Source organism: Zea mays, chromosome 2 (genome assembly GCF_902167145.1).
Source record: "Zea mays cultivar B73 chromosome 2, Zm-B73-REFERENCE-NAM-5.0, whole genome shotgun sequence".
Taxonomy (NCBI): Eukaryota; Viridiplantae; Streptophyta; class Magnoliopsida; order Poales; family Poaceae; genus Zea; species Zea mays.
This window is the reverse complement of record NC_050097.1, coordinates 87,101,188-87,173,276: the sequence shown is the minus strand read 5'-3', so window position 1 is coordinate 87,173,276 and position 72,089 is coordinate 87,101,188. Positions and strand designations below refer to the sequence as shown.

Sequence of the window (72,089 nt, the reverse complement as noted above, 5' to 3'; positions counted from 1 at the left end):
CCGAACGTGATCGCCTTTGTTTGTTTTATAGGGTTTCCATAAACCATCGGGCGCAAATCGGTGTTCGCGGGCGAAATGGTCCATTTTCGCTAGGGTTTTGAGTTGTTCAAGGAAACGGATAGCGCTACGGTCTGCACAATTCAATCGAGGAGAGCAGCAACAACGGATTTAGGGTTTTGATCGGCTTTTCGTCCCAGGTATGTTTTTCGATCATTCATTTTTGGCAAATTGCCTCTGGTTTTACATTTTTTCAAGTGCATGGATGTTTTCCGAACAAAAGGGGTTTCAACAGTCTTTTTTGCTTTTTGGCCTTTTTTAGGAAAGTTTTTCACAAGTATGCCATTTTAGGTTTGAATCCAGAAAATGGACCCTTACCTCGGTGCCATCACTATTGGCGCCGAGTTTACACGTCTTGGCACCAAAATAGATGGCGCCTAGATCTCGCTCCAGAGCGCTGATGTGGCGTCTACGTGGCAGGGGTCGGCGTCGTCACTATTGGCGCCGACCCCCGGCGTTCGCCTCGGCTCGTGCATTGATAATTTATATAGATATAAGGTGCTTTTCAGATGCGGTAATACTAGTATATATTCATTGTATATACTATACTATGGCACAAAAATCCGGTCACGTCTCTAACACACACACACACAAATAGAGTCTGTTTAAAATTCTTAATTTCTAAAGTGATTCTAGAGTTAGATTTTAGTGCATCTCATGCCAGCGCAATTTTTTTCTTAAAAATGAATCCATACTTGGCTTTATCTTTCATCCCACCTATTGATATACTCCTTCCGCTCTTTTTTATTTATCGCAGTTTAGATCATAAATGAACTAGTCGGTGACAAATATTCGAGAATGGAGGTACTCTCTCTTTCCCAAATATAGTTCTTTCTAGCCCGCTTTTTTCCGTCTACATCCATTAAATGATAATGAATATAGACATACGTGGAAACCACATTCATATGGTGCTTAATGTATGTGTTATTAGTCTGAAATAAATTATATTTTGGGACAAAGAGAGCAGTATAATATATATTTACTTACCTTTACCTCTAGTTCACGAAAACATCAACATGTTGAATCGACTACCCTTTATAAAATATAATCTGATTCTGAAAATTTAGTGGCGAGACTTCTATGCTTTTTCTATCCTTGGGTCCCTTGGCCTCCGATTGTTAAATGTGTATCAATTTACCGTGGCCACACTTCTACGATTTTTTCCCTCCCCTGTTATCAGGGACCGCAACACCATAGTTTATGTAGTACTACCTCGTAAACTACAACATTTTGAGCGGCGTACATATCTATATAAATTATCAACGCACGCACGCAGGAGTCGAGGTTGAGCGGACACCATTTGCAAGCGCTGGGGGTTGACGCCAATAGTGACGACGCTAACCTCTGCCACATAGGCGCCACATCAGCGCTCCGAAGCGAGACCTCGCCACCATTTATTTTGGCGTCAAGACGTGTAAACTTGGTGCCAATAGTGATGGCGCCGAGGTAAGGGTCCATTTTCTGAATTCAAACCGAAAAGGGCATACTTGTGAAAAACTTTCCCAAAAAAGACCAAAAAACAAAAAATACAGGGCTTTCAATACGGCCGGATTTTTTCGGAGCATTTGTTCGTTGCAGCAAAATCGCTGAGTTTGTTCGGCATATTTTTTTTTTACAAATTTCAGTTACTCATTAACATCTATTACTGATTAACATCAGTAACAAAAACAAACCTGAGTAAGAACAAGTAAAAAATGTCCAGTAAGAATCATATCAATCAGTAATAATGTTCAGTAGTCAACAAGCAATGTGAACAAAAGTAACAACAACAAAAAATATTTAGTAATAATGTTCGGTAACAACCGTATCAATCAATAGTTCTTAGTTTTTTGTTTTTATATAATGGTAGCAATAAATTCAGTAATTTTTTGCAATATAACAAGGCCCTATTTATAAAGCGCATACGCTCAGTAATATATCCACTCAGTAATAAATATGATCTTGCAATTAGCGCATATGATGAGTAATATATTTTTTCAGCTATAATGGTGATGAGTTAGTTATTATTATTTGTTGTCGGTAACTTTTTGATTTTATTATTATATAGGATTGACTAATGTTTAGTAATTAGTATTGCAACTAGTAATAATATTTAGTAGTCAATAAGCAACAGTCAGTAATACTTTCCTTTTTTGTTTTTTCACATTCGATAATTAGTAGTTGACTATATGGAGGAGAATAGACATATGTAATTATTTATTCTGATCAGTAGTACTTGTTTTTAGTTATAATGTGATCAATCAATTATAAAAATCTGCTCAGTAGCTTTTGATTTTTTTATTATATAGGAATGACAAATGTCCAGTAATAATGTTCAATAATTAGTATTGCAACCAGTAATAATTTTTAGTAGTCAATAATCAAGAGTCAGTAATAGTTTCTTTTTTTTGTTTTTTCACATTCGATAATTAGTAGTTGACTATACGGAGAAGAATAGACTTATGTAATTATTTATTCTGATCAGTAATATCTGTTTTTCAGTTATAATGGTAACAATCAGTTATAAAAAATTGCTCAGTAGTTTTTGATTTTATTATTATACAGGAATGGCCAATAATCGTTGATAGTTAGTAATATATATTTTTGTCTACAATTTTTATGTTATATGTTTGTAGATAGATGTCAACCTCCAGCGAGCACACAAGGTCGGACATGGGGGTGAATGCTGGTACAAAAGAAGTAGGGGATGTCTCAAGCTGCTCACAGGTTCAAGTTCAAAATTCTGCACCAAGAAGATATTCATCAAATTATGATCTCCACACCTTGTTAGGCGCTCTGGAAGGAACAAACCACCAAAATGCCAATTAACTAGGCAAATATGCGAAGACCAGCCATCGAGGAAACGCCAAGCAGAGGGGAAGAAGATAAAGGCTGATACTAGAAAACAACATGTTTTTTTCTGTCCATACATAGTTCTTTTTGTTTTATATATGTATGCAATATTCTAATTTATTTTTTGTAACTGAATTGTATAACTGCCTTCGCGGCAAAAAATGGATGGACACGGATGGTATATAACAATGAGGCGCTCTCTAGCTGCTGTGAACAACACAACACTTACATTGCCGGACAGGGTAAAGGTAAGGTTAAGGATTTGGGTTTGGTTCGTTTGTGATAATGAATATAGATGGGCTCAAGGATAGGGTGCTTGTGGCATTCTTGCTTTCAAGTGTACATGACAATCCTCTACGCATTGAAGTTGGCGGGCGCTCGTTGCCAATAACATCTCAAGTTGTCCACCTCGTTACTGGTTTGCAATGGGTAATCAAAACTTCTCTGAGCTTGGCTACCATAATATGACTAGTGCTAGAAGTAGATTCAGGTCAGAAAGTAAAGAAAACACTTTTTTATGTTTTCACATTTTTTGATATATCATAATAATGTATCATTCAACATATTTGTTTTAAAAGGACAAAATGTGAGTTAAAAGGCATGGCTGATTTATTCAGAGCCGATCGTCAAAAGGGCATGTCTGCTTTTAAGAGGCTGAGGGTGTGTTTGGTTTGACTTTTGGATTTGGCTTTTGGTCCCTAAAAGCCAAAAGCCAAACCAAATGGCTAGAACCATGAAGCATTTTTTAAAACCTAACTTACTCACCGTACAAAACTGAAAGCACCTCTGGACCTGCTTTTAGTGGCTTTCGGATGCAACTGTGAAAATATTATGGAAGAACTTTTAGTTGCTTTAGTGGTTCTCCCAAACAGTTTTAGAACTTTTAACAACTCATAGCCCATAACAGCTTTTTCACAACTCATAGCCCATAGCGGTTTTTTCACAACCACAGCCCAACCAAACAGACCCTGAGCACGAAAAAAGTCCCCCGGTGGGTTGTTGAACGGATGACCAATAACCATCAGGAATATGATGATGACTGGATTTTTGCAGTGTTTTTTCGTGCTTGCAAACAACTTGCTTCTTTTTCCTACATCGAGTCTGATTATATCTGGGGAAGATTATGCCCCGTCAAAGACATGAACATAGCAAAAGAATATGACTGGTGTCAGGCCATATGTCACGATCTGAAGACTAATGCATAAAAGTTAAGGGCTGACCGATTGGGAAAATCGTCGACACCCACTATACAAGGATGCAACCTTTTCCTGATGGTCATATTTTTCTTTTTTTCTCTACTGTTATTTTTTGTTTGCATTAATTTTTTTACTCATATGGTGTCAAACTATTTTTCGACGACGATCATGAGCGATCCAAATATTTCATCGCAGGTATACTATCTTGACAATCCGGAATGTGGTATTGCATGACCAGATGGAACACCTCGCTGGAGCATGTTTACAAGGAGTCTAATTAAAAGGATTGGAGATCTAGACAAAAAGTCGATTAGTGCTGGCAAATCAACCTACGGGAACCTTCCTGTAAGTGTAGTATGATTTTTATAGCCTCAGTGATAGATAGTAGTGCCAGTAATACTCGCTACCTTGATCCAATAATAGTTATTAGTAGTGGCATTTCTGTATATTTATGCATCAAGTTTTTATAGTATCAGTAATAGCTAGCACTGTTAATAATATTCTCTACCTAGTTGAAGGAAACAGGTGACGCCTAAGAGGGGGGTGAATTAGGACTTCTAAAACTTTCACTAAACTAGGCCACAAATAAATCCCTAGAGCAAAACCTATGCAAATAATTAAACTAGAATGTGCAAACTAGGTTTTGTCTAAGTATTGCTATCTCTACCGCAATGGCTAAGTTTCAATCTACACTATATAAGTATTAAGACAAGATTGAAACTTAAATGCTTAATATAAATGCGGAAGCTTAAAGATCAAGGTAGAGATGCAAACTCTCGTGGATGACATCGGTATTTTTACCGAGGTATCTGGAACCACGCAAGGTCCCAACTAATCCTCATTGGTGCCCCTACGCAAAGGGAAGCCCACGCGAGGGCCAAGCACCTCGGTCGAGTAACTCCGTAGAGAGCCGCGGGCCTTCTCCACACGCAAGTGGTGCTCCGCCTTCGACTCCTCTTGGACGCTCCCCGTCGTCTCTACTATCGAGCTTCCGGCTAAAAACGCTGCAGGCCTCGTTCCCTCCGGTACACGATGGCGGCCGTGACACAAACGCGGTTGTCACGGTCTCGCAAGACTCTTGCCCCACTCGGTACAATTACAACGGCTCATGCATGAGCCAAGGGGTTGGTGGTTTATCTAAACTCACTCAACTAACTAGGATTCACCTAGAGCAAGCGCTAAAGCGGTCTAACTAACCTAAGCACTTCACAAAGCACCTACGCTAATCACTGAGTGATTCTATTAAGCACTTGGGTGTATGAGCACTTGGAAATGTCTATGCTATGACTTGGAATGTTGCTTGGGCTTCCACACCTTGGAATGACCGGTTGGGAGGGTATTTATAGCCCCCAACACAAAACTAGCCGTTGGAGAAAAGCTGCTGCTTTCTGTGGCACACCGGACAGTCCGGTGCCCCTGTCCGGTGCGCCTAGCCGTTGGGTTGACACCGCAGGTGACCATTGGCGCGCAGGCTTTTTGCACCAGACAGTCCGGACTTCACACCGGACAGTCTGGTGGCCTTTTCTCCATAGTGCCTCCTGGAACTAGCCGTTAGGGCTACTATTCCTGGTGCACTGGACAGTCCGGCGTGTGGCACCGGACAGTCTGGTGTGCCACTGGACAGTCCGGTGCCCTCGCACAGACAGTCCGCCTGGCAACACTTGCTTCTTTTCTTGGATTTCACTTGATCTTCATAATGTCTTCTTTTGAGGTGTTGCTTTCCTCAATGCCTTGGTCCAAGTAACTTTAACTTCCTGTGAACTACAAACAGAACCACTAACAAACACATTAGTCCACAGGTTATGTTGATCATCAAACACCAAAACTTATTTAGCCAAATGGCCCGAGGTCCATTTTCCTTACAATCTCCCCCTTTTTGGTGATTGATGACAACACAACCAAAGCAAGAAAATATAACAAACATTTGAATGAAAATATGCAATCTACTTGCTAGGATGCATGATTGTCCCCATAGAGTGAGATTATGAACTTAAGCTTCCCCCTAACTCCATAATTCACTTACTTCCTATTTTAGACCAAAGAACCAAAACCACTTGAAGAATTATAACTTTTAATTGGTAGTGTTTGGTGTTTGATAACATTTTATTGCTTTGGTCCCTACAACTTCTCCCCCTTTGGCATCAACCAGCGAAAAGGAAGACATTAAAGGCATGTAGGAAGCAAAAAAAGACTTGCCCTCATAAAGGATTTGTCAATTAATACCAGTTGAAGCACCAAATTGTTACTCCCCCTAAATGAGTGTTCTCCTTTAGAAAGAATTTTCTCCCCTTTAGAGACGAAGAAAAAACTCCCCCTGACAGAGATCTTCTACTTAGGAAAAAGCATGTGAGAAATGGAGGTGCAAGATATGATTTGAATAGACTAACTTCCCTTATGCATAGGTAACAAAATATGAGTCAACAATATATGCATTTATAGTAGCATGAGAAGTATAAGATATGAAATATAGTCTAACCAAATATCGGAGAAGACATGAAAATGAAGCTAAATGTAGTCTCTGAGTTACCAATTGAAAAATCAATGGCAGAACATTTGAAGACAAATGGTAGGCTTGTGAGACATAAGAATTCTTGCAGATTTGCAGTGGAAGCTTGTTGTCTTTCTCTAGGGACTTCATTTTCCTTACAATGAGACTGCTACATGAAATAGACTCGAAAAAGGTATTAGTCTCAAAGTCTTAGATTATAGAGTAACCTCCCCCTGAAAGCGTGCACACAAGTTTTGAACACTTGTAGGAGACATGCACTATGATTTGATATCAAGAGGGGAAAATTATCTATAATCTGAGCTTTGGCACATATAAGTTAAATGATACTAATTGTAGGGTATAAGTTTCTGACGCATTAGTGTCATTTACTTAGGGATGTTGAATAAGCTATGTGTCGTGCTTAATTAAACATTTTAAACCATGTAGGTTTGCTTAAGATTATGAATTGAAAACAAGCAATCCTACCATGTGATTTACCTAGTATGCATGCATTGTTAATCTAAAATAAGTACCAAATGACATACTAGGTATGAAAGGTAAAACTAGATACAGGAAAATAGATACGCATATCTAAAAATGAGAAATAAAATAAATCTAGTTACCATAGTCATGGGTTGGAAATTTAGGTCCATAATATTCACTAATCCAGTTGGCAACAAACTTGATCCAATATGATGTATCCCATGATATACATCCCAAAATTTGCTAAGTCCCCAAATTTCCCGTAGTCCTTCGGACTACTCACTTCCCTTTCGGGATACAAACCTTCTTGGTGCTTTTCATGGTTCAAATTATTTCCTTTGGCACCCAGATGCATTTGCCCCACTTTCCTTTGTTGGCTTGCTTGTTGGCCTTGATTGCTATCACCTTTCCATTCCTTTTCTTCTTGATCAAATATGGTGTAGCAGTCTTTTTGTCCACCTTGTTGATGTAGGTTTTGGAGATTTTGCTTGTTGGCTTTTGCTTGAGCTTTTGCCTTTGCTTATCCCTGGTCATAGCCTTGCATTGGAAAGACTTATGGCCTTCCTTGTGGCATAACCTACAAATCATGGTTTCGCCCTCCACAGGCTTGTTCACTCCCGCAGTGGTGTTATCCTGTGGAGGTTGGATTTGTTTGGCTTTGCCTTTCTTGTCATACAAAGCCTTGCCAAGGCGAGCCACTTCTTGCCTTAATTGCTTGTTTTCCTTTGCAACCTTATTCAAACATGTTTCTACAACAATATTTTCAACAAGAACTTGGTTGCAGGGGTTAGAATCATCAATTAAATCAAAGCAAGAAGTAGAAGCATCTTTCTTAATAATTTCAGGAATTTCAACTAAAGATGCCCCTGGGGTGCTACTAATGTTCTCTAGCTTAGTAGTTAGCTCATTATTGTATATGCTAAGAATTTCCATTTTCCTAGCAAATTTTCAATAGCTTCTTGGGAGCTAGCTAACTTAACCTTAAGTTTTTTATTCCTTTTAACAGGGCCATCATCGGTAGCAGTGGATGGAGCACTAGCTAATTGCTCAATTTTAGTTGATAGCTCACAATTCAAATTTGCAAATGTTTCAAATTTTTATAGCAAACATTTATAATCATTTTGGGAGCTAATCAACTTACTTTTCAAGGTTTTAAGTTGAGCCTTTTGCTTAGTTCAAACATCCTAGAAAAATTTAACGGCTTCCGCAAGCTCATCTACGGAGGGCTTTCCCTCACCTTCATCATCACTACTACTTTCATCACTAGAGGACGGAATGCTCATTTTACCTCTTGCCATAAGGCATTTGCGTGATGACCGTGACGAGCGTGATGAGTACCGGTGGCTACGCGTCCTTGGAGGTTCATCTTCGCTTGAAAAATCATCCCAAGTTTTGACACTTGTTAGCGCTTTGCCTTTGCTCCTCTCCTTTTTGGGTTCGGCCATAGTTGGACAGTTGTCCCTGAAGTGGCCCTTCTCCCCGCATGCGAAGCATCCTCTCTTTCTTTGCTTTTTTCTGTCAATGTTAAAGAGAAGATCTTCTACCTACAAGGGCACACCCATTAGATTAATCTTGTGGATCATCCCCATTACCTTTACAACGCGTCGGATTGTTTCTTCATCCTCGGAGGATGATGTTGATGGTTGATTATCTTCACCATCATCACTTTCTTCTTCTTCCTCTTCTTCACTTGAGGAACTTAGAGTGCGAGCCTTCTTTTTACCCTTCCTTTCATCACATGCAAAAGCATATGGCCTTGAGGAAGTTGGCTCCTCTTCCCGACACATTTTTCACGACATTTCAAAAACCGCGATTTTCCCAATCACAATTGTCGGGGTCATTGTACTCAAGTCCTCCATGTTGTGAAGAATAGTGATGATGCTCCCATATCTTTGCTGTGGTAGCAGGGAGATAATCTTCCTCACAATATTCGCATCACCTAGCTTATTTATGCCAATAGAATTGAGCTCATTGATGATTAGATTCAAACGAGAATACATATCTCTAACAAGCTCATTATCTTTCATAGTAAAATAATTATACTCATTTAAGACTAGGCAATGTTTTTGCTCACGGACATTGGATGTGCCGTCATGGAGCTCATGCAATTTTAGCCAAATCTCATTAGCAGTTTTCAATGTAAACACTTGATTAAAAATATACATGCTAAGAGATTCATACAAGCTATTTTTGGCTCTAGCATTTAAATGAATTTATTTTTCCTCACTCATGGTGGGTTTCTCGGATTCTTGGGGAGTTTCATCCCGTCACGAGTGACTCTCCAAACACCTAGATCAACGGCCTCTAGGTAACAATCCATTCTAGCACTATAATATGGGAAGTTAGTGCCGTCGAAGTGTGGTGGCTATGGGTATCCATCCTTTCTTCTGAAAAGCGTTGGCTCTTTTAGCGGTGAAGCTAAAGTGTTTCAAATGAGTCAAACCAGGCTCTGATACCAATTGAAGGAAATAGGTGACGCCTCAGGGGGGTGAATTAGGACTTCTAAAACTTTCACTAAACTAGGCCACAAATAAATCCCTAGAGCAAAACCTATGCAAATAATTAAACTAGAATGTGCAAACTAGGTTTTATCTAAGTATTGCTATCTCTACCTCAATGGCTAAGTTTCAATCTACACTATATAAGTATAAAGACAAGATTGAAACTTAAATGCTTAATATAAATGCGGAAGCTTAAAGAGCAAGGTAGAGATACAAACTCTCGTGGATGACGCCGGTGTTTTTACCGAGGTATCCAGAACCACGCAAGGTCCCGACTAATCCTTGTTGGTGCCCCTACGCAAAGGGAAGCCCACGCGAGGGCCAAGCACCTCGGTCGAGTAACTCCGTAGAGAGCCACAGGCCTTCTCCACGCGCAAGTGGTGCTCCGCTTCTGGCTCCTCTTAGACGCTCCACGTCGTATCCACTATCGAGCTTTCGGCTGAAAACATCGTGGGCCTCGTTCCCTCTGGTACACGGTGGCGACCGTGACACAAACGCGGTTGTCACGGTCTCGCAAGACTCTTGTCCCACTCGGTATAATTACAACGGCTCACACATGAGCCAAGGGGTTGGTGGTTTATCTAAACTCACTCAACTAACTAGGATTCACCTAGAGCAAGCGCTAAAGCGGTCTAACTAACCTAAGCACTTCGCAAAGCACCTACGCTAATCACCGAGTGATTCTATTAAGCACTTGGGTGTATGAGCACTTGGAAATGCCTATGTTATGACTTGGAATGTTGTTTGGGCTCCCACACCTTGGAATGGCCGGTTGGGGGTCTATTTATAGCCCCCAACACAAAACTAGCCGTTGGAGAAAAGCTGCTGCTTTCTGTGGCACACCAGACAGTCCGGTGCCCCTGTCCGGTGCGCCTAGCCGTTGGGCTAACATCGCAGGTGACCGTTGGCGCACAAGCTTTTTGCACCGGACTGTCCGGACTTCACACCAGATAGTCTAATGACCTTTTCTCCATAGTGCCTCCTGGAACTAGCCGTTAGGGCTACTGTTCCTGGTGCACCGGACAGTCTGGTGCCCTCGCATGGACAGTCCGCTTGGCAACACTTGCTTCGTTTCTTGGATTTCACTTGATCTTCATAATGTCTTCTTTTGAGGTGTTGCTTTCCTCAATGCCTTGGTCCAAGTAACTTTAGCATCCTGTGAACTACAAACACAACCAGTAACAAAACATATTAGTCCATAGGTTATGTTGATCATCAAACACCAAAACTTATTTAGCCAAATGGCTCGGGGTCCATTTTCCTTACACTACTCTGAGTAATAATAGTAGTAGTGATCTGAATAATAGTGTATCAAGTTTTATAGTCTGAGTAATAGTTAGTCGTGTTAGTTACACTTACCAACTAGTTTTTTAGTAATAGTCTACTGTGGCAGTAATACCCACTATATACTCTCATTAACAGTTAGTAGTGTTATTCTGAACAATTATGCATCAAGTTTTTTTATAGTCTCATAGTTAGTAATTGTAGTAATACTCGCTACCTAATCTCAATAATAGTAGTAGTAGTGATCTGAACAATTGTGGATCAAGTTTTATCGTCTTAGTACTTGTTAGCCGTGGAAGTAACACTTACCATATAGTCTTTTTTAGCAATATTTTTTTACTGTGGTAATAATACCCACTATATACCCTCAGTTATAGTCAGTAGTGGTATTCTAAATAATCATGCATCAAGTTTTACAGTATCCGTAATAGTTAGTAGTGGTAGTAATACTCCGTACCTAGTTTCAGCACTAGTTAGTAGTCGCAATAATACTCAATACATACTCTCAGTAATAGTTAATAGTGGTGTTCTGACTAATTATGTATCAAGTTTTACAATCTTAGTAATAGTTAAGCAGTTGTAGTAATACTTACCACATAGTTTTAGTAATATTTTAGTAGTGGTAGTAATACTCACTACCTGCCCTCAATAATAGTTAGTAGTGAGTATTCTAAACAACTATCCAACAAGTTTTAGAGTCCGAGTAAAAGGTATTAGTTGCAGTAATTGTGTTTTTTCTCAGTTTTCACTATTGTTTTTCATAGTATTTTTTATACAAGATTTTTTTATTTATATTGTTTGTTTTCGCTTATTTTTAATGTGTTTACATAATTCAGGGACGTCGAGAACACAGTATACGCTGTCAGCCGAGGTCTGGGGTTGTTGATGTTAGGGCGTCACAACCTATTAAGTTGTTGCATGTGCTGTGTGTGGTGGCTCGACTAGTTCTGTTAGAGGAACTCTTGGTAGACTTCGTCGAAAGGCCGCCGCAAACAGCGGCAGTAGACCACCAACAGCACCAGATTGGTGGCAACCATCTGGATCCCATCTGGGGTTAATTCATTGGAGTCATCATTGGCTAGGTTTGCATTGTCGCTCCTCGATGAATCTTCAAGGGAGGCATTTAGAAAAGCATTGATATAGCATGACAATTCAATTAGGATGGCGCTGACCAATATTGAAGTGATAGAGAAGCAAATTGTAGACTCATAGGTTCAGCTGAAGAAGAATAAGGAGGTCATTTGCCAAGCCCAGAACAAGCTTAGTGAGGTTATTAACTCAACTGTTAACCCTGCAACGTCGACGATGAGTCCTTTACGGACATACAAAAGACAGAGGGTAAGACTTGGCGAAGGCGGAGACAAGACATGTTCAGCGCCACCACCGTCACCTAGGCAGGAGGCACAAACGCCACCTCGACAAGAAGCAGATCATCTGCCACTCCCAATTGAAGTACAAATAGCAATAGCAGTAGCAGATGTAGCAGCAAGCATGGCAGTAGCAGCATATGTAGCAGCAAACACGGCAGCAGAACAGGCTCCACCAGTGCATACAACAGAAGAACAACATGTACATACAATAGGAGATATATGTGAAATATTACAGCCACCAGTTGAAGTACATGCTGCAATAGGAGATTAGCCGGTGACAGGAGTAGATGATGCGGCTGTTGAACAAGCGATAGATCAGGTCGTAGAATCAGCTCAAACACCACAGCCTACAACATAAGAAGAAGATGCACCTTCTCATCAACCTACAACAGAAGAAGAAGATGCACCATCTCATCAACTTGAGACAGTGGAAGAATCGACATTGACTGAAGAAGTGTTAAACATAGCTACATCAGTTGAGTCATAGGAGGACACTAGCACTCCACATGCTCCCTCAGCTGGAGCATGCACACATCATCCAGAGGGTGGACAAACAGATGTTCATGAACAAACAACAGATCTAGGGCACGTAACATATTCAAAGAAACAAGAAACAAACGAGTGTTAGCCAACAACAGAGGTAATAGTTATCAGTAATCACTCAGTAATAGTCAGAAATAACAACGTATATTTCATGGATCATCAGTAACACTGTAATAGTTAGTAATAGTCAATCAGTAATAGTCATAAGTATAGGGCATGGATCATCAGTAACATTCATTCTGTGACATTCATTCAGTAATATTTCATTAATCATATCTAAATAACATTTATATTTACTAATATATAGATAATAAGATGTTTGTATGTCACACCCGGATTTAAGGGATAAAGCCGGGTGCATCTCATATATGTGCCAAAGAAGACAACACATATAATAACAGAGTGTATAGAGATAAATGTCACAATATCATCAGGGTACTTATTACATAGCGGAAGTCTTACAAAATAAAAGATATATATAAAACGAACTAAAGTCCATCCTTGGCGCCATAAAGTCGACTGGGAGACGCCACCTAGATCAAATCAAACTCCTCGTTGTGTGGCTCCTCTTGAACCACCTGTTCTTCTCCTGTGGGGGTGTGAGACAGCAAGGTGAGCTCACACATATTCATTGCTCAACAAGTTATGGGGAATAATGTGCATGAACTCACCAAAGGTGGGAGTTCATGTGATGTGTAAGGCTGATCAAAAATAGGGGTTATAGCTAAGCATTGCTTTTAATAAGTTGGTCAAATTTTATTAGCAGTTACTAAGTGTAAGTAAATACCAAACCATAATAAGAATAGAACAAAATTAATATATAATCCCATGCAATGCAAATGACAAATTGAATTTAAGTTCCATAATTTAATCATGCGAGAGTCCTGAGCTGCTCTGACCGTGAGCTCGGCTAGTATACCCGTTTTACACTCTAGAGAGGTTGTACCCTATTGGGGACTTGTTCTCAAATGATATGAGTTAAGAGCAAGGCAACATAGAAATATTAAATGTTATTGCCCTTCGTCCTTCGAAACATTATTTCCCTCAGGATATAATGATCTTCAGACGAAGGTCATGAAGGACATACCTTCATTATCGCAGCATATGTTAATAAAAGGGAAAACATATGAAATATAAGAGATAACATGAACAATTATATAACATTATCAACTCATTCCCACTTTATTAGCATAGAAAAATAGAAATGATATGGAATTACAAAAGTACCTTCGGCTTGACAGAAGGTAAAAGCACAAGAGTGACGCACGAGCAAATACAGGTCAACATGAATAGTACGGGGATACCGTTCACCTATTTATAGGCACAGGACACAGCCTGTGAGAAATTACAGTCATGCCCTTTACATTTACTATTGGCTTATGGAAAGATCTATGAGGACTGGATAGCATTTTCCCCTTTAAGTCGGTTCCTTTTCCGGCGATTGAGCCGAAGCTCCCTTGTGCATAGCTTCGAAGCAACGGCAACCTTTGTCATGATCATGCCCTTCTCATCGTATATGTCTTTAATCCTGAATCTGAAGGTACCTATCTATAAACCATGCTTGGAAGACATTGTTAAATTACGTTTTTGAGGACCTTCGGAGGATGAAGGCCCCCAATAGTAGCCCCTCGCAGTATTAATTTATTTAAGATAACGAATTCAGACTGCGACATGGACGAAGGCCTTAAGCCGAAGGTCCGAAAAAAACACCTTCCCTTTGCTAGAATAGCAACAGTCAATGACAGACGGGACCCTCCAATTCGGGGCGTGCCGAGCGTATAAATAAGAACTTGCACCAACCACATTTGATACGCCGCTTGTGCCATTTGCTTTGTTTTCTCAATTTTATAGCTCTTGCTCACCAACGCTTGCTAGTTTCTCAAGCTTTCTAAGCTTCGGTTTGAAGGACACGTTTTCGTCATTTCCGAAGAAAAGATGTCTCAAGACAAGAAGGTTGTTGCTGAGACGAAGCTAACCGAAGAGGAGAAGCTCTTTGAATAGAAGAAGGTTGTGAATCCTTATATAGCTGGGTTTTTAGAATCAATGGCAAAATCAAATAGAGAGAAGATTACAAAAGAGATATTAGAGGGCCTATCTGAAGATACTGGTGACAGTGACAACTATGATGCAGAAAGTGTGGGTGAAGATTCCGAAGATCGACCGTGGAGGCCAAGCCATACAATTTTCGGAAAGTCGACCATCAAGCAAAGTCACCTTGAGAGCATGAAGGGGAGGTACTTTCGAGATATATCTATTGTGAGGGCTGGTGAAGACAATAACACTCATGCGCCTGAGGAGAATGAAGTTGTGATCTTCCGAAGCTTCTTTAAAGCTGCGCTTCGGTTTCCACTAAGCAGGTTTGTAGTTGAAGTGTTGAAAACCTTCCAAATTTTCCTTCATCAACTGACCCCAAAGCCATATTGAGGATGGGAGTCTTCGTCTGGGCAGCAAGGAGCCAAGGTATAGACCCAAGCGCAAAATGCTTCTACAGCATGCACGAACTTATGTATGAAACGAAGGCCACGGGAAAAGAACAATATCACAACAACTTCGGTTGTTATGGATTTATTGCCCGTCATAACTCAAGCTACCTAGTGCCAACATTTCGGAAAAGATGGCCGGGAAATTGGATGGAGGAATGGTTTTATGTGAAGAACGACTTGGTAGCGAGGGAGGATGTTAAGGAGGTTATTATGCGTCCCATATGGTCCCGCTTCGGCCTTCGAAAGCCGAAGGTTGAAATCGATGAAGCCGCCAAAGCATGCCAGAAGGCCTTTGGTACTGTATGCTTCTTCATTGGTACAAGAGACTTGATTCAAGAACATATAGCATTCAGATTATGGCCGCTTGTAGAGAAATGGGAAATGCCGAAGGAGACTGTCACCGAGTCTAGCGAAGGTGACCTGGTTCGACTGAAATATACATTTAGATATGGAGATAAATTTGATGAACCAAATGACGACTGGCTGAAATGTATCGAAGCTACAAGTGATGAACTGCTTGGGTCATATTCCAAAGCAGAAGATAATGCATTATGCACATCCTTCGGGGGCCGGGGAAAAAAGAGATTGAACAGAGTTTTTGATGCCATTGGTTTTGTTTACCCCGACTACTGCTACCCGCTGCGAGGACGGGGAAAGAAGAGGAAAACTGCTGCTTCGGCCAAAACTGCTGCTTCAGCCACTCTAGATGAGCCTGCGCCAAAGAGCAAAAAGTTGAAAGTCCTTACCCACCGGCCACGTTATATTGAACCGACCGTGGTACCTGAGTTTGGCGGGGAGACTTCTTCAGCTGCTGAACCAAAAGATCCCATTCTTCCTACGCTGAAGGCTGAAGAGCCAGCTACAATGCCGAAGGAAGCTTTGGTTGAACTAGCTAAGTCGAAGACTGAGGAAGATAAAGCTGAAAAGCCAAATATTGAAGAAACAAAAACGCTAGAAATTTTAAGCCCTTCATTGGAAGTAACAGTGCCGAAGGCACAGAAAAGTTCTGCTGCAACTCCTACGAGGAGAAGGATGGCAAATGTACTAGATGTGCTAGAAACAGTAAAGACTTTGAACTCGACTCCTTCAAAGAAAATTGCTGAAGCCTCAAAGGCGCAAGCTGAAGTTGAAACAGAGCAGGCCAAAATTGAAGCTGCAGTAATCCAAGCTAGTACCAAAGCTGGGCCTTTGGAGCCCGCTGAAATAAAGTGATAGAGCTGGAGTGCCCGATCTTTCGGTGAGTGGAGATAATTCCGATTTGGTGGAAGTAGACCCTCACGATCCGACTACGACGAGCGATCCCGAAGCGCCAATGCAATCGCTGAACCAACTTCCAATGGTTACCGACCTTGCTGATGCGAGATCGGCCTGATCACGAAGATCGTTTCCTGTGCGCAATCGAAGAACGAACAAGAAAAAGATGCGAGCAATCTTAATATCACTCGAGGTGGAGTTCTGAATCACAGAGGACAGCATGTATTTGTGCGTGTTTTGGGGTAGCTAAAGCTAGATGTAAAACAAAACTCGAAGAACAAAGGAGGCGCAGCTTCTATATAAATAGAGAGAGGGGGCGCAGCCCCTAGGGGCGGCCAACCCTAGGTCGTCCACTATGGGCCGCAGTTGGGCTGGTCGTCTATTCTTCTGGGCCCTCATTCTTCAGTAGCATGACGAAGTTAAGATCTCTGGCACGGGCCCGAGTGATTGGCCCAGCTAATGAAGGAAGTGGCGCTTGATGTGGAGGTGCTGCTGGTGTAGTCGTACTCATAGTGATGTCCTCATCATCCTCCCCTTCTTGAAGTGAAGTCGTCCTCGACGGCAACTCCTCATCCTCGGCCATATATGGTTTCAAATCTGCAACATTAAAACTAGTGGAAACACCAAATTCCGCAGGCAGGTCAAGGATATAAGCATTATCATTAATCTTTGTTAGCACCTTAAAAGGACCAGCAGCATGAGGCATTAATTTAGAACGACGCAAAGTAGGAAACTGATCCTTTCTCAAGTGCAACCAAACCATATCACCTGGCTCAAAAGTAACAAGTTTTCTTCCTTTACTGCCAGCAACCTGATTTTTTTGCATTAGTAGCAGCAATGTTTTGTTGAGTTTGTTCATGGAGGTTAATCATTTGTTCAACATGTGCAACAGCATCTATGTGTGGCGTCCGCAGCATCAAGCGAAAACAAAGCAATAGGCGCCCTAGGAATGTAACCATAAACAATTTGAAAAGGGCACATCTTTGTAGAAGAATGTGTTGCATGATTATAAGCAAACTCAACATGAGGCAAGCAATCCTCCCAACGTTTCAATTTTTTGTCTAAAACAGCCCTAAGCATGGTAGACAAAGTTCGATTAACTACCTCAGTTTGACCATCAGTCTGAGGGTGACAAGTGGTGCTAAACAGCAATTTAGTTCCCAATTTATTCCACAGAGATCTCCAAAAATGACTGAGAAACTTAGCATCACGATCCGAGACTATTGTATTGGGAATACCGTGCAAATGAATAATCTCTCTAAAAAATAATTCAGCAACATTGCTAGCATCATCAGTCTTATGACAAGGTATGAAATGAGCCATTTTGGAGAATCGATCAACAACCACAAAAATGTTATCCCTCCCCTTCTTAGTTCTAGGCAATCCCAAAACAAAATCCATCGAAATATCAATCCAAGGGGAAGTAGGAACAGGCAAAGGCATATACAAACCATGGTTGTTCAACCGTGACTTAGCTTTCTGACAAGTAGTGCAGCGTGCAACAAGGCGCTCAACATCAGCGCGCATCCGAGGCCAAAAGAAGTGGGCAGCCAACACCTCATGTGTCTTGTAGACGCCAAAGTGCCCCATGAGACCGCCTCCATGCGCTTCCTGTAACAACAAAAGACGAACCGAGCTAGCTGGAACACAGCTTGTTAGCGCGAAACAGGAACCCATCCTGTATGTGAAATTTGCCCCATGGTTTCCCATTAATACAATGGCCAAAAGCATCTTTAAAATCAGCATCGTCAACATATTGATCTTTCATAGTGTGCAAACCAAAGATTTTAAAATCTAACTGTGACAGCATGGTATAGCGACGAGACAAAGCATCAGCAATAACATTGTCCTTCCCGTTCTTGTGTTTAATAATGTAAGGAAAAGACTCAATGAATTCTACCCATTTAGCATGACGACGGTTCAGATTTGTTTGGGTACGAATATGTTTTAAAGCCTCATGTTCAGAATGAATTATGAACTCACGATGCCAAAGATAGTGCTGCCATGTATGCAAAGTGCGCACTAAAGCGTAAAGCTCCTTATCATAAGTAGAATATTTCAAACTAGCACCGCTTAATTTTTCACTAAAATAAGCAACTGGTTTTCCTTCTTGTAACAAAATAGCACCTAGCCCAATATCGCTAGCATCGCATTCAAGCTCAAACACTTTATTAAAATCAGGCAATTGCAATAGGGGAGCTTGGGTTAACTTATCTTTCAAAGTGCTGAACGCTTCCTCCTGCGAATCACTCCAAGCAAACGGCACATCTTTCTTTGTAAGCTCATGTAGAGGCGCTGCAATGGAGCTAAAATCACGAACAAATCTGCGGTAGAAACCGGCAAGTCCAAGAAAGCTCCGAATTTGTGTGACCATCGTCGGTGTAGGCCACTCCCGAATGGCAGCAATCTTGATGCTATCCACCTCAATGCCCTGTGGAGTAACAACATAACCAAGAAACGAGACACGTCGTGTGCAAAAGATGCATTTTTCCATGTTAGCAAATAACTGGGCAGCACGCAATGCATCAAAAACAGCACTTAAATGTTCCAAATGCTCTTTCTTAGATTTGCTGTAAATAAGGATATCATCAAAATAAACAACCACAAACAATCCTATGAAGGGCCTCAAAACTTCATTCATCACTCGCATAAAAGTGCTGGGAGCATTAGTCAATCCAAACGGCATAACCAACCATTCATATAAACCAAATTTCGTTTTAAAAGCTGTTTTCCATTCATCACCCAGTTTCATTCTAATTTGGTGGTAACCACTACGCAAATCAATCTTAGTGAAAATAATGGCACCACTAAGCTCATCTAGCATATCATCAAGGCGTGGTATAGGATATCGATAACGAATAGTGATGTTATTAATAGCACGACAGTCTACACACATACGCCATGACCCATCTTTCTTGGGAACAAGTAACACAGGAACAGAGCAAGGGCTAAGAGACTCACGAATATATCCCTTGTCAAGCAACGCCTGTACCTGGCGCTGAATCTCCTTCGTCTCATCCGGATTTGTACGGTACGGTGCGCGGTTCGGAAGCTGTGCGCCGGGGATGAGGTCGATCTGGTGCTCAATGCCATGAAGCGGTGGGAGACCCGGTGGTAAGTCTTTGGGAAAGACATCAGCGTACTCCTGCAAAAGGTTAGCAACCATAGGGGGAATAGCCAAAGATGGTGCATCATCAAGTGAAATGAGGACACTAGAGCATACAAGTGCATAGCATGGCAAATGAGCACCGTGTAGATCATCAAAATCAGCACGTGTAGCAAGTAAAACAGGAGCCTTCAACTTGATTTCAGAAGGAACAGAGGGCAATGGATCAAGTTGTTTAGCAGTTATAGCAGCTCGGGCAAGATCATCTTTAACAATTTGTTCAGGTGTCATTGGATGTATAATTATTTTCTGACCCTTAAAAATGAAAGAATAATGATTCGAATGACCATGATGCAAGCTATCAGTATCATATTGCCAAGGTCGACCAAGTAACAAAGAGCATGCTTCCATGGGAATAACATCACAATCAACAAAATCAGAATAAGCACCCATGGAGAAAGGAACACGCACGGAACGCGTGATTTTTATTTTACCACCATCATTAAGCCATTGAATGTGATATGGGTTTGGATGCTTACGAGTGGGTAACGACAACTTTTCGACCAACATGGTACTCGCCAAATTGTTGCAACTGCCACTGTCGATAATGATACGAATTGACCGCTCCTGCACAACACCCTTTGTATGGAACAGAGTGTGTCGCTGATTCTTCTCGGGCAAAGCGACCTGTGTACTAAGAACACGCTGCACAACAAGACTTTCATACCTATCAGCGTCGCCCGGGTTGACATGTACCTCCACCAGAGCTGCATGGTTAGTGGCAAGTAGTGCATGTTCAATTTCTTCAGAATCACTAGCGGAAGAGTACTCACCATCGTCACGAATGAGCAAAGTGCGCTTGTTTGGGCAGTCTCGAATCACATGGCCAAATCCTCTACAGCGATGACATTGAATATCCCGTGTACGACCTGTGGGTGGGGCAGTGTTGGCTGGTTTGGTCGTCTTCTCGCGTGGAGTGGTGGTGTACGTGGATGGCGCAGGGGGAACTGGTGCTGAGGTGGATGTCAAGCTTCGTCCTGCAAAAGGGTTAGAATATGTCTTCGAGCGGCGTCCCTGCACTTCACGTTCAGCTTTGCAAGCATATTCAAATAAAATAGTCATATCATAATATTCCTTATAATCAAGTATATCCTGGATTTCGCGGTTTAAACCACCACGAAAACGTGCCATAGCAGTGTTGTTGTCCTCCAATATCCCACAACGAATCATACCTTTTTGTAACTCCTGGAAATAGTCCTCAATAGATTGAGAACCTTGCTGAAAATGCTGCATTTTATTAAGCAAATCACGAGCATAATACGAAGGCACAAATCGATGTCGCATCGCAGCTTTCAACTGATCCCAAGTGGTTGGAATGGCAGTGGGATGTTTCATTTTATACTCACGCCACCAAATTAAAGCAAAATCAGTAAATTCACTAATAGCAGCTTTAACCTGAGAATATGCAGCAATATCATGGCATGAAAATTTTTGTTCAACCTCTAACTCCCAATCAAGATATGCAGCAGGATCATATTTGCCATTAAAAGGTGGAATTTTAAATTTAATCTTAGAAAATAAGTCATTAGGGGGATGACGAACCACACGGCGTGCACAACCACGTCGATCTCCATCGTCCTGCTCAGTGTCACCGCCGTAGTCCTGCTCCATCTTTGTGGTCAACGCATCAAGGCGTGCCAGGATGGTGTCGAGTGTGGTGCGAGTCGCCGTTTGAGCAAGGTCAAGCTGGTTGAAACGTCGGTCGTCGAAGTGACCGTTGAATCAAGTCGTTCATGCATCGTCCTAATGTCAGCAGCAAGTCCATGAACTTGTCCCCTTACTTCCAGCAACTGGGCATCCATCGTGTCGTGTGCTCCTGCCATAGTTAGCGCAAACACCAAAACACCAAAAGGAGAAAAACCGACGACAACAGGGAAATGGTGGTGACAACTCGCTCAATGAAATGATGTTATCAAATTCTTATCCGTTCTTACCAAGCCATAGTGGTGAACTGCAACCAACAGGTGGAACCGGTGAAGATTGGATGAGCGATTGCCTGGAGAAATAGAAACCTTCTCGTCGTAGAAATATGTGGAGTTTTGGGTAGGCTGCACTCAAGTCAAGGATTAGCACGATCAAACAATAATGCAAAGTTGAATTATAGTGCAAAACACGAAACTATATTGCTGGCCACAAGTGCAAAGGACGGATGGAACTAGCAGAATGGCAGTATCGTAAATATTGTACTAGCGAGGCCAAAAAGGCACTAGTAGGAATCACAGGTGATTTTGTTTTTTCTTTTTTGTATGATTTTTTGATATTTTTCTCAGCACAAGGAGCAACAAACGAGGAGCTACACAAAATTTCACCTAAAACAGAGTTCAGATGTGGTATACAGAAAATCAGGAAGTTCTCTGAAAAGCGTGCGAGAACTTTGATGAATTTTTTTCTTTATTTTCCTGAATTTTTTTGACAATTTTGTCGAAACCAAACAGACCGATGGTGAGTTTGGCCGGCCTCAGAATGGTGTCAACAAGCTCCTGTAAAAATTTCAGATTTTTTGAACAACCGAGCGAAAAGTTATGCCCGGTTTAAGGAAGGTATGTTTAAAACGACCGAGATGAGACAAACGCTTTGTATCCTTTCTCCTTCGTTTTCTTTTTTTGTTTCTGTTTTTTTTTACGTAACCGAAGGAGAAAAACAAGGAAGCGGTGTTGACTCGGTTTGTTTTTTTCTGTTTTTTTTACGTAACCGAAGGAGAAAAATAAGGAAGCGGCGTTGACTCGGTTTGTGGCGTTGACTCGGTTTGATGTAACCGAAGGAGAGAAACAAGGAGGATGGTTGCGGCGCGCTAGGGTTTGATGTAACCGAAGGAGAAAAACAAGGAAGATGGTTGCGACGCGCTAGGGTTTGATGTAACCGAAGGAGAAAACAAGGAAGAAAGAAGGATGGTGAGAAAAAACACAATGCGACCAGCAACAAATGACGTGAAAGCACACAAATTCAATAATGCAGATTATTGAAAGAAGGTGTGAGGCCCAAAAGGGTGCTGGTATAAGGTCTAACCTGAATTTTTATGTGGTTTTGTGGACTGTAGGAGAAAAAAACACTCGATAAACTCACCGATCAACCTGGAAATCTGATACCACTTGATAGAGCTGGAGTGCCCGATCTTTCGGTGAGTGGAGATAATTCCGATTTGGTGGAAGTAGACCCTCACGATCCGACTACGACGAGCGATCCCGAAGCGCCAATGCAATCGCTGAACCAACTTCCAATGGTTACCGACCTTGCTGATGCGAGATCGGCCTGATCACGAAGATCGTTTCCTGTGCGCAATCGAAGAACGAACAAGAAAAAGATGCGAGCAATATTAATATCACTCGAGGTGGAGTTCTGAATCACAGAGGACAGCACGTATTTGTGCGTGTTCTGGGGTAGCTAAAGCTAGATGTAAAACAAAACTCGAAGAACAAAGGAGGCGCAGCTCCTATATAAATAGAGAGAGGGGGCGCAGCCCCTAGGGGCGGCCAACCCTAGGTCGTCCACTATGGGCCACACTTGGGCTGGTCGTCTATTCTTCTGGGCCCTCATTCTTCAGTAGCATGACGAAGTTAAGATCTCTGGCACGGGCCCAGGTGATTGGCCCAGCTAATGAAGGAAGTGGCGCTTGATGTGGAGGTGCTGCTGGTGTAGTCGTACTCATAGTGATGTCCTCATCATAAAGCCTGCGGAAATTGAAGAAAAGGCAACAGAAAAAAGCCGCAGAGCAAATTTCGCCTGAAAAGGTTGCTACTCCTACTCCCGAAGCTTTGAAAGAGAGCATTGATTACATCATCCGCCATGCTTCGGGAAAGGTACTTTCTAAGGAAGAAGAACGAGAAGCTCAACATTATGCCCAAAAACTAAAATATCCGAATGGGGCATTAGTGTTTAATGGCAGCGGGGAAGAAGATTTTTTGTACTGTCTCCCGGATAACAAAGAGATATCCATTAGCCGGGAGATAGGAAGAAGCTTTGGATTTCTGAAGCTAGAAGATGGCCTCTCAGTATTGTCAAAGGATGAATTGGCTGACAGTTTAGCATATAATAACATAAAGGTATGAAAATCAATTTTGTATTTGAAAACGAATTACTTCATTTGTTTATACTTAATTATGTACTCCTCTTGCAGGGCTTGATCCTTAGCAATGCCCTCAGAGCACAGAAAAACATCGAAGATAAAGGGTGTACAATGGCTCTGAACAACCTTCGTTTAGAAGTGATTGAACTAAGGAACGAAGGCCTTGAAAAGGATAAAATATTAATTTCATTGGTAAACAAAATAAAATAAGACAAAGCTAGTTCCAAAGCTCAAGCTGAGGCTCAAAAGAGTCAAATTGAAGACCTTCGGAGACAATTAGTTGAGGCCAAAGAAAAATGCGTTGTTGCTGAAGCTAATCGAGATGCCAGCGAATATTGGAAAAATTATTTAGAAAAGACAGTTGCAGAGCTTCATGCGTCCAAGGAAAGATGTTTTGAAAAATCTGTGGGGTGCGTGAAAAAGATGAAGACTAGCTTCGCCAATGTGGGCGCCTATTCAAACGAAGACAACTTCATACGAGGCAACCCCGAGGGTGTTATTGAGTGGATCAGCGGAGAAGCCGAAGCTTTTGAGGAAATTTTAAGTGATCATGGGGATGCATGTGCGTTCTCTGGTGCGAGAGGAGTTTCAGCTATCTTGAAGAAGGCGGGTTGCAATCATGTTAAAACCTTGGCTCAGGCCAAAGCTGCCTTCTCCGTGGATGACACAAAGGATCCCTCGGCCGAAGCAAGTTTATTGGGCGGCAAATTTTTCACTGATATTTGAGAAAATGGCGGCCGAGAAATGGCTCATGAAATAATGAAGAAGAGCGAAAAAGATATTCATGACTCTCGAGAAGCAGTGAAAAAAGCTGAAAAAGCTGCAGAACTCGAGAGACGGATAGGTATCGTTTAATGGCTTTTTGCTTCGTTGTTTGTTTTCGTGGCTTTGAACTGATTGATTTTTTCTATCGCAGCTGAATTACCTCCTCCATCGGAGCCGTTCGACCCCTTGGTCGATCCAGAGACAAAGAAAGCAATAGAAATTATCAGCATGGCCGAATCTATTGTTGATGAAGTCGTCAACAAATTGCTTAACGAAGCTGCGGAGAAGGTTCTGAAGGAAGAGTATTAGTTATTGTAAAATGTTCTTGGGTGATTAATGTAACATTTATTGAACTAAGTCTGTAACATTTGATGTATATAGTTTTGAATCTAACATGTAAACTATTTTGCAATGCACTTCTTTGCGATGAATGAAACTTTTATATACATACCGTTTTTGAGCCTTCGGCGAAAAAACACCTTCCCTTCTTTTCATGCTTCGTAAAGAAGAATTTTTATGCCTCGTAAGAATATCCACACTTCGTAAAGAATATCCAAATTTCGTAAAAGCATCAATGCTTCGTAAACAATAGATCCCTTCTTCCACATCAGAACTGATGAAGCTGTAATTCTCAGCTTACTTTGTGCCTTAGCACCTTTTCATTTTTGTAAAGCATTCTCCGAAGATCAGCTTTGTTTCCAATTCATGTCATTGATGTGATATGATGTATGATGTGATGCTATGTGATATGATGCAATGAAATGATGCAAAGAATGGTGCTAATACCGAAGACACATACCCACGCTGAAACACAATCTCTGCGTCCCCTTAGGAACAATCAAAATCTCTTTGCCGTTTATTTTTCGGTTTCACCGCTTATTTTTCGGTGTAAGTTCTGCATCCCCTTAGGAACATCTTTTGAACTTCTTCGCCTTCTATTTCGGCGGTATTCACGTTGACTTTTCGCGCTTCGCCTTATATTTCGGCGGTATTTGGATCTGCATTCCCTTTGGAACGACTTTTGAGCAGAAAACTTACACTGCGCTCCCTTAAGAACGACTTTTTGTAGCTTCGGCAAACTTGCGCTGTGCTCCTTAGGAACGACTTTTTGTAGCTTCGATGAAATTTGCAATGCGATTTTTAGCTCTGCATTCCCTTAGGAACGTCTTTTGAGCTTCATCAATTTTTGAGCTTCGTGAGTCTGTGAAGATATATTTCACTCTGACAGGAACGAAGCTATTACAAGAAATTAAAACTAGGTTTACATTGATTGTTCCTTATTAAAAACAAAATGACAATGAACGTAAAAATGTTTCAGATGTAGGATATCTCTCAATAGATGTGTTTTGATTCTGGCACAGTACTGTTGACTGTGCGAGCTTCGGATTCCTCCCTAAATTCCCGTTGCTGTTGAGAGTGTTGATGCCCTTCTGGCTGCTGGCTTCGGCAATAGGTCGGTTGTAGTGGTGGCGGAGGCGGGAGTTGTGGACATGAGGCCTGTGAATGGCTAGCCGAAGCGACAGAAGCTGCAGGATGATTGTTCACATACTCTGGTATGTAAGGAGAGTGACACGAAGCAGTGTGTAAGACCTGCTTCGGCTGGCTCTACCGGGCTTCGGCTTCTGCTATTTCCTTTTGTTTCTGAATGGTGACATGGCACATTCTTGTAGTATGGCCCTTGTCCTCACCACAGAATAAGCAATAAATCTTTCTAGGCTGATCCCCAAACCTTCCTCCGAAGCCCCTGGCGCCTCTGCCCCTTGGAGCTGGTGGCCTGAAGGAGCTTTGTTGTTGCCCCAAAGATTGTGAGGTATATTGTGACCTCTGAGACCGACTTCCTTTGTCATCACTTTGAGTGGAGTTGTGGATTGACCTGACGTGCCTCGGATGGACTCTTCCTCCGAAGCCCCTGGTCATTTCATAAAATATGTAAGCTTCCTCCCTTCTTTGGCGGAAGTCGTTGTCAGCTCGGATGTACTCATCCATCTTCTGAAGCAGCTTCTCCAGAGTTTGCGGGGGCTTCCTTGCGAAGTACTGAACCGTAGGTCCTGGCCGAAGGCCCTTAATCATGGCCTCAATGATAATCTCATTGGGCATTGTAGGCGCTTGTGCCCTTAGTCGCAAGAACCTTCGTACATAGGCTTGAAGGTATTCTTCATGGTCTTGTGTACATTGGAACAGAGCCTGAGCTTTGACCAGCTTCGTTTGAAAGCCTTGGAAGCTGGTAACCAACATGTCCTTAAGCTTCTGCCACGACGTGATGGTCCCTGGCCGAAGAGAAGAATACCATGTTTGGGCTACATTCCGGACTGCCATGACAAAGGACTTCGCCATGACTGCAGTGTTGGCCCCATACAAAGATATAGTTGCTTCGTAGCTCATCAGAAACTGCTTTGGATCTGAGTGTCCATCATACATAGGGAGCTAAGGTGGCTTGTATGATGGGGCCATAGGGTAGCCTGCAGTTCTGCTGCCACAGGAGAAGCATCATCAAAATTAAAGGCATCATGATTAAAATCGTCATACCATGCATCCTCGTTGAATAGGCCTTCTTGATGAAGCTCCCTGTGTTGGGGCCTTCGATCTTGTTCATCTTGGACAAGATGACGCACTTCTTCAGTGGCTTCATCGATCTTCCTTTGAAGATCAGCCAATCGTGCCATCTTCTCCTTCTTCCTTTGTACTTGTTGATGGATTATCTCCATATCTCTGATCTCTTGGTCCAACTCCTCTTCCTGGAGTGTTGGACTGGTAGCTTTCCTCTTCTGGCTTCGAGCCTCTCGAAGAGAGAAAGTTTCTTGGTTTGGGTCCAGCGGCTGCAGTGCAGCGGTCCCTGGTGCTGAAGCTTTCTTCGGCGGCATGACGAAGGTCGGTGCTTGCCGAAGGTGGTCGAAAAGGGTTCACAGGAGGTGGGCGCCAATGTTGGGGACTTGTTCTCAAATGCTATGAGTTAAGAGCAAGGCAACACAGAACTATTAAATGTTATTGCCCTTCGTCCTTCGAAACATTATTTCCCTCAGGATATAATGGTCTTCAGACGAAGGTCATGAAGGACATACCTTCATTATCGCAGCATATGTTAATAAAAGGGAAAACATATGAAATATAAGAGATAACATGAACAATTATATAACATTATCAACTCATTCCCACTTTATTATCATAGAAAAATAGAAATGATATGGAATTACAAAAGTACCTTCGGCTTCACAGAAGGTAAAAGCACAAGAGTGACGCACGAGCAAATACAGGTCAGCGTGAACAGTACGGGGATACTGTTCACCTATTTATAGGAACAGGACACAGCCTGTGAGAAATTACAGTCATGTCCTTTACATTTACTATTGGCTTATGGAAAGATCTATGAGGACTGGATAGCCTTTTCCCCTTTAAGTCGGTTCCTTTTCCCGCGATTGAGCCGAAGCTCCCTTGTGCATAGCTTCGAAGCAACGACAACCTTCGTCACGATCATGCCCTTCTCATCGTATATGTCTTTAATCCTGAATCCGATGGTACCTGTCTATAAACCATGCTTGGAAGACATTGTTAAATTACGTTTTTGAGGACCTTTGGAGGACGAAGGCCCCCAACATACCCTGTACCCACAAGTCATGTTACCCATCTGCCACGGGGTTGCACGGGCCCCATACACCTCTACCAAGGAAGCGAGATAGGGTAACACTACGAGGCCTTTACAAAGTTCCACTAGCTTCCGAAAACCCGCTACAGTTTCTGGGAAGACAAATGCAGGAATCCCTCGTCTGACCGCCATCGTAGCAAAATCAACCCGAGAACCTCCCTACACGCCTGCTCCCCTACTGCCCTTGCCCCTTTCGGTAAGGTAGTCTTCCACTAGCTTTCCTAATTAGTCAGCCAAGGGCGTCCCATTCCACCCTTATGGTGGCACGTGTTTCTCAAGTTAAGGTCCATGTTCCAATTAAAGATAATGATCTTGACATGAACATAAATAAAATAACAGAATAATTGGAACATGGATATAATGAAATATTAACCCAAAACCATATAAAGCAATAGCAAACTACCCAAATGATTCAGAGGTAAACAAGGTAAAAGATAATCACACTAGGGTGGCCCATTGGGTCCCATCAAAATTAAACCTATGCATTAATAAGTGATAATAAAGAACATTATTGGGTAAAAAGTGGTCAAGGGCACAACTTGCCTCCAATGAGCTCCTGTTCAGCAACTTCACACCGGGATCCTCAGCCACAAGCTCTTCTACTCGCCACAATACAAACAAGCATAGTATAAAGAGAAATTAACATCACACCAAACATGTATACATATTAATAATCTAAATATTAAAATAAGTTCAGAGGAACAGAAATCATTAATTTTGGAGTTATGGATTTCAAGTTATGAATTTCCAAAGGTTTTATGTATTTGATACAAGATTAATTAGGAGATCAATTTTAATGTGGCTTTCATGTCAAAATAGTGGCACTAAAAGATAAACATTAATATTAAAAAATTATAGGAACTAGAATGAATTAATTTGGACTAAGTATGAATTTTCTATGAATGAAACAAGTTCTAGCATTTATTTTTACATTAAAAATCCATTTCCATATTTATTTATCAAATTTATAAGTTATCTGGACTGCGCGTCAGTTACAGGAAATTACAGGGTCTTTTGCGCAAGAATTCCTAAGACTCAGTGTGATATAGCGACGGACTGCGGGTTGATTCCTAAGATTCCCATGGGCCCAAATGCAAATCTGTCTCTACGAAGGGGTATCGAGGACTTCTGACCGTCCGATCGGCAACAAAGCGCCCAGATTAGATCCGCCCAGGTCACGTCCCCCGCTTCCCCTACTACCGTTGGATCAGGGATCCACGTCCAAGATCTGACCAGCGTTATTATGAACTAGCACTTGCTTACAGCCACCAGATCTGCGATCAACGGTACATATCTTGAGGCGCGAACGGGTATCCCCACTTCTAATCTGGACCGTCCAAGACACATCGGACGGTCTGTACCCTTCTTCTCTCTCCTCACCGCAGAAGCACGGCGGCGCGGAGCACCGGCGCGGTGGCGCCATGAACAGTCGCCCAGATCACGGAATTAACGCGCTAAACTTTGAATTGGTAAGTGCCACACGATGCCCTACACTAGACGACCGCGACGAATGAATACTTACCCCTCCACGCAATGCGGAAAGACACGGCGATGGTGGGTGGGGATTTCGCAGGTCCGATGAGGTTGCCGCCGCGGAATTGGCCAAGCCAAAGCGCCCGACGCACAGGGGCTCTTCTGTGTGGCTTCCTAGGTGTCGGTCGCCCCCCCCAATCAGACGACGGTAAGGCTACGGGGCGGAGTATGCCACGGTGTGCCGATTGCAGGTGCCTTCGGCGCCCCCGAGGTGGTGTCCAGATGAGGAGGTGGTGGTTGTCGGCGCACGTGAACCCGAGGAGGAGAGGAGATTGCGGCCGAACTTCTTATGAGTGCGCGGGGTGGGTCACACATTCAACGCCACCCGCCGCCCAGTCCGCAACGGCGCCTGTGGAGTGCGGTGAAGCCGTTGACGAACACTCTGACGCTATGGCCCCACTCCCCAGCTGCACAAGACGTGTGAACACCCCCAGCGTAAGTGGCTGACAGCTGGGACCCAGCTGACAGCGCGCGAGGTACAGTGAGGGATAGGCGCACCCGCGACCGACGAGCGGAGCCCACCTGTCGGCGCAGGATTAAGCAAATGGGCCACGCAGTGTAATTCTTTGATGGGCTAAGAAACCAGAGTTGGCCCCTTGCGGGGTTTTCTTTTCTTTCCCTTTTTCTTTTCTCTTCTATTTTCTTTTATCTTTTCTTTCTTTCCAAATTCCAAACTTCAATTTAAATTTAAACATTGTGGCACATTTGTACTAAGGCTTATTATTTAATTTGATCATACCAAATGTGGTGAAGTTATTTAATTAAAATTTTAGTTTGTATTGTATAATATTTATTTATTTCATCTTTTTCCTATTTTTCCAAATTCTCCTAAATTTCAATTTGGGGTTCATTCCAAATCTTCATTATATTTTATTAATATCATTGTTATTATTTTCAAATGCACTATCAAATAAACTCCAACATTATGCACATGTTTAGTGGCATGTCTTTTATTAATTATTTGTTTTTAAATGAGGTGCTCAATGTGATGGTAAATAGAGGTAACACATGTATATAAAGGAAATAATTTTCTTCTTTTATATTTTCTTACCAATTGGGTATTACAAATCCTACCCCTTTAACAAGAATCTCGTCCTCGAGATTTAGAAAGGACTAGGGAAAAGATGAGGAAATTCTATTCGAAGCTCTTCTTCTCTCTCTAAATAGCTTCATCTTCTCCATGGTGACTCCTTTGCACTTTGCACATCTTTATCACTTTATTTCTTGTAACTCGAGTCAAAGTATCAAGAATCTTAATAGGATATTTTGTATAAGTCAAATCACCCTGAACACTGAGTTCTTCCATTGGCAACTGTTCTTCAGGGACACAGAGACACTTCTTGAGTTGAGACACCTGGAATACATCATGCACATCAGATAGATTATCAGGTAGCTCTAGTTTATATGCCATCTCCCCAACTCGCCTAAAGATTCTGAAGGGTCCAATAAAGCGAGGGATAATTTTCCTGACTTTAAATCTCTTCATTCCATGAAGTGGTGACACCTTGAGGTACACATGATCACCTTCCTCAAACTCCAGTGGTCTTCTTCAATTATCAGTATAGCTCTTTTGTCTAGTCTGAGCTACCCTCAAGTTTTCCTGAATTATACGGACTTGTTCTTCTACCTCTTGAATAAGTTCAGGCCCAAAGAACTGTCTTTCTCCAGTCTGATCCCAATATAGAGGAGTCTTGCACTTCCTGCCAGATAAAGCCTCAAATGGTGACATCTTCAGACTGGCCTGGTAACTATTATTATAAGAGAACTCAGCATATGGTATACTTTTATCCCAACTGCCTCCATGCTGAAGGGCACAAGCTCTCAACATATCTTCCAATACTTGATTAGGCCTTTCAGTCTGGCTATCAGTCTAAGGATGGTAGGCCGAACTGAAATTCAACTTCGTATCCAGCTTCTCATGAAAACTTTTCCAAAATCTAGAGGTAAACTGTGAACCTCGATCAGACACGATCTTCTTTGGTACTCCGTGTAAACACACAATCTGAGCCATATATAACTCTGCCAGCTGAGAGCCTTTATAAGTAGTCTTGACCGGAATGAAATGAGCCACTTTGGTCAGTCTATCCACAATCACCCATATAAAATCATATCCTTTCGGGGTGCGAGGCAACCTAGTAATGAAATCCATACCAATCTCTTCCCACTTCCATTCGGGTATCTTTAATGGGTGCAATAGTCCAGCTGGTCTTTGGTGTTCGGCCTTAACTCTTTGACACACATCACACATAGCCACGTGTGCAGCCACATCTCTCTTCAGCCCATACCACCAGTACTTCTGCTTCAAATACTGATACATCTTAATGCTACCAGGATGACTAGAATAATCAGAGTCATGGGCCTCCTTCAATATAGTCTCACGAAGGCTATCAATCTCAGGAACACATATCCTATCCTTGAACCATAATGTGCCTTGCTCATCCTCCGTGAATTCTAGACCTCTACCTTCAGTAATAAGATCCTTGATCTCTTAGATTTTAGCATCACCAATCTGACCCTTGCGAATTTCTTGCTCCAAGGTAGGTTCCACTTCAATAGTGACTCCTTCAGTGTGTGCAACTATTCCCAGGTTGAGTCTTCTAAAATCCTCAACAATCTCCTTGGGTATCTGGGCAACAATAGCTGCATGGACATGTTCCTTCCGACTCAAGGCATCCGCAACCAGATTCGCCTTGCCCGGGTGATAGTGAATCTCCAAATCATAATCCTTTATGAGTTCCAACCATCGGCGTTGCCTAAAGTTAAGATCCTTCTGAGTAAATATGTACTTCAAACTCTTGTGATCGGTGTACACTTGGCACTTGGTTCCCATAATATAATGTCTCCATATTTTGAGTGCATGCACTACGACTGTTAGTTATAAGTCATGAGTGGGATAGTTCAACTCATGTTTCCGCAACTGACGAGACGCGTAGGCAATCATGTGTCCTTCTTGCATAAGCACACATCCCAAACCTTGGCTGCATGTATCACAATAAATATCAAATCCCTTCTGTAGATCTGGCATAACCAACACTAGGGGTGACATCAATCACAACTTCAATTGATCAAAGCTATCTTGGCACTTCCAGTCCCACTTGAACTCTCTTCCCTTCTCTAGGAGTGAGGTCATAGGCTTAGCAATCTTAGAAAATCCTTCAATAAATCGCTGATAATAGCCTGCAAGTCCCAAGAAACTCTGGACATCGGTAACTGTACTGGGTATACTCCACTCCACTATCTCCTTGACTTTAGCAGAATCCACTGATATCCCACCATTAGAAATGATATGTCCAAGGAATGGCACCTCGTCAATCTAGAACTCGCATTTGTTGTACTTGGCGTAGAGTTGATTATCCCGTAGCTTTTGTAGCACCAATCTCAGATGTTCCTCATGATCACTATCATTCTTGGAATAAATAAGAATATTGTCGATGAATACCACGATGAATCTATCAAGATACTCCATGAACACCTTATTCATCAGGTTCATAAAATAGGCTGGTGCATTAGTTAGTCCAAATGACATAACTGTGAATTCATATAAACCATATCGGGTTGAGAAAGTCGTCTTGGGAATATCAGATGGTCTAATCTTCATTTGATGATAACTCGATCGGAGATCAATCTTCGAGAATACCCTTGCACCTCTCATCTGATCAAATAACTCCTCAATGCGGGGTAACGGATACTTGTTCTTCACAGTAACATCATTAAGGGATATATAATCCACACACATCCTTTGCGATCCATCTTTTTTCTGTACAAACAGAACCGACGCTCCCCAAGGTGAGGAACTCGGACGAATGTACCCAGCCTCCTGTAACTCCGTTAACTGCTTCTTAAGTTCCTTTAATTCTTCTACAAACATCCTGTATGGCCGTTTAGAAATAGGAGCAGTCTCAGGTAAGAGATCAATGACAAACTCAACTTCTCTATCTGGTGGCATCCCTGGTAACTCCTCTGGAAAGACATCTGTAAAATCCCTAACCACACGGATGTTGTCACCAACAAACTTCCCATCTACTAAGAATACTGCAAGTCTGGTAGTGGTAATTACTGCAATTTCAACTTCAAATCTTTCTCCTTTAGGGCTGGTGAGTTCTACAGTACCCCTACCACATTGTATAACGGTCTTTGCCTTTCTTAACCATGACATACCAAGGATCAGATCTATACTGCTTTCCTCTAATATTATAGGGGTAGCCCAGAATTCTCTTCCCATAATTGTCAATGTCAATCTATGTGTCATATAATTTGTCTCAACAGGCCCTTTAGGTGTAATTATTACCATTGGTGTTTTCGTATTTTGCAGTGGTAATTCATTTGTGTTGGCATATCGAGCAGACATAAATGAATGTGTAGCACCATAATCAAATAATATTATTGCAGGAATTGCATTAATACAAAACATACCAATAGCGATGTCATCTCCTTCAGCAGTAGCATCAGCACTGACTTGATTAACCCTAGCAATAGTGAATCCCTTGCCAGATCCTGGAGTCTGCTGCTTGTTCTGCACGGGTGTAGTAGCAATCCTCTGTGGACAAACATTAGCATAATGTCCTGTCTTACCACACTTGTAGCATGTGGTACCAGCACTCTGTCCTGAGAACTTCGCCAGGGTGCTAGTGAGGGTAGCCTGACGAGTCGGTGGAGTCCCCTGAGGTGTGTACTGAGCTAGGCGCTGGCCTCCTCCAGTGCGAACTGGTGTACCCTGGGGTGGAACATAGCGAGGACGAACGTTGCTGCTCCCCTGACCCTAGGATATCGCCTTCCTCTTCAGGTCTCCCAGCTGAACACGCTTGTGTTCAATAGCTAGGACCTTGTCAAGCAGTCTCTAGAATGACGGAAAAGTGTGAGCCACTAAAGCATACGCTCGTGTCTTCATTTTTTAAAAAAAAGATAGCACTCAGTAATTTTATTACTGAAGTCAAGTCAACAACAACTTTTAATAAAATGCTATCAGTAATTGTATTACTGAGTCATGTCAGTAGTTTTTTAAAAAAACGCTTGGTAATTTTATTACTGAAGTCATCCTGGCAATCCTTACTTTTTCAAGATGAGCAATCAGTAAATTATCGACAAATCTAGAACGGAGTGGGTGGTACGTTGTTACTGACAATTTTTGCACCACTGCGTTTTTGTATGGCGGGAAAAGGGCTTTTCACTTGGTACCAGGTGGGCTGTGCGATGGGGTGGTTGTGGGGGGTGCACCGGGGAGGTGGAGACCGCATTCGGGGAGTGGGTGAACCGTGTTTTTGTACGACTGGGCAGGCGTCGGGGGTGCGTTGGGGGAACATACCACGTGGCTGCGCGATAGAGCATGCCGAGGGGGGGGGCTGGTCCAGGTAAAGCTTTCACCTGGACCTGGCGCGCACGCCCGCCCGCGCACCCCATCTCGCGCGGCTCCGTGGCCCCGTGCGTTTCCGGCCCCGCTGGCTCAACCCCCGCTCGGCTCGCGCGCCCGGGCGGCTCATTTCCTAGCCATATTAAGTTATTTCAATCAACATTAAGTCATTTTAGTAAATATTAAGTCATTTTTCAGAAAACATTAAGTTATTTATTGTTTTCAGCAATTTTTATGGGGTTTCTCAGGTATTTCTTATGTTATGGGTTCAGTCATTATAGAAAATATTAAGTCATTCTAGCGTCCAGACAACATTTAAGTCATTTCTAGATAATTTTAAGTCATTGCAAAGTCTAGGTAACATAAATACTAAGTAATTTTTAGAAAAACAATAAGTTATTATTGTTTTTAACCATTTTTCTAGGTTTTCTAAAACATTTCTTATGTTATTAGTTCATTCATTATAGAAAATATTAAGTCCTTTCAAAAAATATTAAATCATTATAACGTCCATACAACATTTAAGTTGTTCTAGACAATTTTAAGTTATTCCAAAGTTTAGGTAACATAAACATTAAGTTGTTTTTCAGAAAACGTTATTTATTGTTTCAACCATTTTTTCTGAGTTTTCTCAGACATTTCTTATATTATTGGTCCAATCATTCCAAAAAAAATATTAAATCATTCTAGCATACAAACAACATTTAAGTCATTTTATGCAACTTTAAATCATTCCAAAGACTATATAACATTTAAGTTATTTTAGGCACATTAAGTCATTCAAAAACATTAAGTCATTTTAGACAAGTTGGCTCTGCTCTTGAGCGAGGGACAGCTTGGTCGGTCCGCTCGGCAGGCACAAGGGCGGCTCAGTTAACCCACTGGGTAAGCTGGCTCGGTCAGCTTTGTTGAACGAGCGCGGGGGAGCCGCACTGCGGGCGGAGCGCGTCGAGCGAACAAGTGAGCACCCTGGTTGGTCAGGGTGATATAAATCTGCCCTATATATATAAAGATATATATATAAAGAGAGGAGAGATCTCATGGTTTATGGAAACAGAACCAAATGAAATCTCCCAATATCTCTATACACACTTCATATATAACGGTATAACATATACAAGGATCGGCCGACTATACATGACAACATATTCATACCATATATATACACGGTATATATGACAGTCTAAAAATCAATGACATAAGGAAAAAGTGAACTTTAAGAAGATAACAAAGCTAAGGCGAACACATAATAGGGACTAGTGACAGGAAACATACAAGGATGCACATGTGCATTGTCTTGTTTTGCGGAATGGGATAACAGAAAGAAACCCAACAATGGTTGTAAAGGGGGGTTACCGCAAGATCATGGTGAAGTGGTCGAAAGAAACAATCAGCCGTAATCAAAATAAGATTGGGAAAAATAGAACAGAAAATTGACACAATAGCTATGAAGGTGTCTCAGCTAGGCGGACTGAGCGTGGAAGCAAAAACTCGGCAAAGATAGGGAAGTGCGACGACGGATAAACACCATCTATATTGTCATTAATGACCTCACAAAGTGCAGGAACCAATGGGCGTCCTCTAAACAAGATCCAGTCGATATGCAAGTCCTGTGTCTGTCGATCCCAGCAGAGGCAAAGAGCTCTAAATATCAATTTAAGAAATTCCAGGGCACCTTGTTTCTCCCCTGCAACAGAACATTTATTTGGTATAAGATTGCTAAAATTGATACTAGGATAAGCAACTAAAAAGAAAGGCAGGTATAACTAAAAAGGTAACTAGTTATAGTGGACGGATTTCAATATTCGCCCATGGAGCATATTAGTACAAAGTCATCATGCTACTTCATTTATGTCTTCTTTTCCAGTTTCCACTGTAAAAATTTCTATGAAAATTTTGCATGTATTAAGCCAAAATAGAACTTGGAATTGAGGAAAAGAATGAATTGACAATGTTAGTGAATCTTGCCTTTAAATCCATGATATGTGTGTATTAGTGAAACATTTTTTCGCACTCGAGCATTTGGCCAAGCATCTCTCATATCACCAACAACACCATGTTCTCTGTAACAACATAACCAAGAACTGAGTCAACTGAAGTACTGAAGGAAATTGCTCAGTTATTTCACTGAAACACGGAGATACATATTAAATATATAAAAACACGCACGCACAAATGCACACGCACACGATGCATGCGACTATATAAGTAGCAAATAGTATTCAGATGTGGTTTAGGGTTTAGGTCACATAAAAGTGTTATTGATAAGTTTATATTTACAGCTCCTATCAAATGGTTAGATTCCAATAAACATCTAATGGAACATACTTAGTAATAGCCCAAGAGGTGTTTTCGAGACCCTGACGATATGGTTCATTGGGTCAACTTACCTATGGATCCAAAAAAAACAGTTCAAAAAGGTAATTTAAAATCCCAAATGGAGCAACAGCACCTACTCAGTCCGCAGTAAGTATTGATTGTTAGAATACCCGTTTAGGGTTTGGGGTTTTTCCATATGTAATTATTGTCTCGCCCCTCTGTAATGGGCCTGGCCCAGTACTCAAGTCTATTAATACACCACCCAACCCCTGTTAGGGTTAGGGTTCACATTCCAACATGGTACCAGAGCCAACTTAATTTTTTTCCAGCCCCCATCTCCCTCTCGGGCGCCGCCAACCCCAGCCGCCCACCCCGCCGCTCTCTCTCTCCTCCCTTCCCTGCGCCGGCGACACACCTGGCCGCGCCTCTGCCATCCTACCGGCACTGCTTCCCCGGCATCGGCCTTCTTCAACTCCGGCTGCAGGCGTGCTCCTGTGCCCTCTCCCTCTGCTCGCGTGCAAGGGCATTCTTCCTCAGGCGCTGCTTCCTCGTCTTCAAATCCGGCCACCTGCCGCTGTCGTGGCCGTCGTTCTCCCTCCCCCAGCAGCTCTAGCCACCGGGGCGAACTCTGCCTGCCTCCGTTGTCCAGGCGCTCGGCGCAGCTCGCCCCCTGTCAGTGCATCGCTCCGCCTCGACCACGCCGACCAAACCCGAGCGCCCTTGCTCGCGCGCACAGGAGGACCGACCGAGCCGCGCGCCCAAGACCCGCGTCGTGCGCACCCCTGCACGCCCTGCCTCGGTCGACCTCGCGCGCAGCCGCCAAGCGACTTGACACCTCGGCCACGGCCGCGCCTGCGCGCCCTTGAAGCCGAGCAGCACCGCCCCGACGTGCCTTGAAGCCAGGAGCCCGACGCGAAGCCCGACCAGCCGAGGACACCGCACCTGTCCTGCCCCTCTCTGGCGGACAGCGCCAGCAACGCCGCGCCGCCGGACGGCCATCCGCCGCCCCTCTGCTGGTCGCGGGTCCTCTGCCGACGGCGCACTGCCCCCGCTCGGCGCGTAGCTCCGTCCTGGCCACCTCCCCGCCGTGGCCTCCTCTTCTGCTCCCAGCCACGCCACCGGGGCCGTTCCCTGCTGTCGGGCGCCATCGACCCCAACTCCCAGCCACGCCGCCCGACTCGATCCTAGTGGCTGCGCGCGCCCTTCTGGACGGCTCTCCTCGCTACTCGTGCAGTTGCGCTTCTCCTACCAGTGTTGTCCCCACCCACACTGATCCCATGGTGTCACCCCCGCCATTCATGAGTTTTACCTCGCCCGCCGTTCCTGTGAATGTGTGTGCCCTCCACAACGGCCAGCTCATCTGGGGCATGTCCGTGTCCTTCGATCCAGTCTGGAACCCTATTCTCCAGGACTGCGTCGAGATCCGCCCTCAGGCGGGCCGTCACGTGCCTGGACCGCTTGTCTTCCCATGTGCTGCGATCGCCTCCCTAGCGATCGAGCTCGTGTCATCTCCCTCCCTCCCTAGCGCCTCTATCGGGGCACCTTCTTTAGCCCTCTCCGCTCACACCGTACCTTCGCCACCACCACCTCCCCCTCCCACCACCGATTGGGTGGTTGACTCCGGGGCCTCCTTCCACACTACCCCCACAACAAGTTCGTTATTCCACTCCCATCCACCACACCCCACATCCTTCCTCCATCGTCGCTGGCAACGGTTCCACCCTTCCGGTCACCTCAGTAGGTGCATCAGTTCTTCCAGGACCATTCTGCCTTAACGACGTCCTTGTTGCTCCCGGACTGACTCATCCCCTCCTCTCGGTTCGTCGCTTCACTAGTAACAGCCAATGCTCTATGGAGTTTGACCCTTGGGGTCTCACCATACGCCACCTTCCCACACATACTATGCTCGCTCGCTGTGACAGCTCCGGCCCCCTCTATTCTCTTCACTTGCCCTCCACTCCCCACACCAGAGTAGCCTCATCTCCTGCCCTTACTACTACCACCACATCACATGCTCTTGCTACTACCACCACCTCCTCCGCCATTTGGCACCGTCGCCTCGAGCACCCTGGACCCGACGTCATGTCCCAGCTTGCCGGCCACTCAGACATATCCTATACTCGGGGCTCTTCTGAGCGCCTCTGTCATTCTTGTCAGCTCGGTCGTCACTCCCGTCTTCCTTTTCCACTTCCACGTCTAGGGCTGTTCAGGCCTTTGATCTTGTCCACTGTGATCTCTGGACGTCTCCTGTCCTTAGCCTCTCTGGCTACAAATACTACCTGGTCATTCTGGACGACTACTCCCATTTCCTTTGGACTTTCCCCCTTCGGCTGAAGTCCGACACGTTTACCACCCTCACTCACTTCTTCGCCTGGGTATCCACCCAGTTTCGGCGCCCGGTTCGTGCCCTGCAGTGCGACAATGGCCGTGAGTTCGACAACAACGCCTCCCGTTCTTTCTTCCTCACTCACGGCGTCCAGTTGCGTCTCTCGTGTCCCTACACCTCTGCTCAGAACGGCCGGGCCGAGCGCATGATTCGCACCACCACCAACATGATCCGTTGCCTTCTCTTTCAGGCGTCTCTCCCTGCCACCTACTGGGCAGTGGCCCTTCATACTGCCACGCATCTCCTCAACTGTCTTCCCTCGAAGGCGGTGAGCCACCCTACACCTCACTTTGCCCTGTACGGCACAGCCCCTTCCTACGACCACCTGCGTGTGTTCGGCTGTGCCTGCTACCCTAACACTTCCGCTACCGCCCCTAACAAGCTTTCTCCTCGCTCCACTCGCTGCCTCTTCCTCGGCTACTCCCCTGACCACAAAGGGTATCGGTGCCTGGACCTCACCTCCCACCGCATCATCTATCATCACGTCATCTTCGATGAAGATGTGTTTCACCTTGCAGGCTCCACCCCACCCACCGATCTCGACTCACTCCTCGAGTCTGATCCGGTTCCCCCCCCCACCCCCGACGCCCCGCCTTGCGCCGTTACCCGTACCTCGTGCGGCCACGACGCCACCGCTCACGCCCATTCCCGCGCCACACGCGGCCCCGTCGACCCCGACTCGCTTCGCCGACCCCGCGCTCGTCTACCACTGTCGCAGCCACCTCGGCGCCTACCGACTCGGGCCCGTCGACGAGCACGGCCCGCTTTGCCGACCCCGCCGTCGTCTATCACCGCCGCGAGCCGGCCATACCCGCCGCTCCCGACGTTCCGGCGGCCCGCTCCGAGCCGTCCTTGTACCACCCGGTCGCCATCCACCGTGACCCCGGGCACGTCCACCCGATGGTGACTCGGCGCGCCGCTGGCGTTCTTCGCCCCGTCGACTGGCTGATCCTGGCAGCGGATACGACCTGCACTCCTCCGGACGCATCCCCTGTGCCCTCCTCCGTTCGCGACTTCGCGCTGCCCTCGCCGACCCACATTGGCGTCGTGCTATGGAGGAGAAGTACGCGGCCCTCTTGGCCAACCACACCTGGGACCTGGTGCCGTGTCCACCAGGCACCAACGTGGTCACCGGCAAGTGGCTATTTCGCCACAAGCTGACCTTGGACGGCTCCCTCGACCGCTACAAGGCCTGTTGGGTCCTTCGGGGCTTCACCCAGCGCCCCGGAGTAGACTACGACGAGACCTTCAGCCCCGTCATCAAATTCGCCACTGTCTGCGTCGTCCTCTCCCTCTCCCTCTTCCGCGACTGGGCGATCCATCAGCTTGACGTCAAGAATGCCTTCCTCCATGGCACTCTGACGGAGACTGTTTACTGCAGCCAGCCCACCGGCTTCGTCGACGCCGATCGTCCGGATCTGGCCTGCCGGCTGAACCGATCCCTGTACAGCCTCAAGCAGGCGCCGCGGGCATGGTACAGTCGCTTCGCCTCCTACTTGGCCTCCATCGGCTTCGTCAAGGCCAAGTCGGACATGTCCCTGTTCATCTACCGGCGTGGCGACGACACCGTCTACCTCCTACTCTACGTCGACGACATTGTGCTCACGGCATCCACCGCCGACCTTCTACAGCGCACGATCGTCGCCCTTCAGCGGGAGTTCGCGATGAAGGACCTGGGGCCCCTCCACCACTTCCTCGGCATCACCGCCGAGCGCCGGCCTCAGGGTCTCTTCCTCCACCAGCGCCAATACGCCATCGACATCCTGGAGCGGGCTGGCATGTCTGACTGCAAGCCCTGCTCCATGCCTGTCGACACTCAGGCAAAGCTCTCTGAGGTCGACGGGCCTCCAGTCGCCGATGCGACGTCCTACCGGAGCCTGACCGGCGCGCTCCAGTACCTCACCTTCTCCAGGCCCGACATCGCCTACGCCGTCCAGCAGGTGTGCCTACATATGCACACTCCGCGGGAGCCCCACCTCACCGCTCTCAAGCGGATACTGCGCTACCTCCGTGGCTCCCTCGACTATGGCCTCCTACTGCGACCATCCCCGACGTCAGAACTCGTGGTCTACACCGACGCTGACTGGGCTGGCTATCCCGACACGCGCCAGTCCACCTCCGGTTACGCCGTGTTCCTGGGCGCCAACCTCGTCTCTTGGGCCGCCAAACGGCAGCCCGTCGTCTCTCGCTCCAGCGCTGAGGCCGAGTACCGCGCCGTGGCCAACGGCGTGGCAGAGGCCTCCTGGCTACGACAACTCCTCCACGAGCTCCACAGTCCCCTTCAGCGTGCCACCCTCGTCTACTGCGACAACGTCAGCACGGTCTACCTCTCCACCAATCCCGTGCAGCATCAGCGCACGAAGCACGTGGAGATTGACCTGCACTTCGTCCGCGAGCGTGTCGCTGCCGGTGACGTTCGGGTTCTCAGCGTCCCCACCACGCTGCAATTCGCTGACATCTTCACCAAAGGGTTACCGTCGAGTGTATTTTTAGACTTTCGCTCCAGTCTCAACATCTGTACAGGATAGAGTTGTGACTGCGGGGGGTGTTAGAATACCCGTTTAGGGTTTGGGGTTTTTCCCTATGTAATTATTGTCTCGCCCCTCTGTAATGGGCCTGGCCCAGTACTCAAGTCTATTAATACACCACCCAACCCCTGTTAGGGTTAGGGTTCACATTCCAACATTGATCAATGCACAATTGAAAAATGTGGAGGGTGACAAACCCATTCTCCAAGAAGACTGAAACATTTTCAGACAGTAAATAGTCACCCATCCATTCAATCACAACCTTTCCTCTCTTGAGCAAGAAGATAAAGAAGATCAAATGTGTTAATCAAACAGTTCAATGATGTAGTATGATAGTATCAAACATTTATGGTTGCATTGCAGGGATAGGGCTTGTTCACAAACTGTTGGTAATTGATGCAAGGGGAAAAGGTATGTTTTTTTTCCTAAATTAAACAAATGTACTTCCTATTTGTAGTTTTACCTCAAAGGCTGGTTTGAACATACACGAATAACAGAATAAAAATAAAATCCGTGCAGAACATATTTAAAATGGCTATATGTGAAATGACATGTTAATTTGAACATAAATTTAAATCCTCCACCAAGTTATTACCTGGATCTGCCAAGCAAAAACCGCCCAGTCATAGATTCCTTCTGTGTATTGAAGCCTCCACAATAGATAACAGGCAAATTGGGTGGCAGCGATGCTATATGTTGCCATGTAAGTAAAGCACTTCTTCGTCGAGCACGAGGGCTAACTTCATCAAGATTTGTATTTACGATCTGGAAACTGAATCCAGGTGGTTCTAGTCTTTTGAGTTGAAACGTGTGTACATCATGTTAAGGCAACAATCTTCACTGCCATCAAGATACTAAGAAAACAATAGAACAATAAAGAGCAAGAAAAAGAATCACATTACAGGATATTGCCCATGTTGCAATGCAGGGTGCCTTTGCTCCCCATGAAATGCTTCCTGGAACCGATGGTGATTCCGACAACCAAAAAGTGCCACCTTCAGTAAGCTCCACCTTCAATAAATGCATGGAAGTCAGTATCATCTAAATGTATACATTATTGTTTCTTTCAACATTTGGGATTACATATAAAAGGATGGATATGTTTTAAAAGTGCAATGAGATAATTAGTGAAGAGTGTACAGAAATGATTAGCCAGAGATGTGAAACCTTCTCCTTTTCATAGAATATTGTGCAGTATTCATCAGTGTTGTCCTGTGAGCCTTTTCTTGAGATTCCAAACTGTTCATAACCTAGATGATAGCAAAAACATGTTCATTCAATTTCTTGATACATGTTGATCAACTAATGATTATAAAACCCATTCTCTTTTAAGCGCCAACACTGTATGCTTATAAACTTGTATCTGTCTAACAGAGTGTAAACTAGTACTTGTTTCTGGACTAAACAGAAATACAAAAATCTTCTGTCACTGGCAAAGGACGGTGGGGTAGGGTAACAGTATTTATAGAGGATTTGATAACAAGGATGCTGCTTACCTGACTATCCATTCAGTACTCCCTACTAGACCTACTAGAGACAAAGTTTTACTCTAACATGAGTTGCACCCCCCCCCAAAGGGTGTGAGGTGATTTCCCAATGTTTACATGGTATAATGAATCTAGGTCCCCTTCTGCCTCCTTCCAATGCCCTAGTTATAGGGCATGCCACCGACTCGACAACCGCGCTGTCACCCACCTCGTGACGCCCTACACGTGTGTGATCTCCTCTGTGGCTCTGTGCTACTTCTAGCGCGCACGCCAGCTGCCTCTATGTGTGATTTCTTCCACGCCGTCAAAATAGAGCTAAAACAATGATACTAAGGACTACAAAGATCTTAATTTCTACAAATCAATAGGGGAATATTTAACCTGTATTTTTTACTCGTGATGATTTAGCACTAATAGGTTGGCGAAAAAACAGGGCAAACCTTTCTAAAGGCAAGTTAATACAAGTACAATTATGATTGAAGAGTATATATATGCTCTTATAAGACACATCCGCACTAAGGATGCATTTATGATAGTCTATTTCTTCATGTAACAGCCAACCACACAATCGACTAACATTTCAATTCTCATTCTCTTCTGCAAGACATCCACATCACCCCCACTAAGTGCAATTACTAATCTTCATGCGATACACACCAGCCACTAACATTTTAATGTTTTCATGCAAGTCATCCACATCAACACCCATGCAAGTCGTCCACATCATCATCCACTAAGTGCAAAAGCTATCCACCATCATGTCCACTAAGTGCAATTACTAATTTTTATCACCAAATGCAAGTTATCCACGGGATACTATTTGTTTGGACCATGGTTTATGAGCCTTCGCCTAGTCGTCACCTGGGCAACAAGGCATGCTACGAGTGCTGGGTGTCGATGTCGCCAAGACCTCCATGCATATGGCTCCGCCTTACACGATTAGGCATCGCCTATGCGGGGAATGGTGTCAGGTGGATGCCTATAAGACAGTGGCTGACGCCAGAAACAAATCTGCGTAGGGTGTTGAGCATGAAAATTTGGTGGAGTCATCCATGCCATAGTCACACAGGTTTGATGCCTTTGATCCTTGACCCAAGTTCGTTGACCCCGACCCAGATTCGCGGGTTCATTTTTTACCCAAAGTGTAAAATCATCTTTCAAGTAGCATACCATGTTCCACGATCCTGTACGGCTGTACCTCGACCCTGTCGACCTGAAAACATTGTGACTATGATCCGTGCTACAAGGGAAAAGTGTGAGCATTGCCACATATATGCTATTCAAGCAGGAAAAAGACCGGTCGGAGACATCTAGTGCAGGTGCGCGCAACTTCACGGAGAAAGGTGAAGGCAGCGGGTGGACCAGGAGCTCTGAGCAGCGATTGCGGCTCTAAGGATGTGTTTGGTTTGAGGTCAAAGTAGGATGAGGCGGAGGTGACACCGTCCTCTCGATTTTTTGGGATCACGACGCCATCAAAAATTGCTCCGGTGTTCACCTCGCCCCCGTGTGACTCTCATCCAAACACTATAGAAAATGTGGTTGTCCCCTTCCATCCATTCTTGTACGTCGAACCAGACACACCCTAAATCTCTGCCAAGCTGCTCCTCTGGGTCGCTGTCACAACCTGCTGCTCACCAGCCTAAATGCCCGAGGTCGTCGGCCCGTCGCACCACACCTGCCTGCCCGCTTCGAGACTCTCGCCATCACCGTCGCCGGTCCACACCTGCTGCTTGTCTGCCTAGTAAGTGTGTACGCCCCCTACCACCTCCTCTGTTCTAGTCCCCCAAATCCCCCAGCCCTCTGCCACCTCATCTGTTCTGGTCTCCTGAATCTCCTAGCTGCCTGCCACCTCATCTGCTCTGGTCTCCCAAATCTCCCAACCACCTGCCGCTTTTGTACTCTTTGCTCTGCCTTTGCTCACGGACTGGTGAGTGTACTCTGCTCTTAGCTGGAATAGTGTGTGTACTCTGTCTTAGCTGCACTAGTATGTGTTAGGCTCAAGAATTGAGAACAAACAAGGCATATATGTGCTGCACTAGTATCTAAAACTCTAGTCTACATAACACCTTTATGACGCCTAAAATGTGAGTATGGTGTCGCCTAGGCATCCAACATAAACACCTAGGCATTGTCAGGGAGGGTCGGGTGCCGCGCCTCACCACAGGGCCTCAAAAACCATGGTTTGGACATCACATCCTACTATAACGCGCTCTATAATATTTTATTATCCTTTTTCTATGGGTTCTTCCATTAGCTTGGCTGGTTCCGAGTAGATCTGGATAGGTCTAACCTATGCATGCAACAATTTATTTCTAACAACTGCTGCAACACACAGGGTGTCTTTTCTAGTTATGCATAAGTTGCATCACTATTATCAAACAGTAGTCAAGACAGCAGGCAAAGATGAGTAGAAAACAGTGTGGAGTGGATGAATTACCCGGCAAGCACTGTTGTAGGTAGTCCAGTTGCCATCTTAAGCCTGCATACCAAACCCACTATTTTTAACCTACAAACAAAAATAAAAACCTACAGAAACACACAGAAAATTTGACTTATGACAACAAACAAAAACAAATCCATTTAGAGCATCTCCAGGTGAGTTTAAAAAATTGTTCTCTATGTCCTTAGAAAGTCTTATCCAATATTCTGGCTCCAACACGCATCTCCTCTCCGGTGTATTCTCCATATCTGGCTCCCTATATTCCAATTTTTTGCCACATAGGCAAACTACCAACTCTAAAGGGATTAATTGAAAGTGTACGATCATTTCCGTTGATAAACAAAAGAAAAGAAAACACCATTCACTACAAATACGATAAAAATGAGACCAGAATCAGTGAACAGAGATTCGATACACTGCAGACGAGATAGGCATTGCTCAATCTAACAGACTAGTATTGCTCACTATTCAATCCAAGAGACTGCAGATGCATTCACTACACTGCAATAATTTTGACAGAACAATAGACTAGTATTGCTCCTTAATGATTGCCAGATAAGGATGCTCAGGACCACGTTGGAAGGGCAGCATCATTCCACAATGCTGTGGTCTGCAGGAGCAGAGAGCATGACTTCGGTGCATAAGGTGCGGGGAAGCTGGCCCCACAGTGGATTGGGAGCAAACTTTGCTCCCACCAAGTGGTGAGAGGGATATCTGGAGTTGGGATATCTAAATTTTTTAGACCGTCTTTGGGAACTGTTTGAGCCTGTTTTTAGCTCCAAACCTCCTAAATCTGAGGATCGGGATCCATTTAGGATATCCCTTGGAGTTGCTCACTTGCTCCCAAGCGATTTGGTGCAGGCTAGATCTGAAACCAGCCAGGAATTAGCAACCATGCAGGAGTGGAACACAAATTCAAGAACTACAATCCCACTCATAAGAATTAACAACTCCAGAACTTAATCGAGTGAAAAATTCCTAGAGACAATAGAATTGACCAATCCAGGTAGAACACATATTTGCCAATAGGGCGTAAAAGAACTGAACTATAAATCATAGCTCAGACTAGCAGGCAGCAAGTTCAGTTTCATCCCTAGTCTGGGGCGACAGCACTACTTACATCTAACAAGAAAACACAGAAAATCAGTAGCTACTTGCGTTTTCCAACCAATCAATTGAGAACAACAGACGGGATAGCCCAGGATCCCATGATTTATATCACCACCAATTACCTTGCTGGGTGCAAAGGATGGTGGGAGAGTAGCTGGTGATGACGCTGACGCAGATGTCCCGGCGCTTCTCCCAGCTGTTGGGGCTCTCGCTCGGCTGTTCGCCTTCATGCAGGTTCAGCGTCATCACCGTGATCGACAAGCTAGTCATCTCCTCTTCCCTCGCTCAGTCCCACCGCCTTTCCTGGGCTCCACTATGAGGCGCAGGTTGGTGATGGCTGGCGACAGCGGAAGCGGCTGCCAAGGAGATGGCCAGCGATCTGGCAAAGCCCGTGAAGATTTGGGGACTAGAAGCGGGAACAGAATGGTAAGACAAATATAGATCTCCCACAAATAATGAACCAATCCTGTGGTACGGCACCAACAGGCCGGACACCTCCAACACCCGAAGGCCGCGATGTTGTCACTTGACAAGTCCCTTTGTTGACCCCTGGCCCTCCCTAAGCGGAGACACGCGGCCTACACTCCATAGCGCCGAGACTCGGGGCCTCTACACCAGCGGACGGTGAGACTTGCGGCGCCCCGCGCCCACTCGCTGATGCCAACTAGAGGTACCCGTCCGACCGCGTCAAGCCGCCGCTGACTGCTGCTGCGGGGACGTGGTCGGCTCGCCGCCACTAATCGCCGTGAAGACGAGAAACACCACCGAAGATCCGATCCACGCCGACCAGATGGAGATCCGCTGGACGCCCGCCGGATTTGGTAGGTGATGGCAGGCTGCGGGCTCGAGCTCTGCGCTGAGATGATTGCCCTTTTATTCAACGACCGATGTGCAATCAGTTTTAGGGCATGTACAACATGAGAAGCTGTTTCGGTAGGGAGGGCTGTTTCGGTTGTCTAGAGAGGTAGGGGAGACCGTTAAAATACCGTTTGATATAACTTTGATTCTCTATATTAAGAGAAAATCTCATACTATCTCTTCAATGCTATCAGAATTTATAGCTTTCTTTCAATGTCATTAAATTTAAATTTTAATCCCTTGAATGTCATTACCGTTAGTTTAGAGTTAACGCCGTTAGTTCAATTTAAAATCAATCTCTCCAATGCCATTAAAATCTATATTGATCCCTTCAATGCCACTAGAAATTGGTTCGATATATTTAGAGTTTAAAAATTCCAAAATCAAAAAATATGGATCAGATTTTTAAAATTCCAGGATTTTTAAAAACTTAAGTACATACTTTTTTTAAACCCCAAAATTACTTCGATATATCAGTTTATTTTTAAAAACTTAAGTATGTGCTGAAGTTTTTAAAAATTGTGGAATTTTAAAAATCTGATCCATATTTTTTGATTCTGCAATTTTTAAACCCCAAATAAATCGAACCAATTTCTAATGGCATTGAAGGGATCAGTATAGATTTTAGTGCCATTGGAGAGATTGACTTTAAATTGAACTAACGGTGTTAGCTCCAAACTAACGGTAATGGCATTCAACGGATTAAAATTTTAATTTGATGGCATTGAAGGGAAGCTATAAATTCTGATGGCATTGAAAGGATTAGTATAAATTTGAATGGCATTGAAGGGATTTTCTCCTATATTAAAATATAGTTAAAAGATAATTAGGTGAGTAACCGTACATTGTATTGGGAATATATAATATTATGGTAACTTATGTATAAATATATGCTATATTGTTAAGAGAAAAAGTTTTATAATCCATTTATGATCATATATATAAATTTTATCAGCCAGCATGAAGGACACATATGATCATGACATTATGACACCCGAGATAGATATTGAGCAGCAAGCAAGAGGCGCATGTACTCCTAAAAAACAGTCATGACGATAGGGAACTTTCATATGTGACAATTCTAGTCAAATCATTTCAAGAATGTTGAGAAGATATATGTCGGATGACAATTAGGCAATACATCCAGTACATCTAGGATGACACTTTTAGGATGACACTTGGTCATTTCCTTGAGAAAACATCTAGTCAATTCATATTATACATCTAGGATGACATTTTTACCATCCAAATATGATACAAGATATACAAAAGGACACCAAAACACAAGACAGACCAAACCTAAACAAAAAGAAGAGACTTCTACACAAATAGGTTCGTGCCCGTGCGTTGTCACGGGAGTAAAAAATTTGTATGAAACATAGATACAGAACGACAAACATCACTATGATATGTAAAATCCATGTGGCGAACATTACCAATATCGCACAAATTATTTCTAAAGAGTCAGTATATAATTTTTAATAACAGACAAATGTGTTGACAACCATACACTAATCTAATCATTTTTAGCGATATTGATAAGTCCCTATTGTATGTTTGCAGGGATGACATATCGGCATGGATTGTCCTTATAACTTAACATATCAATCACAAAGTTCCTTCGAAGAATCTTTGCATCCTACACACAAAGACATAAGAGAAAAGAACGTCAAATTTTTATTATGTAACTGGAATGTATGTTTGAACATGAAACGAACGTACTCCACTGAAGCGCCCCAATCCTCTGGGACTCAAATGTGATACAATTACTAGTCCCAGGAGGCTAGTAAACACATTTATACAACAGATGATTCCAGATCTGCTTAAACGAAGCAAACCTATAAAGGTGGCGATCAACTTTAAGAGTTGGTCCATAACTCGGGACATATCATCAGAGTGGGGCTGAAGCAGCCCGATATACGCAGCGAAGCAAATCAGCGGTCCAACAGCCACAGGCAAGGTTGGGAACAGCCGTAACTCTTACCCGATCTCCTTTTTCTGAAAAACAACAAATAAGCAAGGGTGAGTACAAACGTACTCAGCAACCCACCTTCACCCGCGGAATGGGGAAATCAGATATAATGCATGGAATATGTGGAGCTCATGATATTTTGCAGAAACAACAATATTTTATGCAGGGTTGTTTTGTAAAACATTTTGTATTTTTCAAAGCGCATCCTCTCCCAAAGGAGCAGGAAGTTTTTCAATATAGAATAAAATCCCCTGGACTAAACCATCCAGGTATCTCAGCAGTTTCCCACTGGTTTTCATTTTCAAAAACAGCTACTGGACTTCCCGTCCACCATAGCTCACGGCTCAACCGCCGGTCCTTTTAAAAAAACCATTTTTCTCAAAAGCACTTTCTTTTTTTTGGAAAACAAAACACTAATTGCCATACCACACCAGACTCGTCCATTCCAGTGGACACAGACTATTCGAATAGGTTTTCAAACTCTGCGCAGAGGTGTACACTTTACCCACTAGTCCGGTTTCTGCGATCTCACCGTCGTGAGACCCGAATGGCGAATCTCTTTCTTTCCTCGCACGTCCTAACCTTAACGGTTATACCGGAAGGAGTCAGGCCACCGCCATGCCCAAACCGGACAAAACATTCCCCCTCCTTATCCTCCCGGTGCTCCCCAGCCTTCATAACCCTAGGGTTGGACCGTACGAGTTTAGATTGAGTGACTGCCCACACAGTCTCAAGTGGTTGTACTTATCATGAGTACAGGTAGTGAAGGATGACAAACCGGTCCCTATATGAGGGGACAATCCTTCTGCTCACACCTAAACCAGCTGAGCCATCACCTTAGGCCCTCCCCAAAACCAGGGAGTCCCTGATCATCCCTACTCAAAGGTGATAAGGGTGGAAACCCTTCATCATACACATTTTGAAAAGCATTTTCTTTTGAAAACTTCACACCTTTTCTCAAATCATTTGTAACAAATATATCAAGTATTGATTGCGGCAAGCGGCTGGGTGGCCATAATAACTTGTCTCAAAATCATATCATGCATAAAATAACAGGCTGAGGGTTGTGGTTGTAAAAGCATAGGTAATTTATGCATCAAAGGGATCCAGTGAGCTTGCCGTGCTTATCCGGCGAAGGGGGAAGGGGAGCTCGCGGAACTGGCTTCTAGCTCCACTGCCTGGCGTAGACTTGCAGATCTGGCCTCCACGAGACGGCACGAACGCTCCGATAACTATGCAACATGAACAAGCAAACATACAAACCAACAAGTATACCAACAAATATTTAATATAGTGGTCAGAATAGCGATATATGGATGGGCAGAGTCTTGAGTAGAATATGTGTCATGTGGTGTTGAGGTACTACTAGTGGTGGAGCGGAGGTGCTTACCAGGAGGGTGGACTGGAGGCAAAGCGACACTGTGCGTGTAGCCGGCAGAGCGGAGTAACTGAGTGGGTGGGTGTTTGCCTTGGCTGAGGGTGTTGAGTGTGTGGAGTGGGAGAGGGTAGCTGGGTGTATTTATAGCTGGGTGTATGTGATGTAGCTCAGTGAAGTTCACTATTGGTGAGAATAGTGACGAAAGAATCGTCTGACTTAGAATGGACAAGAGAGTTATAGGCAGAATATGGGACAAGAGTATTTTGGGAGTTTTCTAGAATATAAACCATGCTTAAGGGATGACATGGTTGGATAGGGAATAGTTTGACAAGAATTTTAGAAACAAGAATGACTGAAATCTGAGTTTGGATGGAGGAGTTTTGGATTTTATAATCATAGGGAGAAAAAGAAAAGGAAAGGAATATTCTAGAATTTGAATATTTAGAGATATTTGGAAAATCAAAATACAAATGTATTTTTGAGCGGGGTGCGAGGAAATTTTTTTGGGCTTTTCTTGGGCAGAGGTTTATGTTGGTGGAAACTGTTCCTACCTACTGTGTCTCATCAGACAACAGTAAGGCGGGACCCAAATAGCTGGAATGTTGTGGTATTTTGGTCCGAGTGGGTTGTGGTATCTTAGGCCAGATTTTATAGGATTGAAGACGTATCCATACAAACATGGTTTGCCTTTCTTTTTGGAAGTTTGGCTTGAAAGAATCCCAAAGTTAAGTGTGCTCAACTTGGAGAAATCTGGGATGGGTGACCAGATGGGAAGTTCTCTACTGGAAGGAAAATCACAGTCACCGGAGTTTGTATGACTGGAATATGGGTCTGGCTGGTCTTAGGTGGACTGGTTAGCATAACGGATGAGTAGTTGAAATTTGGGGTAATCAGATGATCGATGAATAGTAACAATGAATAGTAACGATGAATAGTGACAGTGAATAGTGATGGTGAACGAACGATGAACGATGAATAGGAACTATGAACGAACGATCGAATGATCGAACGAACGAACGATCGAAATTTCGGCAGCATAACGGCAGGAAAAAGATTATTTGGATGAACGGACGAACGATCGAACAATCGGACGAACAGACGAACGAACCATAAACGATCGGACGAACGAACGAACAAACTAAGAACAGGTGGACGAACGATCGAAGAACGACCGAACGATCCTTGTGCTAGTGTGTGCTTGTGTGGGAAGTGGAGTGGGAGTGGGCGTGTGGGGGGGAAGGGAGTTGCCATGAAATGCTTGGGGTGGGATGAGAGGAGGCCCTTGCCCCTCTATTTATAGCCATGGTGGGGGATTAGGGGGAGGGATGAAAGGATTAGTGGGAGGATGAGAGGATTAGTGGGAGATTAGCATGGATTTGTCTTATATGAGTGTAATTAGCTTGTAGAGCTCACAGTATGACACCAGGGGCATACGTATACGTATGAGCATGAGGAAAGTTATGGAGAAAATATTTGTAGGGACTTGAAAAATGATTCTGAAGGTATTTCTCAGGAGGAAAATATTTGGAGATATATCGGTGGAATATCTGGGCAATATTTCTGAAAGAGTTTGAGGGTGATCACTGGGGAAATATTTGTAGGATAATTTGAGGAGGATTTTAGAGAGAATATAGACCACTAAAATTTATTTGTTGATATCAACTCGCAAACAAACATTTTGAAATGAAATTTGAAATTCATTTTGAATTTAGAGCGAGTTTGAGAAAATTTCAAGATTTGAATTTTTGGGATGCTACAAATCTACCGCACTTAAAAGGAATCTCGTCCTCGTGATTCAGCTTAGAAGGGTTATGGGTATAGCTTTACTTCAGCTACATATCTTCACTTTGCAACTCTTCGAGGAGATGGAACTTCAACAAGATCTGGCCTTGAGGAGCATCTGGTTGCCGATTGCAAACGCTGATTCTGGCTACTCAAGATCATCTTCAGACTTCTAGGTTTCGCTTGGCAGCTAGCTTATTGAAGAAGCATCGATGTCAACACACAAACCTTCCTCTTGCGAACTTCCACATGGATTCCTTCCTTGATTGGTCTTCTAGTGCTTCATCAACAAAACTTGGGTGACCACTTCTCATCCAGAAACTTATAAGCTTTGATGATCTGGTCTTCCACAAGCTTGCTACAGGCCTTCTTCTTTTTCTCCATAGCAGGAACCTTACTGGAACACTACCCCACTTAAAAAGAATGAGGGTAGAACTCTTGAATTTTTGGGGATTTGAACTCCTTGAAATACCTCATAACAAGGGTGTTACGGGGCCTTCTTCTGCTGTTGCTGCTTGAGCGGGCTGCGGAGAGATGACTGACACAAGGTTGATTCTGGGAGAACCTTCTTCTTATCTTCTCTTCACTTTCTTCTTCTCACTGACCCTTTCTTTCTCTTTGCTCTTCCCACTGGAGGATTCTATCAAAGAGTATTACCATCATACAGAGGAGGAAACCGAAGATGTTGAACCATGTACAATAGTCTTCAACCCAAGAATCACCAAGCATTGTGATCTTAGGGGCGAGTGAGTGGAAAAATGGAGTTGCTTGCGATTTGATAGAGGGGATTTTATCGAGAGTGTTTTGCTTTGAGCAAGATGGGAGTTGAGGGAGTTGGTGGGGGGTTTTATAGGCGAGTGGGGGTGCTCGGTTGTGGAGTGGTGGTGATGGAGCAGGTGACACAAGGCAACAAGTGCGATGGAGGGGGGATGGTGTTGCTGGCGGTAATGGTGGTGGGTGCGCTGTAAAAGGGGAAGTGGGGCGGTGGTGGTGCGCATGGAGGCGGGCACGCGTGCGGGGGGCACGGGTGAGTGGTGGGGTCAATGACCCTGATGTTTGTGGTCTCTGGTTCTAAGAAGCTTTGCCTCTCTGTATGGTAATAACTCCTTTTGTCCTCTTTTTCTGTTTACTTTGACTCAGGAGCAGTGCTTTGATTCTCATGGTCAGTTCTTTTGACTGAGCGACTAGACATGTTTCTTCTGTAGCTTGTTCCAGGCTTCAAGGGTAAGCTTCCCGGTATCTTCTTGGGTAAGGCACTTTTCTCTTCAGATGGGTTAAGATGAGAATGGAAGCATAAGGTGAGGATTAGCTCTAATTTGTGATCTATGTTTTTAGAGAAAACCTTTCTTAAAAAGAAAGAAAACACACGAGTTCAGCGATGATAAGCACAAACAAATCAAATGTTTTGAATAAGGGAAGAATAGAGTTTTTCCAAACCACCGACTACTCAGATTCGAGGGCTAAGCATAACTACTATTGCTTGGCTCCTGAACTGAGAACTATGCTAAATAGGACTTATGAGCACCAACATTAAAGCATCACATATGCAATCAAAAGGGGAGAAAACATCAAGCGAAATTCATTTTGAAATGCCCTAGGGGGCCACACAATTAGAGTTTTGCAAAACACAAGTCTACACGATTACCTCTCATACATGCAGGGCTCTAGCCAAAGTGAAGAAAAACTTCACTACCCAAAGCATGCAAAGGACTGGGCATATCTAACTTCAGACCAGGCAGCTTCTCTTCTGGCAAGGCTGGCGCACAACTTCAACCTGAGGCATCTCCTGGATGGGTCAAGAGGGAGCTGATGTTGATGACTTCTTCTGGCGGCAACTGAGATGGCAACATGAGGTTGACCTCTTCTTGAAGCTGGACTGGCTCTTGTAGCTCCTCAGAGGGCGGCGTTGCTGGCGGGGTGCTTGCAGCTTCTTCTTTGATCTCACGGGACGGTGCTGGAATCTTCTTCATGGTGAGGGGCTCAAACAACTCTGGCGGGGGATCTTGGGAGGACTCGGGGTGCTTTTGCTTATTCATAGCCTGAGGAAAGACTGGAATTCCTTCCAAGACTATGGCTCCTTCCGGTAGTTCCCAAGCCTTCTTCTCTCCTCTGATAGAGACCGGGTGACCTTCAAGAATCTGGGGGTCTTCATCTCTCTTGGGTTGAACTGGGTTGTATGAGGCGGGCTCTTGGATCCGCAGGGCTCTACGTTGGTTGTGGGTGACCAAGTAGGCCTCCATCAACTTCTGGACGTGCTCATCCTTGGCCTGCTTCAGGGCTTCAACAGCAATGACTTCACAACTTTCCAATGTAGTTGCACGGGCTTGAGCTGTGGTGAGATCCACATGGAGCTTACGGTTGTGCTTCTCTGCATCTTCTGCTCGGGCAATCATCTGACGGTGGTGCCGAGCCAAGAAATCATACTGGGCATCTAGGGTGAGCAGGTATGCAGTGAGGTACACGACTGAGGGGTCGTCCTCAAGCAGCTGCTGCCCTTCCAATGCACGCATCCTGGCCATCCAGACTGGACGATCTCTCTAAAAGGGCGGAAAGAATCTGAGCGGGGTGTCGGCCACTTCTTCTTCATAGATCTGACACAGGGCCCTTAATGCCTTGCGAGCGACAACTTGGCAGGTGTCTTTGAATCTGTGCCCAGCAGCAGTGACACTCCATTCCACATGGTGCGGACTGGATCCAATGTATACAGTCACGACACACTTCTCTGTTCCATGCTCGATGAATTTACAACCATCATACTCTGGCTGGCTCCTGATTCCGAGGCGGACTGTGCATGCTTTCAGCAACTTGGGAAAACCATCTTCATTCTGGCAAAAGCTGGTTTGGCAGCGAACCTCCATCTGACTTCTGAGAGAAGGAAAGGAAGAAACCATTTTTGAAATGAAGGGATAAGAGCAAGAATTTTTTTAAGAAAATAGTTTTGACTCAAAAACTTTTGGATCAGGCTAAGGGTTACGTCCTACGGCCAACCTAACAGCTCTGATACCACCTGAAGCGCCCCAATCCTCTGGGACTCAAATGTGATACAATTACTAGTCCCAGGAGGCTAGTAAACACATTTATACAACAGATGATTCCAGATCTGCTTAAACAAGACAAACCTATAAAGGTGGCGATCAACTTTAAGAGTTGGTCCACAACTCGGGACATATCATCATAGTGGGGCTGAAGCAGCCCGATATACGCAGTGAAGCAAATCAGCGGTCCAACAGCCATAGGCAAGGTTGGGAACAACCGTAACTCTTACCCGATCTCCTTTTTCTGAAAAACAACAAATAAGCAAGGGTGAGTACAAACGTACTCAGCAGCCCACCTTCACCCGCGGAATGGGGAATCAGATATAATGCATGGAATATGTGGAGCTCAGGATATTTTGTAGAAACAACAATATTTTATGCAGGGTTGTTTTGTAAAACATTTTGTATTTTTCAAAGCGCATCCTCTCCCAAAGGAGCAGGAAGTTTTTCAATATAGAATAAAATCCCCTGGACTAAACCATCCAGGTATCTCAGCAGTTTCCCACTGGTTTTCATTTTCAAAAACAGCTACTGGACTTCCCGTCCACCATAGCTCACGGCTCAACCGCCGGTCCTTTTAAAAAACATTTTTCTCAAAAGCACTTTCTTTTTTTGGAAAACAAAACACTAATTGCCATACCACACCAGACTCGTCCATTCCAGTGGACACGGACTATTCGAATAGGTTTTCAAACTCTGCGCAGAGGTGTACACTTTACCCACTAGTCCGGTTTCTGCGATCTCACCGTCGTGAGACCCAAATGCTGAATCTCTTTCTTTCCTCGCACGTCCTAACCTTAACGGTTATACCGGAAGGAGTCAGGCCACAGCCATGCCCAAACCGGACAAAACATTCCCCCTCCTTATCCTCCCGGTGCTCCCCAGCCTTCATAACCCTGGGGTTGGACCGTACGAGTTCAGATTGAGTGACTGCCCACATAGTCTCGAGTGGTTGTACTTATCATGAGTACAGGTAGTGAAGGATGACAAATCGGTCCTTATATGAGGGGACAATCCTTCTGCTCACTCCTAAACCAGCTGAGCCATCACCTTAGGCCCTCCCCTAAACCAGGGAGTCCCTGATCATCCCTACTCAAAGGTGATAAGGGTGGAAACCCTTCATCATACACATTTTGAAAAGCATTTTCTTTTGAAAACTTCACACCTTTTCTCAAATCATTTGTAACAAATATATCAAGTATTGATTGCGGCAAGCGGCTGGGTGGCCATAATAACTTGTCTCAAAATCATATCATGCATAAAATAACAGGCTGAGGGTTGTGGTTGTAAAAGCATAGGTAATTTATGCATCAAAGGGATCCAGTGAGCTTGCCGTGCTTATCCGGCGAAGGGGGAAGGGGAGCTCGCGGAACTGGCTTCTAGCTCCACTGCCTGGCGTAGACTTGCAGATCTGGCCTCCACGAGACGGCACGAACGCTCCGATAACTATGCAACATGAACAAGCAAACATACAAACCAACAAGTATACCAACAAATATTTAGTATAGTGGTCAGAATAGCGATATATGGATGGGCAGAGTCTTGAGTAGAATATGTGTCATGTGGTGTTGAGGTACTACTAGTGGTGGAGCGGAGGTGCTTACCAGGAGGGTGGAATGGAGGCAAAGCGACACTATGCGTGGTGGAGCGGAGGTGCTTACCAGGAGGGTGGACTGGAGGCAAATCAAAAATACAAATGTATTTTTGAGCGGGGTGCGAGGAATTATTTCTGGGCTTTTCTTGGGCAGAGGTTTATGTTGGTGGAAACTGTTCCTACCTACTGTGTCTCATCAGACAACAGTAAGGCGGGACCCAAATAGCTGGAATGCTGTGGTATTCTGGTCCGAGTGGGCTGTGGTATCTTGGGCCAGGTTTTATAGGATTGAAGACGTATCCATACAAACATGGTTTGCCTTTCTTTTTGGAAGTCTGGCTTGAAAGAATCCCAAAGTTAAGCGTGCTCAACTTGGAGAAATCTGGGATGGGTGACCAGATGGGAAGTTCCCTACTGGAAGGAAAATCACAGTCACCGGAGTTTGTATGACTTGAATATGGGTCTGGCTGGTCTTAGGTGGACTGGACAACATGACGGATGAGTAGTTAAAATTTGGGGTAATCAGATGATCGATGAATAGTAACGATGAATAGTGACGGTGAATAGTGATGGTGAACGAACGATGAACGATGAATAGGAACTATGAACGAACGATGAACGATCGAACGAACGAACGATCGGAATTTTGGCAGCATAACAGCAGGAAAAAGATTATTTGGACGAACGAACGGATGAACGATCGAACGATCGGACGAACGGACGAACGAACCATAAACGATCGGACGAACGAACGAACAAACTAAGAACAGGTGGACGAACGATCGAAGAACGACCGAACGATCCTTGTGCTTGTGTGGGAAGTGGAGTGGGAGTGGGCGTGTGGGGGGGGGAGGGAGTTGCCATGAAATGGCTTGGGGTGGGATGAGAGGAGGCCCTTGCCCCTCTATTTATAGCCATGGTGGGGGATTAGGGGGAGGGATGAGAGGATTAGTGGGAGGATGAGAGGATTAGTGGGAGATTAGCATGGATTTGTCTTATATGAGTGTAATTATCTTGTAGAGCTCACCGTATGACACCGGAGGCATACGTATACGTATGAGCATGAGGAAAGTTATGGAGAAAATATTTGTAGGGACTTGAAAAATGATTCTGAAGGTATTTCTCAGGAGGAAAATATTTGGAGATATATCGGTGGAATATCTGGGCAATATTTCTGAAAGAGTTTGAGGGTGATCACTGGGGAAATATTTGTAGGATAATTTGAGGAGGATTTTAGAGAGAATATAGACCACTAAAATTTTATTTGTTGATATCAACTCGCAAACAAACATTTTAAAATGAAATTTGAAATTCATTTTGAATTTAGAGCGAGTTTGAGAAAATTTCAAGATTTGAATTTTTGGGATGCTACATCCACTCACCCTAACAAATTCCATTAGCTTGTCATTCCCCCACATGCCCATAGCTTGTAGAACGAGGTAGCTAGTGCTAAGCCTATAGAATAATGTTTGGTCAACTATGTTATATACATGGTTATCATAAAAAAGAATTAAACTACTGAGAAGGTGGTACGGAGAAAATACTCGTTTAAGTCAATTGGAACACCAGTCTGAATTGTATGTTCCCACTTAAAAATATCCTCTACCCATCTAGAACGTTTCTTGTTGTAAGCAATCTTATATTTCTGTGAGGCCATGATAATTGCTTCCGCGACCCTCTTGTATGGCATGTGCTTACACCAATCTTGAGTCGGTGTAAAGTCGATAAATGTTATGTGCTTTTTACAATGATCAATTACGTAAAGGGCGTGTCATTCGTTGAATTTACATGGCATAAGAACCTGCAAAATATCAGTCATTAGGATTGTAAAGAAGTGCCTTTATAAATACATTCGAAATGAACACATACTTACATATTTACAACCCGTGATATAACAATTCATCGATGGCCAACAGTCAAGTGTTTTGGCTAACTCTTCAGTTGTAGGGTCATGATGGTACTTTAGAAGTTTCCCAAAACCAACCATTCTCTGGATAAGTATATATACATGTCCACGTGAGGATTAGATATAGATACTATATATTAATACATTATTGATTGGAAACAAACTTACACAGAAACACATGTCCATATAATGCTTTCTATTCTTTATGATTTCTCCTTTCGTCCTACGTGACTCTTTATTAGCAAGCAGCCGAACAACCATGTCAAAACATCTTAGAATCATGTCTTGATTTATCTTTAATATGTTTTGCAGGTCTTTGACAGATATTTTAATCTTAAAAGGGTTGAAACTTTGCACCCATGTCATCCTATAATGTTGCATGACGAAAATCTATATCAAGAATCTACGTAGTTGGTATATATAAAATAGAAAAAAACAATGAGCACTTACTCTAGTATCGTATTGTCTTAGATTGCCATGATGTAATCACATAGAACATCTATTAAATTGGTTTTGGTTATTGGCATATCCTTTGTGAAAAAACCACTCATTAAAAAGTCGTTGGTGCACCCATTGGTCGAGACTTTTATAGGAGTTCTTTTATCCCAATCATGAACAAACCACCTTTCTAAGTCTGCTTGAGTAATGGGGCCTTCCTCATCATCCATTATTACTTCGCTATCATCAGGCACACAAAGTAGTATCTTCTTCTAAGGATTTGTGGGACTATCTAATATCCGAACATCAGAGGGGTTTCTCGTGTCAACTTCTTTGTCATATTTGATATTTGTATAATGGACACCCCTTTCTCTTATTCATATCTGAAGGTAGTAATATAGCAGCCATTTTTTCCTCAAGTGTGACATGTCATCCTACAAATAAGAAACAATTTATTAGCATCATATGTAACATTTACTGTAGATGTGCATATATGTCATAGTTGTAATAATATACCTTGGTAAAATTGTCAGACGGTTCATCCCCTACCCAGTATTCGATATAGTTCTACAGAAAGAGGCCACACGAGGAGCTATATTAACCAGTTTACATAAATGTCAAGATTAATATCAATGAAGAATTTATTAAGAAGAATGTATGGCATACCCATCTGTTTGCTTTGCATATTCCATTTATGTTTCTCTCAGTGGCCAAGAAGCAACTTGGAGGTCTGGCCACCTGTGATCTTTTAACTCATGTTGAGATACCATATTAATTTGTCTTTGGAGTCCTTTAATCTTTATATAAATATTGTAAACATAGAATCAGAAGTTGGGATATAAGTTAATAAAGGATTAGTAATTGTTTATTTTGTGTAAACTCACAGAGTCAGTGTGGTCATTGCAGTCGAATGAAGTACCAAGTGAATCGAGCACCTGTATCTCCATATTTCTTGCATTGATCACGACAAGATACCAGTTCATCTCTTAGATGTTTATTGGAATAAATACCTACGTCTCAATTATAAATATTACATAAAAATACATGTAAACACTAACCGTGTAGATTGCAAACTCATATTTACCATGTCATGGTCTAGGTAAAGTAAAACTCTTAGCTCAGTGCTAGATATTTGGGCCATGTCTTTAATTAGATATAACTCATTGGTTTTAGTTTCAACATCACCATCCCGCTTTAAAAAGTTGCGTAAGGAAAATGGACCCCGGGCCATTTGGCCAAATAGGTTTTGGTGTTTGATGATCAACATAACCTGTGGAATAATGAATTTACTAGTGTTTGTGTTTGTAGTTCACAGGATGCTAAAGTTACTTAGACCAAGGCATTGAGGAAAGCAGCACCTCAAAAGAAGACATTATGAAGATCAAGTGAAGTCCAAGAAACAAAGGAAGTGTTGCCTGTGGACTATCTAGTCTAGCACACCGGACTGTCCGGTGCCACACGCTGGACTGTCTGGTGCACCAGGGAACAGTAGCCCAACGGCTAGTTCCAGGTGGCACTGTGGAGAGAAGACCATCTAACTGTCCGGTGTGAAGTTCGGAGTGTCCGGTGTAAAAATCCTGCGCTCCAACGGTCGCCTGCGGTGTCAGACCAACGGCTAGGCGCACCGGACAGAGAACAATACACTGTCCGGTATGCCACAGAGAGCAGCAACTTTTCTCCAACGGCTAGTTTTGTGTTGGGGGCTATAAATACACCCTCAACCGGCATTTCAATGTGTGGGAGCCCAAGCAACATACCAAGGCATATAGTAGACATTCCCAAGTGCTTAATAGAATCACTCGGTGATTAGCGTAGGTGCTTTGCGAAGTGCTTAGGTTAGTTAGACCACTTTAGCGCTTGCTCTAGGTTAACCCTAGTTAATTGAGTAAGTTTTGTAAAACCACACAACCCCTCGGCTCTTGTGTGAGCCATTGTAATTGTACTGAGTGGGCCGAAAGTCTTGCGAGACCGTGAAAACCGCATTTGTGTCACGGTCTCCATCATGTACCGGAGGGAACGAGGCCCATGACGTTTTGGCCAGAAGCTTGATAGTGGAGACGATGGGGAGCATCCTAGAGAAGCCGGAAGCGAAGCACCACTTGCGTGTGGAGAAGGCTCGTGGCTCTCTATGGAGTTACTCAACCAAGGTTCTTGGCCCTCGCGTGGGCTTCCCTTTGCATAGGGGCACCAACGAGGATTAGTTGGGACCTTGTGTGGTTCCGGATACCTCGGTAAAAATACCGGCGTCATCCACAAGAGTTTGCATCTCTACCTCGCTCTTTTGCTTTCGCATTTATATTAAGCATTTAAGTTTCAATCTTGTATTTGTACTTATATTCTTGTAGAGTGAAACTTAGCCATTGCGGTAGAGATAGCAAACACTTAGACAAAACCTAGTTTGCACATTCTAGTTTGATTAATTGCATAGGTTTTGCTCTAGGGATTTATTTGTGGCCTAGTTTATTGAAAATTTTAGAAGTCCTAATTCACCCCCCTCTTAGGCGTCACCTGTTTCTTTCAATTGGTATTGTCGGGGACCATAATTAGGGGTACCCCCAAGACTCCTAAACTCGGCTGGTAATCACCATCAGCACAAGCTGCAAAGGCCAGATGGGCGCAATTCAGGTCAAGGCTCCGTCCACTCAAGGGACACGATCTTGCCTCGCCCGAGCCCAGCCTCGAGCAGGAACAGTAGACCCAGGCGGATTCACGCCTCACCCGAGGGCCTCCTCAAGCAATGGGCCCACCTTCGACTCGCCCGAGGCCCAGCTCAGGCAGGCTTCGTAGTGAAGCAACCTTGGCCAGATCGCCTCGCCAACCGACCATATCGCAGGAGCATTCAATGCAAGGATCGCCTGACACCTTATCCTGACGCGCGTTCCTCAGTCGGCAGGGCCGAAGTGACCGCAGTCACTTCGCCCCTCCACTGACTGACCTGACAGGAAAACAGCGTCGCCTGCCCTGCTCCGACTGTTGTGCCACCCGCCAGGGTGAGGCTGACAGCAGCCGAGTCCAGCCTCAGGCGCCATAGGAAGCTCCGCCTCGCCCGACCCAGGGCTCGGCCCCCGCCTTGACCTCGGAAGACGGTCTCCGCCTCGCCCGACCCCAGGGCTCGGCCCCCGCCTCGACCTCGGAAGACGGTCTCCACCTCGCCCGACCCTAGGGCTCGGACTCAACCTCGACCTCGGAAGACGGTCTCCGCCTCGCCCGACCCCAGGGCCCAGCCTCAACCTCGACCTCGGAGGAGTCACCGCCTCGCCCAACCTTGTGCTCGGACCGACCACGTTACAGGGGGGTACATCATTACCCTACCCCTAGCTAGCACAGGCTACGTGGAACAAGACCGGCGTCCCATCTGGCTCGCCCCGGTAAACAAGTAATGAAGGCACCCCGCGTGCCCCCATGACGACGACGGTTCTCAGCCCCCTACGAAAGCAAGGAGACGTCAGCAAGGACACGACAGCCCCGACAGCTGTGCTTCCACAGGGCTCAAGCGCTCCTCCGACAGCCACGACATCACATGCACAGGGCACTAACACCTCTCCGACAGCCACGTCGGCATGTACATAGGGCTCTGGCTCCTCTCTGCCGGACACGTTAGCATATTGCTACACCCCCATTGTACACCTGGGCCCTCTCCTTACATCTATAAAAGGAAGGTCCAGGGCCCTCGTACGAAGGGGTGGCCGCGCGGGAGGACGGGCTGACGGGCAGGCTCTCTCTCTCTCCCTCGCGGACGCTTGTAACCCCCTACTGCAAGCGCATCCACCCTGGGCGCAGGACAACACGAAGCCGCAGTCTCCCCCCTCTTTGTGTTTCGTCTCGTGCCGACCCATTTGGGCTGGGGCACGCAGCGACAATTTACTCGTCGGTCCAGGGACCCCCTGGGGTCGAAACGCTGACAGTTGGCGCGCCAGGTAGGGGCCTGCTGCGTGTTGACGAACAACTTCCCTTCAAGCTCCAGATGGGTATTCTCCAGCAACCTCTCCAGCCCGGGACGCTGCTCCGTTTCGGGAGTCTCGAGTTCATGTCCCTTGACGGCAGCTACGACATGGTACTCCTTCCTCCGTCGCGCGACAACGACAACGACGGCCATCAGCCCGCCCGACGGCGGCAGAATCAATGACGTCTTCCCCCCATGGCGGAAGAGCAGCATCCGGGCCTGTCCCGTCACCTTCCCCGCCGCAGGAGGAGGAGGCGGGGCAACCATGGCCAAGCAGGGGGCGGCACCTCGTTGGCTGTCGAGCGAGTCGACGACGCCGGCGCCCCAGCGGGGAACACGTCGGGCGTTGACCTCGCGTCTGAGATGAAGACGAGCGTCGTTTCCCCGCAACACGCCAACCCCAAGCGGACGGATGACGCCAGCACGCTCACGAAGGACTTGCTGGGCGTCAGCCTCGTACCTGAGATAACGGTGCAGTCCGTCCCCGACGCGACTTCGTCACCATCCGTCGATCAAGAGGTACCGTCCGTTTTCCACCCTGTGCCTTTTAGATTCAGCTTCGACCCACCAAGCGACCCCGCTTCGGTGGACGCTTTCGTAAAGGCATATCCTAACCTTCTGGGGTACCATATGTGGTCAACCTGGGACCGACTGACGGCCGTCTCGACCTACGGGCCCCCGGGTTCCGAGGAAGATGACGAGCCCGACTCTGGTTGGGATTTCTCCAGGCTCGGTAACCCCAGTGCCATGCGAGACTTCATGACCGCATGTGACTACTGCCTCTCCGATTACTCCGATGGTAGCCACAGCCTTGACGACGAAGACTGTGGCCCAAGCCGCGAATGTTAACACGTCGATCTAGGGGGTCTCGACGAAGGCAACCACCTTGGTATGCCGGAGGACGGCGACCCCCCTAGGCCTGCGCCTCGCGTTGACATCCTTCGGGAGCTAGCTGTGGTCCCAGTCCCTGCGGGGGGTCAGGACACACAGCTCGAGCAAATCCGCGAGATGCAGGCCAAGCTCGACGAGGAAGCAGGACAACTTGTGCAGCTCCGGCGGAACATCGGGCAGGAGTGGGCAGGCTGAGCACTAGCTGGAGAAGCGCGTCATCTGGCCCAGGACGTCCAGCACCGCATCGCTAACGATGCCAGGGCAAGGCTGCCCCCGGCTTCCAGTGGGGTCGGCCAGAACCTGGCTGCAGCAGCAATACTACTCCGAGCGATGCCGGAGCCATCCACCACGGAGGGGCGGCGTATCCAGGGAGAGCTCAAGAATCTCCTGGAGGATGCCGCGGTCCGACGGGCCGAAAGCTCTGCCTCCCGAAGGCAGGGGTACCCCCCGGAGCATCACGCCGCGACTTCCCGATTCATGCGGGAGGCCTCGGTCCACACCGGGCGCACACGGGACGCAACGCCTGCAGCCCCGGGTCGCCTCGGCAACGAGCACCACCGCCACGACCGTCGAGCCCACCTCGACGAGAAGGTGCGTCGAGGCTACCACCCCAGGCGTGGGGGACGCTACGACAGCGGGGAGGATCGGAGTCCCTCGCCCGAACCACCCGGTCCGCAAGCTTTCAGCCGGGCCATATGACGGGCGCCGTTCCTGACCCGGTTTCGAGCCCCGACTACCATCACCAAGTACTCGGGGGAAACAAGGCCGGAACTGTGGCTCGCGGACTACCGGCTGGCCTACCAGCTGGGTGGAATGGACGATGACAACCTCATCATCCGCAACCTCCCCCTGTTCCTCTCCGACGCCGCCCGAGCCTGGATGGAGCATCTGCCTCCTGCGCAGATCTCCAACTGGGACGACCTGGTCAAAGCCTTCACCGGAAACTTCCAGGGCACATACGTGCGTCCTAGGAACTCCTGGGATCTCCGAAGCTGCCGCCAACAACCAGGAGAATCCCTGCGGGACTACATCCGACGATTTTCGAAGCAGCGCACCGAGCTGCCCAACATCACCGACTCGGATGTCATCGACGCGTTCCTCGCCGGCACCACTTGCCGCGACCTGGTGAGCAAGCTGGGTCGCAAGACTCCCACCAGGGCGAGCGAGCTGATGGACATCGCCACCAAGTTCGCCTCTGGTCAGGAGGCGGTCGAGGCCATCTTTCGGAAGGACAAGCAGCCTCAGGGACGCCAGCAGGAAGATGTCCCCGAGGCATACGCTCAGCGCGACACGAATAAGAAGGGCAAGAAGAAGTCGCAAGCGAAACGCAACGCCGCTGACGCAGATCTTGTCGCCGCCGCCGAGCACAGGAACCCTCGGAAGCCTCCCGGTGGGGCCAACCTGTTCGACAAGATGCTCAAGGAGTCGTGCCCCTATCATCAGGGTCCCGTCAAGCACACCCTTGAGGAGTGTGTCATGCTTCGGTGCTACTTCCATAAGGCCGGGCCCCCGGCGGAAGATGGCAAAGGCCATTACAACGACAAGAAGGAGGACCACAAAGCAGAGGAGTTCCCCGAGGTCCACGACTGCTTCATGATCTACGGTGGGCAAGTGGCGAACGCCTCGGCTCGGCACCGCAAGCAGGAGCGCCGGGAGGTCTGCTCGGTGAAGGTGGCGGCACCAGTCTACCTAGACTGGTCCGACAAGCCCATCACCTTCGACCAAGGCAACCACCCCGACCACGTGCCGAGCCCAGGGAAGTACCCGCTCGTTGTCGATCCCGTCATCGGCAACGTCAGGCTTACCAAGGTCCTCATGGACGGAGGCAGCAGCCTCAGCATCATCTACGCCGAGACCCTCGGGCTCTTGCAGATCAATCTGTCCACGATCCGGGCAGGTGCGGCGCCCTTTCACGGGATCATCCCCGGGAAGCGCGTCCAACCCCTTGGGCAACTTGATCTGCCCGTCTGCTTCGGGACTCACTCCAACTTCCGAAAGGAAACCCTCACGTTCGAGGTGGTCGGGTTCCGAGGAACCTACCACGCAGTGCTGGGGAGATCTTGCTACACCAAGTTCATGGCCGTCCCCAACTACACCTACCTCAAGCTCAAGATGTTGGGCCCCAATGGGGTCATCACCGTCGGATCCACGTACCGACACGCGTACGAATGCGACATGGAGTGCGTGGAGTACGCTGAGGCCCTCGCCGAATCTGAGGCCCTCATCGCCGACCTGGAGAGCCTCTCCAAGGAGGTGCCAGATGCGAAGTGCCACGCCGGCAACTTCGAGCCAGCAGAGGCGGTTAAGTCCGACCCTCTCGACCCCAACAACGACGCCTCCAAGCAAGTCCGGATTGGCTCCGAGCTCGACCTCAAATAGGAAGCAGTGCTCGTCAACTTTCTCCGCGCGAACGCCGAGGTTTTTGTGTGGAGTCCCTCGGACATGCCTGACATACCGAGGGATGTCACCGAGCACTCGCTGGATATCCGAGCTGGAGCCCGACCCGTGAAGCAGCCTCTGCGCCGATTCGACGAAGAAAAGCGCAGAGCCATAGGCGAGGAGATCCACAAGCTGATGGCTGCAGGGTTCATCAAAGAGGTATTCCATCCCGAATGGCTAGCCAACCCTGTGCTTGTGAAAAAGAAAGGTGGGAAATGGAGGATGTGTGTAGACTACACTGGTCTAAATAAAACATGTCCGAAGGTTCCCTACCCTCTGCCTCGCATCGATCAAATCGTGGATTCCACTGCTGGGTGCGAAACCCTGTCATTCCTCGATGCCTACTCAGGGTATCACCAAATCAGGATGAAAGAGTCCGACCAGCTCGCGACCTCTTTCATCACACCCTTTGGCATGTACTGCTATATTACTATGCCATTCGGTTTAAGGAATGCAGGCGCGACATACCAAAGGTGCATGAACCACGTGTTCGGAGAGCACATTGGCCGAACGGTCGAGGCTTACGTCGATGACATCGTAGTCAAGACGAGGAAATCCTCCGACCTCCTCACTGACCTTGAAACGACATTCAAGTGTCTGAAGGCGAAAGGCGTAAAACTCAATCCCGAGAAGTGTGTCTTCAGAGTCCCCCGAGGCATGCTCCTGGGGTTCATCATCTCCGAGCGGGGCATCGAGGTCAACCCGGAGAAAATCGCGGCCATCACCAACATGGGGCCTATCAAGGACTTGAAAGGAGTACAGAGGGTCATGGGATGCCTTGCGGCTCTGAGCCGCTTCATCTCGCGCCTCGGCGAAAGAGGCCTACCCCTGTACCACCTCTTAAGGAAGACCGAGCGCTTCACTTGGACCCCCGAGGCTGAGGAAGCCCTCGGGAACTTAAAGGTGCTCCTTACAAGCGCGCCCATCTTGGTGCCCCCCGCTGTCGGAGAAGCCCTCTTGATCTACGTAGCCGCAACCACTCAGGTGGTCAGCGCCACAATCGTGGTCGAGAGACGAGAAGAAGGGCATGCATTGCTCGTCTAGAGACCGGTCTACTTCATCAGTGAAGTACTGTCCGAGACCAAAATCCGCTACCCGCAAATTCAGAAGCTACTGTACGCGGTAATTCTGACGCGGCGAAAGTTGCGACACTACTTCGAGTCTCATTCGGTGACTGTGGTGTCATCCTTCCCCCTGGGGGAGATCATCCAGTGCCGAGAGGCCTCGGGTAGAATTGCAAAGTGGGCGGTGGAGATCATGGGCGAGACAATCTCGTTCGCTCCTCGGAAGGCCATCAAGTCCCAAGTCTCGGCGGACTTTGTGGCTGAATGGGTCGACACCCAGCTTCCAGCAGCTCCGATCCAACCGGAACTCTGGACCATGTATTTCGACGGGTCGCTGATGAAAACAGGAGCGGGTGCGGGCCTGCTCTTCATCTCACCCCTCGGGAAGCACCTCCGCTACGTGCTGCGCCTCCATTTCCCTGCGTCAAACAACGTGGCCGAGTACGAGGCTCTGGTTAACGGGTTGCACATCGCCATCGAGCTAGGGGTTCGGCGCCTCGACGCTCGTGGTGACTCGCAGCTTGTCATCGACCAAGTCATGAAGAACTCCCACTACCGTGATCCGAAGATGGAGGCCTACTGCGATGAGGTTCGGCGCCTGGAAGACAAGTTCTACGGGCTCGAGCTCAACCACATCGCTCGACGGTACAACGAGACTGCGGACGAGCTGGCTAAGATAGCCTCGAGACGGACAACAGTTCCCCCGGACGTCTTCTCTTGATACCTACATCAACCCTCCGTCAAGACCGACGACACGCCCGGGCCCGGGGAGGCCTCGGCCCAGCCCGAGGCACCCTCGGCCGCCGAGGGTGAGGCGCTGCGCATCGAGGAAGAGCGAAATGGGGTCACGCCTAATCGAAACTGGCAGACCCCGTACCCGCAATATCTCCACCGAGGAGAGCTACCCCTCGATAGAGCCGAAGCTTAGCGACTGGCGCGGCGCGCCAAGTCGTTCGTCTTGCTGGGTGACGAAAAGGAGCTCTACCACCGCAGCCCCTCGGGCATCCTCCAGCGACGCATATCCATCGCCGAAGGTCAGGAGCTATTGCAAGAAATACACTCGGGGGCTTATGGTCACCACGCAGCGCCTCGAGCCCTCGTCGGAAACGCCTTCCGACAAGGTTTCTACTGGTCAACCGCGGTGGCCGACGCCACTAGGATTGTACGCACCTGCCAAGGGTGTCAATTCTATGCAAGGCAGACACACCTGCCCGCTCAGGCCCTGGAAACAATACCCATCACCTGGTCGTTTGCTGTGTGGGGTCTGGACCTCGTCGGTCCCTTGCAGAAGGCACCCGGGGGCTTCACGCACCTGCTGGTCGCTATCGACAAATTCTCCAAGTGGATTGAGGTCTGACCCCTAAACAGCATCAGGTCCGAACAGGCGGTGGCGTTCTTCACCAACATCATCCATCGCTTTGGGGTCCCGAACTCCATCATCACCGACAACGACACCCAATTCACTGGCAGGAAGTTCTTGGACTTCTGCGAGGACCACCACATCCGGGTGGACTGGGCTGCCGTAGCTCACCCCATGACGAATGGGCAGGTAGAGCATGCAAACGACATGATTCTGCAGGGACTTAAGCCGAGGATCTACAACAACCTCAACAAGTTCGGCAAGCGATGGATGAAGGAACTCCCCTCGGTGGTTTGGAGTCTGAGGACGACGCCAAGCCGAGCCACGGGCTTCACACTGTTTTTTCTAGTCTATGGGGCCGAGGCTATCTTGCCCACATACTTAGAATACGGTTTCCCGAGGACAAGGGCGTACGACGACCGAAGCAACTAGACCAGCCGAGAAGACTCACTGGACCAGCTGGAAGAGGCTCGGGACATGGCCTTACTACACTCGGCACGGTATCAACAGTCTTTGCGATGCTACCACGCCCGAGGGGTTCGGTCCCGAGACCTCCAGGTGGGGGACTTGGTGCTTCGGCTACGACAAGATGCCCGAGGGTGCCACAAGCTCACACCTCCCTAGGAAGGGCCGTTCATCATCACCAAGATTTTGAAGCTCGGAACATACAAGCTGGCCAACAGTCAAGGCAAGGTCTACCGCAACGCTTGGAACATCCGACAGCTACGTCGCTTTTACCCTTAAGATGTTTTCAAGTCGTTCATATGCCTCGTTCTCTTTACATACACAAATAGAGTCTAACCGTCAAGGAAGGGTTAGCCTTGCTTCGGCAAAGCCCGACCCTCCCTCGGGGGCTAGAAGGGGGAACCCCCTCTGCGTCAAAATTTTCCCTGGAAAAAGTCTTTCTGCCAGAACATCTTTCGCGCTTTTCGACTACTTCGATAGTGGGATCCTGAAAACGACGGAGTACACGTAAGCGGCAAGGCTGACCGAGCCGAGGGACTCCTATGCCTCCGGGATACGGATACCTCACTCATCACCTTATGCGATAAGTAACTCACGCTCAGATAAGCGATTCTGCTGACCGAACAAGTCTTAACACTCGAAAACTTTTCTGCCAAAACAATTTTTCGTGCCTTCTCAACTATATCGATAACAGAATCATGCGGACGAGCAAGAGTACACGTAAGCGGCGAGGCCGACCGAGCCGAGGGACTCCTACGCCTCCGGGATACAGATACCTCACTCATCACCTTCCGCGATAAGTAACTCCCGCTCGGATGAGCGATTATGCTACCGACAAACAAGTCTTGATACTCGAAACAAGGGGAAAAGAAACGGAGCTTTATAACACGACAATGATATGTTTGGGCCTCGGCGGCCGTAAAAAACACACGCGTACTACAGACAAACTATTCCTGCAGGTTCAGACATCAATAGGGGGAGTAGCAGCACCCTCGGCATCGTCTCCACCTTCGGTGGAATCTGGCTCGGCCTCGGACGGCGACACGGTCGGAGGATCTCCACCTCGAAGGAAGATGTCAGCACCGCGCCTGGGCCGTCGCCGCCAGGGTCTCCTCCAGGAACTCGGCCCGAGCAAACGGCTTGACCGGCCGCTCCGTAGCCTCAGCCAGCTGTCCCCCGAGGACATCAGCCCGACTCATGGCCTCGGCAGCCCGACTCCGAGGTTGGTCCCACCAGTGGACGACCTGGCCAGGTTCCAGCTGCCGCTGCTACGCCTCCTCGGCCTGGGAAGTCCCCTACTCTTGGGCCGACGAAGCTTCTTCTCGAGCCGACTCCACCTCTATCCACGCTGACACCGCTGCCTCCGGCTCGGACTCATCGCAGAGCGGCCGGGGGTTTCTTTAACTGAGCAAGAGAAGCCTCGGGTGGCAAGGCCGACCGAGCCGAGGGACTCCTACGCCTCCGGGATACAGATACCTCACTCGTCACCTTCCACACAGGGCAACTCACACTTGGTTAAGCGGTCCAGCTAGCCGACAGGCGAGTCCTGGTGCTCGAAATAAGGAAGAAACACGGTATTGCACCCAAAATACCTAGATGTTGAGGCCCCGACAGCCACAATGAACAGACACCGGCACTTAAGGTGCCATTACAAACGGAACTCCGGTTCCACTCCCGCGGGTATGAACA

The 72,089-nt window shown here is 46.0% G+C and overlaps 1 protein-coding gene across 3 annotated transcripts; it reads right to left on the bottom strand.

The window, feature by feature from the left end:
• Positions 1–36,026: 36,026 nt before the first annotated feature.
• On the bottom strand, positions 36,027–48,983 carry LOC100277740 (uncharacterized). 3 transcript variants are annotated; one of them, XM_020547622.3, is made up of 7 exons: positions 47,398–48,983; positions 44,896–46,204; positions 43,406–43,488; positions 43,148–43,249; positions 42,834–43,046; positions 36,974–37,068; positions 36,027–36,692 (listed from the first exon to the last, which is right to left on the bottom strand). In XM_020547622.3, the coding sequence occupies exons 2-7, from the start codon at positions 44,986–44,988 to the stop codon at positions 36,451–36,453; spliced, it is 828 nt and encodes a 275-aa protein (XP_020403211.1). In that variant the 5' UTR covers positions 44,989–46,204; positions 47,398–48,983; the 3' UTR covers positions 36,027–36,450. The 3 variants fall into 3 exon arrangements, with proteins under 3 accessions (XP_020403211.1, XP_020403210.1, NP_001144704.2); NM_001151232.2 differs by having other exon boundaries at positions 36,114–36,692; positions 42,834–43,048; positions 46,163–46,204; positions 47,398–48,086; XM_020547621.3 differs by lacking the exon at positions 44,896–46,204 and having other exon boundaries at positions 42,834–43,048.
• Between the last annotated feature and the right edge of the window lie 23,106 nt (positions 48,984–72,089).

Bases quoted from the DNA above. Each gene is read 5' to 3' on its own strand.
- LOC100277740 (NM_001151232.2), bottom strand. From the start codon at position 47,545: ATGACTAGCTTGTCGATCACGGTGATGACGCTGAACCTGCATGAAGGC. The intron at 43,489-46,162 runs GTAATTCATCCA...GCTATCATCTAG, and splicing joins CCTACAACAGTGCTTGCCGG to GTTATGAACAGTTTGGAATC. The intron at 43,049-43,147 runs ATATCCTGTAAT...CATGATGTACAC, and splicing joins CCTGCATTGCAACATGGGCA to ACGTTTCAACTCAAAAGACT.